At 39.0% G+C, this 72,089-nt stretch overlaps 1 protein-coding gene across 2 annotated transcripts; it reads left to right on the top strand.

Annotated features, from left to right (window-relative positions):
• The first annotated feature begins 18,536 nt into the window (after positions 1 to 18,536).
• Positions 18,537 to 56,224, top strand: SLC27A6 (solute carrier family 27 member 6). Of its 2 annotated transcripts, none has more exons than XM_064140015.1 (10): positions 18,537 to 19,206; positions 27,066 to 27,272; positions 29,405 to 29,563; positions 30,580 to 30,704; positions 37,037 to 37,231; positions 49,644 to 49,734; positions 51,471 to 51,669; positions 52,218 to 52,315; positions 53,400 to 53,530; positions 54,835 to 56,224. In XM_064140015.1, exons 1-10 carry the CDS (start codon positions 18,693 to 18,695, stop codon positions 55,009 to 55,011), a joined length of 1,896 nt encoding a protein of 631 aa, XP_063996085.1. In that variant the 5' UTR covers positions 18,537 to 18,692; the 3' UTR covers positions 55,012 to 56,224. The 2 variants fall into 2 exon arrangements, with proteins under 2 accessions (XP_063996085.1, XP_063996086.1); XM_064140016.1 differs by lacking the exon at positions 54,835 to 56,224 and adding an exon at positions 52,912 to 52,943 and having other exon boundaries at positions 53,400 to 53,518.
• The last annotated feature ends 15,865 nt before the right edge of the window (positions 56,225 to 72,089 follow it).

The raw sequence follows: 72,089 nt of genomic DNA, 5'->3' as shown, positions 1-72,089 counted from the left end.
GAAAGATCTCTTCCAACCAAAACGATACCGTGCTTCCACGGTTCTATAATTAACGAATATCTACATATGCAAATCCTCATTAAAGGAGATAATACTGATTTTATAAAAATAATAAAAACTATTGAAATTCTGCTTTACTTTAAGAAACAACACGAGGAGGATAAAAGGGTGAATGCTTACCTCAGTTTTCTGTGTGCACAGAAAATTAAGTCCCTCCTTAAAAAAAAAAAACAAAAAAAAAAAAAAAAAAAAAAAAAAACACCACACAAAACCAAAGAGAGAGAGAGAGTTCATCCTAATCAAGTGACACAGGAATATGCTTTTTTTATGCAAACCAAAGCGGTAATTAAGATAAAATCCATCTTGATTTTTTTTTATCTGTCTGTATGGAGGCTCTTTCTAACATAACTTCCAACCATGATTGACTGGTTTGGTGGAACTCACACAGAATTGGTCTTTTCTACTCTCTGCCTAGAATCTAGAAGAGCCCTGGGACAATGATGCAAGTAATCCAAGGCTCTTGAGGCAATGATGCAGGTAATCTGAGGCTCTGAGATAGTACTTTTTTTTCATTTGACTTTTGCTTAACTTAAATTTTCTGTTTGTGAACAATAGGAAGAGGTTTGTAAGAGCATCAAAGGAGTCATTTCAGTTTTGCATTATTTGTGCTTTGTACTATTTTTGGGGGTTTTGTTCTGTTTGAGTTGGGTTTGTCATTGGTTTGGTGGTTTTGGTGGGAGGTTTGTTTGTTTTGTTGTTCATTTGTTTGTTTTCCTAATTTGTATTTTCCATGCAGAAAAACCTGACTTTATTAAAATAACGTCAAAATAACATTTAAACAGAGAAGCTCAGAAAACTGTATCCAAAAGACAAATTTAAAATACTTAATACCTGCCTTTATCAAACTTGTAACCTTCTCATTGCAAATTTTTAAATAATTACCCAGACAAATTCGTGTTGGTTTTTCAATTTGAAGCAATTCTCCTTGCTAATACTCGAATACATGTGGCAGCTATTCACTGTCTGTGTGAAATGAGTTGGTAGTTTAAGTATGATTCCAATCACAACTGCCGTCTAAAACTAGAATGAACTGTCAAACTTACCAACACTCTCAGATCAGATATGACTAAAGGATATGAAAGTTGTGGAAATAGAGCAGCAGTGTGAAGAGGAAATCTTTACTACAGATCAAGAGAAAAAAGTGAGAACTAAAAGGAGAAAGATCTCTTCTTCAGGACAAGAACTAAAGACGTTGGCTACACATAAAACCACTGTACATGTAATAACAATGCTGGGGAACAGTGTATTTTAAACTTTTTCCTTAATGTGAACCACACTTTAGGGTGTGACCACATCTGGTCTCTAACACTGAATGTTGTGTGCAGACTAACTTTATAATTAACTAGCATTTGAATAACTGCTGTACTGTTTAAAAAAACAAAACCAAAACCAAAACAAAACAAAACACCCCCAAAAATACTACCAAAACTAGGAAGACAATTAACATTTTTTGTTTGTTTCATTTTAAAATCTTAAATGAAGTTTAGCCATTGGAGTTCAGAGGAAAGACAGGACCATAAAATCACCCACCTCTCTACAGAGCATTACCAAGTGCCACCTGCACACAGAATGACAGAATCACAGAACTTTAGACTGAGGTTAAAATGTTTATTTTGAAATGGGAACCTGAAAGTTTGCATATGGCTTTGACAGAGAAATGAGTAAGGAATACAGAATTAGAATCATAGAGTGGCTTAGGTAGGAATGAGAAACCTCAGAGATCATCCACTCCAATCCCTCTGCCATGGGCAGGGGGGCCTCTCAACTAGACTTGCTTTCCCAAGGCCTCATCTAATCTGGCCTTAAAGACTTTCAGGGAGGGGGCATCCACAACCACTCTGGGCAACTTCTTCTAGAGTCTCATAACCCACATACTGAAGAATTTATTCCTAAGATCTAGTCCAAACCTACTGTTCCTCATCTTAAAACCACTCACCCTGGTGCTTTTGCTATACACTGTTATAGAAAGTCCCTCCCCAGCTTTCCTGTATGTTCCATTCAGGTATTGGAATACAATAATTCAAGTATAAACTATGTTTAGATTTAGATTTCATTGTATCTACGAGTTAGATCATTCTACCTATAGTAAAATGCTGTGCTTCACTTAATTCAGCAATTATACCATATTTTCAGTTATAAAGGCTGAAATGAGTATTGCACCTTACTTGAATTCTTTCTTTTTCATGATGTTATTCAAATATTGCAACTTCCAGGTACCAGAAAGTGCATCTGGTAAAAGAAGTATTTAATCCAGAAATTACATCTCAACCACAGTATTTCCTGCATGAACCTGCACATTTTTTGGTTCCCTTGACAAGAAAAATACACAAGAGGGTGGTGAGTGGTGAAATATGTTTATAAAGCATACAAATAAAATTACCATATATAAATTTCAAATATCTTCCTGCAGTTGCTTCAATAAAATCCAGTAACCAATATGCGTTCTAAAAGCATAAGACCATAAAATCTGTGACAAAATTTGTCTCTTCATGGAGCCACAACAGTTATTTGCACTGTGGGATCTGCACTGTACCTATCTGCTCATATTGCTTGCAGGACTCACACTGGAGATTTTTTTTTTTAACATTTCTCACTGATGCAAATTATTTTTCTTCTACACCAGTAGTATCTTAGTAAATATTTTATGCCTTTACAGGATTTTCTTCCTCTGTACTCAGCACTGGTTAGGCCACACCTTGAGTACCATGCCCATTTCTGGGCCCCTCCATTCAAGAGAGATGTTGAAGTACTGGAACATGTCCAGAGAAGGGCAACGAAGCTGGTGAAGGGCCTGGAACACAAACCCTGGTACACTTTTTAGCTACCAATACTTTTTTAGCTGCTACTACAAGTAGACTGCAAAGTAGTCTTGATAAACTGAGGAAAGAATAAGATGAAAAACATGTGAAGAACTAAATGCAAAAAGGAATGAATTGCACCTGCATGAAAAAGAAATATAACTAATCAGTAACTTTTGAAGGGGAGAGTGTGTATAGAATCATAGAATCATAGAATCAACCGGGTTGGAAGAGACCTCCAAGATTATCCAGTCCAACCTATTCCCCAGCGCTATCCAGTCAACTAGACCATGGCACTAAGTGCCTCATCCAGGCTTTTCTTGAAGACCTCCCGGCACAATTTGAGACTGTATCCCCTTGTTCTATTGCTGGTTGTCTGGGAGAAGCCTGGCTACAACCTCCCTTCAGGTAGTTGTAGACAGCAATGAGGTCACCCCTGAGCCTCCTCTTCTCCAGGCTAAACAACCCCAGCTCACTCAGCCTCTCCTCATAGGGTTTGTGTTCCAGGCCCCTCACCAGCTTCGTTGCCTTTCTCTGGACATGTTCCAGCACCTCAACATCTCTCTTGAATTGAGGGGCCCAGAACTGGACACAGGATTCAAGGTGTGGCCTGACCAGTGTTGAGTATAGGGGAAGAATAACCTCCCTTGTGCTACTGGCCACACTGTTCCTGATGCAGGCCAGGATGCCATTGGCTCTCTTGGCCACCTGGGCACACTGCTGGCTCATCTTCAGCCTATTGTCTATCAGTACCCCCAGGTCCCATTCCTCCTGGCTGCTCTCTAGACAAGCAGACTACGTCTGTTCACCCTCCAGTAGGACACATAAAGCAAGCTCAAAACCATTGAGGATAGCTGCACAAAATCTTGTGCTTTCTGCAAGTCTAACATGGTTACATCGCTTCCAGAATGGCTCAGAGCCCACAGGGAGAGCTGTTTGCATTCATCCATACAGACACAACCAAAAGTACTGAAAGGTAATTTGAATGACCTCAAGAAGTAATAGCACATATCACCCACCTACTTAAGCATGAAATCTGCATCCCGAAGTCCCTGTATCTTCCCACTAAAGATGAAGCTTTCAAACCTCAGTGCCTTGACGCAGTGAAGTTGCATGTCCAAAGAATGGTGACATCGTCTTTTAAAAGGACTTCATTCGCAGCAGCATAGAAGGTACGGGTGAAGACCTCTCAATGCCTGAACACTGAACCAAACACTACTTTCCAGCTAAGAGAAAGGGAATAAGGTAGCTGACTATCATGAAATACTTTCACACACTAATAGAAACTGCTAGCCTGCTGAAGAGGCTGTGAAATCTATGCTGTTGTAAACTTGTAAAAAAAACTTAGCTCAGAAGTGCCCTAAGCTTCTGGCCAGAGTATTCTCAATCCCTTGTTATGGATTTATGTTCCAGAGCACTCCAAATTCCAGAGTACTCCAAATTCCTTCCTTCTCCCCCCCTCCCCCCTCTTCCCTTCCCTTCCCCCTCCCCCCGGTTTTGAATGGGAAGAAGAATATGTGAAAACTGCTTTATCACCCCACCCTGCAGGATTGAAGGGGAAACAGTAAAAGGTATCTTTTGGCACGTGTGTTGACCCATGTAGAATCCCATGCTGAAATTGCACTGGTGGTTGGCTGGGTTTTCACACCAAATATAAAATTGTAAATGGACACTGTCTAGAAAAGGATAAAGCAAGGCAGCAGCTTGAGCAATGGAGCACCTTGAAAAGATTCCCACCTTGAAAGAGCTCCCACCTTGACAGAGTGCCTGACAGGACAGGTTTCTGCTGTGACAGAATTCCTGTTTTGGACCACCTCCATTTTTAGACAGCTCCTACCTTTTGCACGGCTCTTGATTTTACACTGTCCCTCCTTTTGGATGGCTCTCCCCACTTTTTTTGCACCATTCTGTGCAAACTTGCAGGCTTGGCAAGTCCTGGGGTCCATTTCAGAGAGCTGCCAGTGGCACCTGGACCAGACTACTCTCAGACCATATTAGCAGACAACTTCCTGAATGCTATTCTGAGCTGGGAAGGTGCTAATAGTTTGCCTCTCCTCTGCCTCTGCTGAGGCAGCATTGTTCTATGATCATCCCACTTCAGGAAGAAGTGCTTGAGACACTTCTGAGTTTGGAGGCTTTGTCACTTACCATGGGCTTCTGCTGCGTGGTCATACACTATTGGATATTACTTGCAGTGTCAGAAGGCTGCTTCTACAGAGCAATCCAGCAGGGATTACTGCCAAATACCTATCTCAGCTCCATAAAACCTGCTGTTCTCTTAATTCTCTGCTCATCCTGACTGATAGTGTGTTTATAGCTTAGCCTTTTCTATTTCCTAACTTCCTAAATCTCTAAATTTGTCCATAACATCCTTTTGAAGAAACTGCTGATCAAATTCAAATCTGTAAATAAATCTAATCTACTTTTGTATATAGTTTGGGGGCAGAGTTTCAGGAAAATAAAATAATTCTATTTTTATAATTCCTGACTCAGCCACATTAATTCCCTGCCTCCACGACAACTTACTTGAGAACATCATACTGTGACTCAAAAAGCAACCATCCTGCCATGATGGCATTCAGAGGAGATCACATATCTTCATTTGGGCACAAGGACTGGGCATATATGTTGTTCTCATAAGCTGAGAAAAATACCAGGAATATTTTACTTATGGTTCAATTTCCTTGAAAGTGAAGATGTACTAGATGACTTTTTCCTGGTTCTGTGCTTTGTAATTTTAATTCAAATACAGGAGCTTTATCTCAGGACTAAAAGCAATCTACTCTGTATGCATTAATAAGGTGTAGATGACCTGCCAAAATTCAAGATCAGCAAGGCTATTGTTCTAAGAACAGAAAGAGACGGCACTAACAGGTGTAGGTGCAATGCATTCTTCCATATGCTTTCATCTGTTTCACAGTTCAAAGCTTTTAGGCGTTGTTTCATGTGTCAGCCTCATTTTCATGTTTTTTAGTTCTCTTTAGATAGTTTCCATGATAATATCATGATCAAGAAGATTCAGCTTCTTGTCTGTTTTGTTGTATTGTTTCTTTGTCTTAGCAACATCCAGTTCAAAACAGTATTGGTAACATCTCTCTATATATTACTCCAAATTCCTGCATGGATGACCTCACTTTTGCTTTGGAGAAGGACATACATTCCATTTGGAAAATGACACTACCTAAGAAACTTATAAAATAATTCCAAGACGAAATGTACAGTAATTTGGGGAAAACAACAGGGTTTAAATCAGAGCCAAGCCACCATCATAAAAATTAGTGTAGAATATTGTAGTAAATTTCTTTAGTACAGAAAAGCTTTTAAATATAAAATTTCTTAGCATATGTTGTAGACAGGTGCATGTAAAAAGTACAAAAAGAGACATCAATGATTTATGTGTCAAGAAATTTGTGAGATTTAGAGCTTGTTATTGTCACTGATCATTTTTTTCAACATAACACTTGAGTACTGGTCAGATTTTGTAGCTTGTTCCATGCAGCAGCTGAATATCTTTGTGAATTGTGCTGACAGGCTGCACCAAAACTCCATTGTTCTGCAGTTCTTGTTCATGACTTAACTTATGCAAAAACCATTTCTACCTATGAAGAAATCACATTTTTTCAGTTGAAAAGTAAGTCAAATATTAAAAACATTGCCTACCAGATCAGTTCAGGGAGAGAATGCATAAGATAGGGAATATCTAGAAAGAAAAAAAAACCTACTCTTTCTTTTGGAAGAAAAAATAAAAGAACTTTCTTAACATCCACTCACAAATCTCTGGACTTTTGACACCTCAGGACTTTTGAAGCACAGGAAACTTCATCCTGAAATCTGGGATGTTTCTATCCTGTGCAGCTATTAAGCAGTGAGGCATCTCCAAGTCTCAGGGAGGCAGGTAAGCAAACTGTCAGAAACGAGCCTAATGTTATCAAAAGTTTGGGGGCAAGTGAAGCATTTTTACATGCTGATTTTAAAATACCACAATGTTTTTATGTGGTTCTGCTAATTTTATCTGGCATTGATAGTACCGTGTAGGAACAGATCTCTAAATTAACTATTTTCTGCCAGCTCTGTCAAGTGTCTGTTCTACATAGACAGTAGTATTTAACAATTTCCACTGACAATACTTTAAAAACTTTGCTATGTTCTGTGCTGATAGTTTAATGTAACAGAAGCCTTAATTGTGAAACTATAAAGAACTCTATTAAATTGTGGTTCTCTTACCCAGATTACACTTAGCAATGCCTCTTTTAAGTTTCCTGATTTATTTTTGAAATGTCAAGGAAATTATTCTTGAACTTTTACTAAAAATTAGCCAGCATGGCTCAAAATACTTCACTAACCAGTAATTTCTACATATGGCATTTGAAAAGCACGGGAAGATATTTTCTTACTAAATAAATACAAATAAATACACACTGACCAAATCGTAAATAGACTAAACACTCATTCAGGAAAATATTTTTAGCAACTTTCAGATGGAATCTTTATTACTTTCTGAGGTAAAAGCTGCAAATGAGTAATAAGGCTTTAAAATACTTCAGAAAAACTGACATCAGAAAAGACTGCATTTATGAAATTTATAGGCATAGATAATGCTAATGAACTTTATTTAGCTCTAGAAAAAAAAAAATCAGTACTAAAAGACAGAATAACTGTCAGGTGCATGACACATAACTGTGGCATGCTGCCTCTTTTTCCCTTTCCACCTCTGCACTTCTTTGACCTCTAACATGCAAAGAAGATATACCAAATCTTTGAAAGACAGTGTAGTATTGAGGGACATGGGACAGGAAGGGAATAAGGAGTGAAGCATGTTATTGGCCTGTCAATCCTTCCTACTGTCCTTTCCCCCAGGATGAGGAGCAATGGCTTCAAACTAGAGAGGAGCAGATTTAGATTGGATGTTAGGAACAAGTTCTTTATTAAGAGGATCACAAACGTTTTTGCTTCCAGCTAGGCTTTGCTTATTCCATGAGCTAACCATGCACAAAATGTCCTGCCTTGGCATTCTGGAGCATTTCTCAAGATGATATTTATTATCTGTCATGATTTGCAGGCAGATGGGAAATGTAGGAAAACATACTAACCACAAATTACTCCAGCTGGTCATCCATGTTGGCTGGTCATCTTCATGTATCTTTGCATATCCACCTTACCTTCAGAAAGCATCCAGAACTCCTACTTTCAGTTTTAAGTGGCACTAACTACCTCATGTTCAAGCAGTTTTCAGAGCTATCAATTCAGAGACACTTGAACAGACAGTGTGCTAGCCAAGAAAACACAAAACGGGGTTACCTCAGCACGTATTAGCCCTCTACCAACCACTCTAACATCCTGTAAGGAGACTGTTAACACTGCTGAGACAGCACTAGGAAGCTGCAATTAGCCAACAGGACACTTATTAAATGGTTCAATACTGGTTACTAATGATCATTACAGTATGTTTAAAAAAAATAAAATTGGCTACTGTATGCATAAATATCCTTGAAAATTAATTTTTCAACACCCTGGCATGAAAGTAGTATTTTGCAACAAGATCGCCCATATAGATACACAAAAGTTATTAAACCACATGCAGACAAAGTTTCTGGCAAGAAAAACATGTTCAGAAACAAAAGCATAGTCATTTCCTCACATAATGCTGATTTTTTCTGTCTCTACTTGCCTTGTTGTTACCACTTTTCCCTCTTCTATTAGCATTTGAAGATACCTACATATTTACTTCCTTATTATTAAGATAACCACTTAATAACACAGACAGACATCGGATAGCTGGAAACCAAGAAAATGGCAAATCTGTTTGAAATGGTCATTACTTGCAGTTAAGAAATATAGCAATACAACACACACACACACACTATTCTATGCATGTAGTACTGAAAGTAACAAATAAACACAAACTTAGTGACAATGAAATATGTGAATGAGATGTCTTATTTGCTCCTCATTAACTTCATGAGGTTTATCAATCCAAGTGGTTGATATGACAGAGGTCATCTATATTTCTAATGTTCAGTTACCCAAATGAACATAAAGGATTCATTTTTTTTTTAGAAACACATTTCAGAAAACTTCTGAAGACATGAAGCTCCAGACAAAGTTTTTGGAAACTGAGAACCAAGCTTCAGCCAGTGCCAATATGGGCAGGTGCCACTAACTGGCCTTAATGGCCCTGACCTGGGATCTTCTTACACTCACACAAAGGCTCCAAGAGGTCTATTTAAGCTCAGGCCTGAACACCTGCTCCTATGGGAACTATGTCATCCCATTCTGTGGATGAACCTTGCTGTATCCTTATCCTTACCTCTGGCATCATCTCCTGGCTGGACTCTGGCTGGACCCTGTACCTGATTCACCCCCAGGCCTTGTCTGGAACTGCTGAGAGCCTGTATGTTGAAGTAAGCCAGGCACTGGTGTGTTCAGGAGCAGTGGCACATCTTTCTAGCCAGGGAGTGTATTTCTGCCTGCGTTGTGGGCACACTCACCACTTGTTTTGTCCCTCAGTTTGTGGAGTAGCACTGCTATTGCTGCTTGGTGACAGTGACTAAGTGAAATGGAGCCACAGTAATATGCAGTGGGAGGCCTTTCTTCAGACATCTGAGTAAAATGCCTTGTGAAGGAGAAAGAAAAATGCCTGGGAAAAAAAAAAGGGAGCACAAAGAAAATGTCAAACGTTAGCTAAAATTAATGTGTGTCAGAAATCATTGCTAGATGCAAAAAACCCAAACCAAATCAATACAGCAGACAACACAAAACCAATTTTCTTCATAAACTCATGTTCCAGGATGTTGGTAGAAGATGCTTAAGGAATGACTCTTGCACTACAGAATTACTGTGGTTTCAGGATTCAGAAGAAGTAGCCCAAATGTGTGTGAAGAAATACAAGTACATCTAACTCTTACACACCTAAAACTCTCTTCTCCTGCATCAGCTATAAGTTGGCTCTTAGGCTTTCAAGAAAGTTGTTCTCCCTCTTCATTTCCATACAACAGAAATGAGCTTGGAAAAAAAAAAGAAAATCAGCAGATGTTTTGCTTCTGAATTTAAAGAAAACCGTAGTTTAGCATGTAGTTCAATTACATCAGATGACAAAGTATTTCTGAATGTGGTGTTTCACATAGAAGATACATCTTTTTAATACAGTGACAGATTCAGAAACAAGTACAAGTCCAGTGAAGTACTGCTAGCCAACAGAGGCCACAGTATCAAACTGTTGTATCAGCTAACATTGGTAATAATATATTCAGAGTCCTCTGGCAAAATTTCTAATGCAAGCATAGTACAAAATAACAAAAGTACAAATACAGGATGTTCTCTGGCATACTGTTTAACTCCGTGATGAAAACATGAAAACCCAGAAAACAGACGCAAGCTGAAAATTATCTTGAGCTTGCCTGAAGGCATGGAAGGCAAACACCCTGTTCTAAGCCTTTGAAGAATGATTCCAGAAGCCCTTTCACCTAGAAATTCAACAGCATAACATAAAGATTGAATAATTCCAACTGGTAGATGTTCGAAACACTGTGACTAGAAATGATGGTGAACAGAGTGAAATCCAGTTAGCCAGTCACAAGGGACATTACTCAGGGCTCAGGATGAGGGCCAGTTCTCTTTAATATCTTTATCAATGATCTGGACAAAGGAATTGAGTGCACCCTTGGTAAGTTTGCAGATAACACTAAACTGAGTTGAAGTGTTGATCTGGTCGGAAAAGAGATCCAGACAGGCTGGATCAATGAGCCAAGACCAGTTGTATGAGATTCAACAAGGCCAATTGCTGAGTCCTCCATTTGGGTCACAACAACCCCACGCAATGCCACAGGCTTGGAAAAGCCTGGAAAACTACCTGGCAGAGAAACACCTGGGGATATGACTGACAGACAGCTGAATGTGAGCTGCAGTAAGCTCAAGAGACCAAGAAAGCCAAGAGCATCCTGGCCTATATCTGGAACACTGTGACCAGCAGGAGTAGGGAAGTGATCTTGCTTCTGCATTCAGTTTTGTCCCCTCTCTACAAGAGGGACATTGAGTTGTTGCAGCATGTGTAGAGAAGGGAAGCAAAGCTGGTGAAGGGTCTAGAGAACAGGTCTAACAAGGAGGCTGAGGGAACTGGGATTGTTTAGTCTGGAGAAGGCTCAGAGGAGACATTCTTGCTCTCTACAACTATCTGAAAGAAGGTTGCAGTGAAGTGGGGGTTGGTCTCTTCTGTCTAGTATCATGATTTGATGAGAGGAAATGTCCCAAAATTGTGCCAGGGGACATTAAGATTTTTGTTATTATGAAAAATTTCTTTACATAAGAGTGGTCAGGCATCAGAAGAGGCTGCCCAGGAAGGCAGTGGTGTCACCACCTCTGGAGGCGCTCAGGTGTGGACATGGCAGTTCAAGACATGGCTTAGTGACTACGGTTGTGTTAGACTGACAGTTGGACTTGATGATCTTGGAAGTCTTTTCCAATGGGAACAATTCTATGATTCTATGAATTATAGATTTTGTAATTTTCTTTTAAATTGATTTTGGTCTCTCAAGCACTCATTCACAAAGCAGAAGCAAACAGAAAGGAAATGTTAGGCATCTACCTCAAGGATAATTTTCTTAGTTTGCCATATTTACTCATGGTCTTCCTGCCTCAGATAGGCTCCACACTGTTTTGGCATGGGCCAACATGTCAGAAAATTTCTTCAGTGACAGCTGGAAAACCTTCTGCCAGACTAGTATGTTATCATACTCCAAAACAAGATGTGATGGTTTGGGAGTTACCCACACACACCCCCACCCCCCACCCCCCCCACATACACACTTATGAAATCACCCAGACTAGACTCAGCCAGCTGGAGGTTAAGGAATGAAGCTTTATATTCACAGATTAGCACAATATACAAGTAGATATTTACAATATATATAGCTATATACAGAAATATACAAGTTAAAAGTAATACAGAAACACAACACCCCTCCCAGATATCAGTCCCCAGGAGGGGCTCCCGACCACCCTTCCACCTTCTTTCCATCCCTCTACCTTATCCCAGAGTTTCCCTTACATGCACGGTGATTTTGGAGGATTGGCAAGGGGTGTTAGAAGCAGAAGGGTTATACAGAAGAAGCCCAGGGAGAAACAGAGACTTTGAGAGCCAGAGACACACACTCTCTCTTATCTGTGTTTGTGTTCTTGCTTTTAGGCACCTCAGCAAGCCTGTGAGTGGAGTAGACACCACCATCGTTTCCTTTTCACAGCATATAACCTAATTTTTCTCACTAAAATATTCCAATTAGCATCAAACTAGCACATAAGACAAGATGATATAGATATATCTTAAAGAACAAAACCAGATATTACATTACATTGCATTAGTAGTCTAAAACACAATTACAAGAATAGTAAAAAATTAAGGCATGGAATGCCTATATTTCCAAATCACCTGTAACTTCATGCAGTTAAACTAGTAGTCAATAAAATACTTATTTAAAGGATGTGAAAGCAATGTTACTTCACACTAAGAAATCTGTTTACTTCCCCATTTGTGTTCTCTCTGTGTTTTTCCCACGCTTTAAAGTCTTCTTGCATGCCTCACACTTGAAACTGCACCAGAATATCCTTTCTAAAGTAATAATATTTAGATTCAAATCTTTATCTGACTTTTACTTTAAAAGTGCTTTAGATCTTCTATATAAATGATTATGTATCTACAAAAGTCAAAGTAAAGTAGGCATCCCGGGGCCATGTCTTATTACTTCATTAGCATGGCAGAAGCTGTATAAAGTGTAAAATAAAAAATGTTGGCTTGAGTCTACCAGGGTAAAACATGAAACTCTTCCATATAATTACTATATTTAATCTCATCTGTATAAACAAGCAGCTAATTTTTTTTTTTTAATAAAACGGAAGTTTCTATTTGCAGATTGCTATCAGTTTTTAATTCAGATAATTTCTGAATGACAGTGAGATTGAAACCCAACTTTATTGTGGGGAACATGGGCATACAAAAACTCAACATTGAGTGCTTATTTCATCATCAGTCAGCAGAGCTTTTCAAGGACAGAGAAAATCAGAATATTTCAATTTGCTTCTCTAGGAGGTAATGGCTAAATTTAATTGGAGTAGTAATACATTGCTGTAGTAGATAGGCGATATATTAGTACTCCAGTATGGACACACTCCATTAATTCAGGCAAAACTACAGATGTACTCAAAGAGCTTATCCAAAGCAAATTAACAGACAATAATACAGTGTGAGGTTTTTTAATGGTCTACTACAATAACAGTAAAGCTTTCTGTTAATAAAATTACATCTACCACAGATGACATTTCTCTACATCCTTGCAAGGCCGACACCAGCCCATAGTTTTGACATGCCGTAATGAATGACCTAAGACATTTCATGTAATGCATTTTAACAGTATGTCTTCATAAAAGTACAGGAAAAAAATTATTAAAAATATTCTTTTTTCATTTACTATAGTTTTGAGTCCTAAATGGTATACAATGATCAAAAGTTTCCATAATGTCCTGTCTCTGACACCACAACAACCTCAGTCTTTACCTCCTTAAGTCCCTGCAGTAAATCTAGTAACTCTACAACACTCATTTCCTAAATCTCCATGTGGCAGCATTAGTTAAGAATTAGTTTTGTGTGGCTGCTTCAGTGCTGACTTGCTAACTGGCCAGACATCTATCCATTCCTGGCTTACTTATTACCTTTCTAGTTTAAGATTTAGTATTTCAGACACTGCTAGTTGTAAACTATGAAAATTAGTAAACATTAAACTATGTAAATGCAATTACTTTAATGAGGATGGAGTTAACAGTGAGATGTGAAAAGGTGGGGATTTTAATTTTCAAGGCATGTTTATTTTTACATAAATAGTCTAGATTACATATTTCTATTTTAAAAAATACAGAAAAGGATTCAACAGATAATAAGGAAGAATTCAATAGTGAGGGGTAACATGCAAGACAATCTTCAGAGTGTAAAGCTATTTTCTATATTGCAGCATTCTCTGACAATCTAAAAATCTAGCTGTCTATTTTTAAGTCATGGGCATTCTTTTATTCTAGGAATTTCTAATTCACCTTTGTCTGCTGTAAAATTCAAAAAGTCTATTACAAAAGAAAAGTCACTAGGTCAAAATTATTTTAATTAAAAATTGGAATAACCACATGACATTTCAAAACGTATGCTATTATTTTACTTGGGTAAAAAAATGATGTTACATATAAAATAAGTGACTTTTTTTCCTAAACTTGAAATATTTCACTTTGTTGACACTTACAGTATTAAAATAGCACACGCCAATTGCCTGAGGCATATTAGCCAGATTCACAGTTAATGCAAACACCCGTGCATCACTATATTATATTATATGGATATTAGAGGTCATATTGTGTCAAACTTATAATACTGAAACTCCATGATTTTTTTTACAATAGTGATCCAGTAATTTGGGTATATTTTCTTGCTATAGTGAAATGTTTCCATTTTATCTGATCGTACTTTTCAAGTGAGTTCCACCAGAAGAAAATTAAACTCCTTTATATTTCATTACTGGGTCATAGCATACTCTCAGCCATCAAAATGTTTTCTCTTGAAGGGAAATTGAGCAGAATAATTGCAGCATACTAAATAATTCAAGGGTCAGCGTGTTGTCTGTGGTGTGAGTTCATGAGTTCTACACAACATTAAGAATAAAACAGATTCCAGCTTACGACATGTAACAAGAAGCTGATTTACAGGTGAATTTCTTGAGGGTTTTATTTACCTAAAAATAAGTATCACTACATTTGAAGTTTAAGAGATTTTGTGTTGGTTTTGGTCTTTTTCTAGAGTTAAACTTTGGAATAGCCTTAATTAAGATTTCTTCACAATATGAATTTAGCACTTGCAAGTGTTACAGTATCACAGTATCACAGTATCACCAAGGTTGGAAGAGACCTCACAGATCATCAAGTCCAACCCTTTACCACAGTGCCCAAGGCTAGACCATGGCATCAAGTGCCACGTCCAACCTTGCCTTGAACTGCCCCAGGGACGACGACTCCACCACCTCCCCAGGCAGCCCATTCCAGTGCCCAATGACTCTCTCAGGGAAGAACTTTCTCCTCACCTCCAGCCTAAATCTCCCCTGGCACAGCCTGAGGCTGTGTCCTCTTGTTCTGGCGCTGGCCACCTGAGAGAAGAGAGCAACCTCCTCCTGGCCACAACCACCCCTCAGGTAGTTGTAGACAGCAATAAGGTCACCCCTGAGCCTCCTCTTCTCCAGGCTAAACAACCCCAGCTCCCTCAGCCTCTCCTCGTAGGGCTGTGCTCAAGGCCTCTCACCAGCCTCGTCGCCCTTCTCTGGACACGCTCAAGCATCTCAATGTCCTTCCTAAACTGGGGGGCCCAGAACTGAACACAGTACTCGAGGTGTGGTCTGACCAGTGCAGAGTACAGGGGCAGAATGACCTCCCTGCTCCTGCTGACCACACCATTCCTGATGCAGGCCAGGAAGCCACTGGCTCTCTTAAATCTCATAATAACACACATTTTTTTCTCCAGAAAACTACTGCTTTATTCAATGCACACAGCAGATCATATTTACTTAACAACAGTTTGGTAGTTTGTATTGCACTCATTGTCCCACACATGCAGAAAATTTTATCTTCACTGCTGATATTTACTAGTTAACATGAAATGCAATTATCATCTTCTATGTGAGCTTTTTCAAATCCCATACTATGTACTTTTAAAATATGTGTGTACATCTCTACTGGATAAAAACCTGAAAATACAGAGAGCAAAATTACTGAGTGAATTCAGCTTCCCTGTCTCACAGATACAGATAGCTATAGGCTAAATTCATACTTGGTATGTCTGATAAGTTTTAAGGGTTGTGCTTTTCACCATTCCACCTTGTATATCATACAAAGCATGAGTCCTTATGTCTTAATCTATAGCTGGTGGAGTAACACCGAATGACAAATCTAAGAGGAGATTGTCTTAAATACTAAGGCATATAGTTTAGGAATGATGTATAAAGTATCACGCGTGAATTCTAGCAAAGACAGCAGATAAATCCAATTCCAAGACCTGCTTTATCTGAATTCTGTGACTCTTTCATTGTCTACTGAAATACCTTCCCTCATCTTATCTATTTTTATAACAAATGAGAAAAATACTGAAAAAGAACTCATATATTATAGAAATTTCCTTTCTCCCTTGAGAAAGACTACAAGTAGTAAATTAATGTTAAGTTTACAAAGAAATTTGAATAATTAATACAAAGGACTGATACAATTTCTGTGCATAGTTGAGAGGAACGGGGCCAGTTACAGATCATGAACCCACAATTTTCCTCTTTTAGAGTATCAGAGATTTCATGGTTAAATTTTTGCTCATAATTTCTGGGTTTTTGGGATTAGCCTCACTGATAACACCTAAAGCACACAACTCTTCCATTCTGTTGTCATGACTAAAGTTCTCAGTAATATGCTAGTTGTTAGTCACCTTAGTAAATGCGATCTCCTGCTCACAACACAGAACATTTTTAATATCTCTCTAATCCACAGGCCAGCCTATATTTACCTTCCTCTTGAACTACATCAATTACCTGTTACCAATGGTTTTTATTTTCAATCTCATCAGTATGCCCAGTGCTTTTCAGATATATTATCTGAATATATATCTTTGAATATTTAATTCTCATTTCTTGTTACTTGTTCTAAGAGGTCTTTGTAAACCAAAACAGGTCTATAATTCTATGATTCTAAGCTGTAGACTCGTAGCAACCAAGAATGGCTGGCGGCTTAGCAGAACTGGAGACAGGGCCAACAGTTTAGTGGAAGGCTGGATGAAAAGGGTGTCATAAAAGCTTTTTAAGAGAAGCAAAGGTCTGTCAAGGCTTTTAAACTCTGAGTGTGGAAGTACAAGCAGTTGTAAGACCTGTAGAGTACAAAACATTAAGTTGTGGCCTCAGTGTTGTAAGTGAGAATTCTAGAAAGAACTGGATGACAACTTGCTTTTACACTTCAATCTTTACTACCCCATTCAGGTTTTCTACTAGCGCTTGTGCCAGACAGCCTCAGGAAGAAATCTGTCACATTTTTTCTGATATGGGATTCACTCCATGCTATTAATTAAATTCAAGATGAGTTTGGCATAGGTATCCTCTCCTATACACATTTGCTCTCTGTCCTGAGAAGGAAGACATCCCTCATTGACTCTGAAGAGCACAAAGTACGCAGCTGGCTAAATAAGTATGTGAAGACAGTGGAGAAAAGGGCCACACCGTCAGTTTTCAGCTCTCACATATCTCAAAATTATGACAGACCTTACTGGGGAGGAAAAGGATCCTAATATCAATACAAAGAGATGGATGATAAGTATATTCCTGCAGATGTTGCATTAACACTTTGGAGCACTAGCTCAGTATATAAGGCAAACAAAAGGATGGCATGTGGAACATGACAGGATGATGGATTGTTGTGGTATATTGGCAACAGTCAGACAGAAGACTGCATACTGTAAATTACCAGTATTTGTGGTCTTAAAGCTTCAGAAAATCCAGAATTATTCAAAAGCACATTCATATCCTGTAAAAAAATGCTTTTACTATGGGCTACAGTTGTCAGTAAGTACCTACTGATTATGTCACAGTGGACCATGAGTCACATATTTAATTTGTGGCTAGCACTCATAAAACAACTTCAGCTCTTCACAATCCACACAACTCTGTATTTGTCTGCAGTAAAACACAAGAATACCATGTTAGGCATCTCACCATGGACAACAGCATTGAATGCCTTTGGACGTAAGGAAGCTATCAGTATTTTGAAGTACTTGAGGTAATCAATCTCAGCAGCCATGGCATCAGCACGATGCCCAGCTGTGGCTTCTCTACGCTGGCAACATCCCTTCAGCATGACATTTCCATGGTATACCAAGCCACGGCCTTGGCTCAGCCTCTTGTTTCCAGCCGGACTGAAGGCGTGCAGGTATCCCCCAGACATAGGCTAATTGAAGCACTTGTCTCCAGAGTCTAAAACTGCACCTGTGGCCCAGGTGGTGTGCAAGAGCGGGCAGTGGCCTGATCTGGTCCCCTGTGGTGACAAGGCAGGCCTGAATGCCAATTACTTCTCGATGCTTTAGCACTGAGCCGAGCCACAGGGGTCTGTGCCCAAAACTGCCACACCAGAGATGGACCACTACAGGTAACAAGAGAAAGCCCAGCGTGGGGCACCTGCCCGCCTCGACGTGTCCACCTGCATAGCAGGGATCCGGGCCTCGGCGCTCACCCTGTGGCTGTTAGCCCCAGCGCAGGCCATGCTGGGGCGAGGCTTCCGGCACACAGCCACCGCCTTACGCCGGAGCCAGCCTCCTGGGCTACTGACGCCGCGGGCGGAAGGAGGCAGCTGATCGCGCCTTATGCAACCGGCTCAAGAAGTAGCCGCCTCCGCCCGGCCAGCAATCGGTGCTGTCCTTGAGCCCCGCGGTGCGTAAGGGCAGTAGGTTGGGAGGCATCCGTGGTGAGTGCAGGAGCTTCCACGCTGCCTGCTACCGCCTCCCGCAGGGGCGTGCCAGCCTGCAGGTGCAGAGCCCGAGGCAGCAGGGGGAGGCTAAGGTGGGTGGGCGGCTCCGGGCGGCAGGCCGAGATATGCAGCTGGCGGTCGCTGTGGGCTGATTGGCTCGCACAACCCTGCTGCCGGTTCGCTGGGAATTGGGGCAGGCTTCCCAGGGTGGCGGCGCACCAGTCTGAAGGAGAGTGCGGGAAAAGCCTTAGTCTTTACCAACTTTTTCCTCAAACTCCGTGCCCTGCCTGGGTGCCCTCTGCATCCCGTGTGTCAAGCCGGCGGTAAATGAGTGGCTGGGAGGACCTTTATCTACTCCCCATGCCGCCCACTTGGGTACCGGGCGCTGCCGCCGGGGTTGTTTTCTTGCACCTCATCCAGAGCCTGTTCTTCCCTTACTTCTGGCTTGACCTGAGATACCTGCTGAAAGTACTGATGTACGGGCTGAGAGTGGAGATGTACCGGCTGCAAGGGAGGATTGTCACCGTGCTGGACAAGTTTGTGAAGCTCGCTGAAAAGCAGCCCCACAAGCCCTTCCTCATCTACGAAGGGAAGGTGCACACCTACCGAGATGTGGACAGGAGGAGTAACAGAATAGCGCAGGTCTTCCTACAGCACGGGACTCTGAAGAAGGGCGACACCGTGGCCGTGCTGATGAGCAACGAGCCCGACTTCATCCATGTGTGGTTTGGACTTGCCAAACTGGGCTGCGTGGTGGCTTTCCTCAACTTTAATGTCCGCTCCAGATCTCTCCTGCACTGTGTGAGCAGCTGTGAGCCCAAGATGCTGGTTGTGGGAGCAGGTACAGTATATGTATGATACATGTATCCAAAGCTTTTAATGTCACATCTGCCCTCTGTATGCCTTTCCAGATCCTTCAATGAAGGTCTGACTTTAGGATGTTCACAGAATAAAAGGAACCTAGGACTGGAGAGGCTTTGAGAGGTCATAAAGTTTAAACCTTTCAGGCAGAATCAAAGGTATTCAAGCTTTGGGGACACCCATTTAACCTTTCCTTCAAAAATGTGCCTTTCAGGAAAGTTTATCATCCAAGTACAGCTCATCCCAAGCATTTAATCTCTTAAGCAATTGTTTAATGTATCTCAGAAAATATTTCAATGACATGTTAAGAATAATTTGCCATTCCTTTTATAACATTAAATTTCATTCTTAAGTCATCTGCTTTATTCTTCAGTATTCTGTAGTGACCAAACCACTGCACGCTAGAAAGCCTAAGGTCAGACTATGACCTCTGCTTTACTACTCAACAGAGGCAAAGCAGTTACCCAGGGACTAAAATTGAGAAGTTTGGGGTTTATTTGTTTTTGTTTTGGTTGTGGTGGTTGTTGTGTTTTGTTTTTTTTTTTTCTTTTCAGAGGTAGCACATAGGAGGTTGATTTGTAATAGACAATTTACTGCTGTCACTGAATTGTGGAAGAGATTGCTGTGTTTGTGTAGGAGAGAATTGTGTAAGCTTTTAGAGGATTATATTTTTATTATGTGCTTGAAAATAATTTAAAAATCTTTATGTAGACATACTGTGCATTATATATTCAAATGGGACTTCAGTTATTAGAGATGTACAGACTGAAGACCTCTAAAACCTAACCTTGCCTTGGCATTTATGATCAAGTAAGTAAAACTGCAATGCTGATGCACCATGCAGAAACTTTTCATTTAGTTGGAGAAGGATATTTAAAAATATTAAAAAATACAGTTGTCCTGCCTCTCTAGTAATATTATGAAAGTCCACTCTGCTTTATTTCTCTTTCACAAGTTTGTGCCTCATTCCTATTACACAGATTGTGAGGGTTTGCATCTATGATAGCTGAATGATGTAATTTCCTCTGATACTGCAAATTCAAGCTTTCAGATATGCACTTAAGTTTTTTTTCTGGCATATTTTTTTATCATAACTGTTGTCATTCTGCTTGAATGTGGTATGCTAGTTTAATAGCACTTGGTAATTAAAACAAGTGAATGAAACAAAAACCAATTTAAATATAATCTCCAAACAAATTATAATAATGGTCCTGAAGTGACAGTTTTTATTTTTGCCTCAATTGAAAAAAAAAAGTCTTATTTCACACCCTTACATGCTTTGGTGACTACAAATTGAGGAATGCAAATAATGTTTAAGAAATTATTGCTTATTTGCTGTGGTGAATGAGAACTTAGGGTCTAACCTTATATTTAAGAGCAGTCTTTATTAAATTGAAATGATGACTAATGCATTAAAAAGTAGGAAGAGAGTCTGTGTTTCTCCACTCTTAAAATGTGTTACCAGCAGCTGATAGTGACTATATTGAGCTACCTTGTTCTAGGAACCACTCTCTACTCAACAGAAGAGCTATGTGCTGATGAATAATACAATAAAGCAGCCAATTAATTAGTCTCTGAGCTTTTGTGTAATGTGTTGGTCTTATTTATGGATTTTAGTCTCAGCACTGTTGTCAGCCCTTGAGCCTGAAAGGCTTGATAGGATTTTCCTACTTGAGTCAGAAGCTCTTTATTATGTGTATCTGTGAAGAAGTTGAAGTACTGTTATGTCTTGTTGATTTGCTATATCATATAGAAAACTATCTTTTTCAAAGCTATTGAGGCTTCACAGCTAAATGTTCATATACAGTTCAGTGTCTGCAATGATTAACATGTGCAACTCTTGGAACAAAAATACAAACATAGTTATTGTACATAAAAAAATACCTCAGTGTATGCATAAATTGCAAGGCAGTACTTGACATTGAGGTTACATGGTGAAGTAATTCTTGGAAGTCTGTCAAACATTTTTGTCTTCTAGTATTAGTGTAATTTTCAAGGTATTCTTCCTTAGCAATAAGCATGAATTGAACTTTCTTGTATGTTTTGCTCTTGCGGCATCGTTTTCCACAGGACTGTGCACAGCTTGAGCATAGTTGTTATTTTTTTCCAAAAAAAATATTTACAGTAAAACCAATCAGCCTGTGGTCCAATATCTATGATATTCATAGTTAGGCATCATGCTTGGCATGATTGTGAGTTTGGGGTTTTTTGTCTGTCTGTTTGTTTTAGAGAATGATATGTAATTATTTTTTATTTAAAAATACATGGGTTTTCACCATCCACAAACAAATACAGACTGGACTTAGCAATTGCACTTCTTCTACCAGCTGCAAAACTATCTTCAACATTTTGTATGATCTCCAGTCTTGTTCTTGTCTGCAGAACAGCAGAAATCATTCCCTTAACATTTCCACTATTAACTTCTTTACTCAGTGAGAACATATTTGCTCTTGAAATTTCTGTCTGTATTGGCACATTAAATAAGGAACCTTCATTCAAATCCACTCAATATTAATGTTTTGTTTCTGGTGATGGGTGCCATCCATCTTCTGCTGGTATCTCGAACAGTTCCCATGTTTAATTGTTTATTGCTAAGTCTTCCCTGATCGGAATGGTGGCATAGCTTTCCTGGGCATGGGATGATTGAATCTTGCAGCTGCTCTTGGAACTTCTAGTCATTTCTCAAAAATGCTTTTAGTTTTTTGCAAGTGTGATACCTCTATCAAAACAGAGTGGGTACTGTTTGTGTTTTTTTGACATTCTTTCATGCTCCATCTTGCAAGATCTGTCATTTGCATAATTTATACTCTATAGTTTTGTACCCTGCATAGTTTTATGAGGTTGTGGTTTGGTAACCCAGTCCAATTAGTATCCTCTTTTCTTAGGTACTGGCAATCAAACGTCTGTCTGACACATCTCTGTTATTTTGATTGCTTTTTCTAACTTTAGATGGGAATCGTCCAATAGTAGTTAAGTTTTGAAGATTTGGGTTTGGATTCTAAATTCTGAATTCTCTGTAATTATTTTAGTTAAGCATCAGATATGTTAATGTAAAAATGCCTCACTCTGGTTGGTTTCTTTGTGTGAAATGGGTATCTTTTTTTTTCCTACATCATCTATATTCTTTCAATTAATTCAGCACAATCTAGCAAATAGTTTTGTTTTTTTTTTTATCTCTTAAGAAAATGCAGCTATAGATAGATTCTCTGATTCTTCAGCATCTAGGCTTTGTAGACTAGCTACTCTGCAGTATTTCCACTTGCCTTGGTGGCCGGGAGAGAATTTTCACTTTAGGTTGTTTCATTCATCTGCTCTGTTGCTAGAGCATTTAGCTTTTGCTTTGATTTGTTACATAACGTCCTCACACTTCCCATTCTGTGAATCGCTGTCTACTACCACTCCCATTCTGAAGAGTGTTTCTTGAAAGGGATTCAAAAGTTAGAATTTAAAACTGTGCTTTTAATAAAACACTTAATTAACATGTAAGTAAACAAAATACTTGAAAAGGACAATCAAAGAAGCATTACGCTCTTTCCACTATTAAACTGCCAGCATTAGCTTACTCTAAAAGCAATCTGACATGATTAAAAGGTATTTGCACTTACTACATTGGTAACATATTTTGCCACCCTTGTTCATTTAAAAACTATGTACCAGAAAGGTACAAATTAAATTTGTGAGTGCTTTGTAGTGTGTTGCTACTTGGAAGAGTTCAGCTCTTGTCAGGATGTACAAGATTGCCATCATGACTTCTGATGCAAGGATTCATTCAGTGAAAGGATTGCGTTATTAAACCTCCTCTAAGTTTGGTTTACATCAATCCTGATGCCAAAGCCTATTCAGGGAGTATGCATGCTGCATGGACTGCATGCTCTACATGGGCCTGCTTGAGCCAAGGTGTTAGACCAAGATGACCTCCAGAGATCCCTGCCAACCACAGCCATTTTCTGATTCTGCAGTTCTGTACAGAATTATAGCTCCAAGCAGTGCAAATATAGCATTTTCTTGACCAAGATTCTTTACATTACTGCTGCTGCTGCCGCTCAGTGTCTTCTGCTGCTTACCATCTGAGCTCAGAAGCAGAGTTTATGCTGTCAGGGGTGAAGTTCAGACAGAAGTGTGTCAACATCCTGGAGAAAGAGTGCATATAAAGTCATTTTGGTATTTCTGAATTAAGTCCATATGGTTATTATATACAGGTTGCAGTATCATCTCTCATATGTTAGTCACCTGAGTAAAAAAGTATATGTTTTTCATCACAGTTATATTTCTTAACTATTTGGAATAAAAAGCTCTTTAGACCTAAACATAGAGGACAAGGAAACCATAGAAGATAGCAGAAAACACGCTTACCTGCTCTGTTAGACATCATATCTCCTTGATCACTTCTGTTTACTTACTCTGTGTCTCTGGCCCAGATGGCCTTTGAGTGGAAGGCAGAGCCCAACTGTGATTCCCAAGCTAGTTTCTGTTCTACCTTTGCTGCATTTAGTGGCATTTCCAGTTACCAACAATGATGCTGAGCCACAACTGGCTTTTCATTCTTGGTTTAGTTACAGAGAAGTGCTGAGTGTAAGGAATTGCTTGGGGAATCAGGTACAAGTAACAATTATTTTCTGAGGCCAGACAGTGTGGGGAAGAGTTTGAACTTGTCATAGCTTACAGAGCACATGAAAGTTATGTAAGAACCATTTCATACAGTTTGCCTTCCAAGTAACTTTCTGTCCAGTACAAGTTGATCTCAATCTAATGTATCCCTTTCAGCAGTGTAGGACTGTGTTCTTGCCAACAGCCTGCATTGTTTCTTTGCTGGAAAATAGCATAAAAAACTTTTTGTGCAACTTGAAACCCAGGACAGTAGTTCAAAAGGGAAAACATATTTTTCATGGTTTCTCTAAAGATACTGAGTTATGTATAAGAGTTCAATGAAATAGTTTCACAAACCTTTTGTTGAAAATTGAAGTGCTTTAAAAGCAAGAGGAGAGGGGAAAAGCAATAAAAGGGGAGAGCCATATTCATCTTAACAATTCAACACCTTTTAAAATTATTTTAATTCTTGGCAGAAGCAAAATAGTAAATATTCATATACAAGCTATGTAAACAATGTGCACAGTGCTGCTGACTGCATTGCCAGAATTTAGATAAGCAGTCATTTCTTCCAAAACAAATAAACTAAAACATGAATACACTTGCATAATGTAAAAAGCAGAGAAATACTTAAGAGAAACCACAGACTTAAAACACTGGAACGTTTTACTCTTAACTGCATTCCTATATGGTAAAGTACAAATACCAGGTACTTCTAGAAACAATCAAACTGCAGTTTCTCCAAGAGGGCTCTTTTTAGCTCACACATAGGCAAGACAGTATGTGAAGACCAGTCAGCCCTACACAATGTCTGGCACAGAGGTTCTTTGTTGATGGAACAGAACATTAGTTGACTATCCCCAGAATTATTCTGTGGAAATATGTTAGTACAACTGAGAGTTATCTTCAAAGACCCTTTGCTTCTGTGTGTTCCAAAAGTAATTTTCAGTTTCAAGCACTTTGTTTTAAATTACCCTTTCTTATCGAGGACATCATTGACTGTTTCTGCTGTTCTTTGCTATCTAACTAGAAACTTCTTTTAAGATAATGTGTAACTACAAGCTGTTCACGTATTGTTCCAAGTACAAGATTCTTAAGCACAGAAGAAAAAAAATCTATTTTATTCTCACTTCATACTTCAGTAGTTTTCCAAAAGCCAAGGAAGCTTCTGTGCAACAACAAAACCCACAGGTTTTGACTATTGGAGAAACTATAAACAGTGTAACAATTTAATTTGAAGATTGCTCTTAATTAAAGTAAATATTTTTGTCTACTAAAAGGGATTCTTTAATCTTAAATGTTTGTTGAAATATAATAGTTTACATCTTTCATACTTTGGAGGATAGAAAACAGGGAAAAAGGAAGGAAGAGGTCAGTCTTCTTTTGACAGACTTCCACTTCATGTTACTCACAGAAAATTTGGTGCATATCTTACCTAAGATTTCTGAATACAAAAAAAGTAACACTGTTGTATTTTAATATTTATTACTTGAAAAATGTTCCCTAGTTTTATAACATGACAGCAAACCAGATTTAACATGACAACCTTGGCTTTTATTGCATCATGTTTCCTGCACTTAGCACTATTTTTAACATTGCTTTTTAGTCACATTTTTTCATTCTTTTACTATGTGTAGTGGAAGGGGACTGCACTCCAGTGGCTCAAGCAGGAGGATATCTATCTTCTAGATTTTTGTAATTATTTAAGTGATTCCTTCCTGAAATCCACTCTACAGTGCAAGGAGATTAGAAAACTTTTTTTTTTTTTTTTTTTTTTTTTTTTTTAATGTTACATTCCACCGGATCTATTTACTAAACGTTTATAAAATGTATAGAATTTACACTCTGTAGGTTTTAGTTTTATAAAACTTACCTTTACTTGGTGACAGTAAGCTATACCTGTTACAGTGGTGGAGTCATTAATTGAAATATATACAGCAATCTGTCATTACAAAAGTAGATTAGAAATATTCAGTTGTTTTCAGGTAAAATTCAAGTGAGGAGGTTCTATTAATGATAATACTATTTAGTATTTGTGAAATGAGTTTGGAGTTGACATCAGGATTTCACATGGTGGCCCTGACAATACCTCCTTATGAGATTCAGAGTGTGAGTCATGTAAACTTTGTTTGTTTATTCATCTAGAAAAACAGAGATAATAACATAAATTTATACACCCGGGGATATTCACAAAATTAACTGCATAGTCTGAGATCCAGCAAAGCACTTAAGGGTAAATGACTTTTTAAATAGTTCTGTTGAAATTAATATTATTCCCATTCTTGAGAATTTTCTTTTGTTAGAACTTTAATGCCTGTGCAATGTTCTGAGAAAGTGACAGGTTGGAAATCTGCTTAGATACATAAACATAAGTATTGAATATATTACTAAAGCTTTGGCCTCCTTTTTTTTTTTTTTTTTTCCTTTCTTTGTTTTTGTTTAATCTGTCTCATGGTTTCTTTCCTGATAAGCCAGAAAAAAAAAAAAAAGTAGTTATGCTGTTGGTTTTATTCTATAAAAGCAGGTATGTATTGATATGCAGGTAAAGGGAATGGTTTTCAGTGAATGAACTTGTGATTGTAAGAAAATAAATGTAAGAAAATAAAATTGTCTAATGTACCTGAAATCAGATTAATTGAAGTATCTAAACCACTCAAAGCACTACATGAGTAGTCACATGGTTCTTTGGCAGTGTCTGGGCATGGCATGAGCTTTTGTTCTATGGAATTCAGGTAGCTGCAAACACAACACAGTTTTTCATTTGTGTGTTTGTTTTTAAATCAGGCCCTTACGTGCTTTTGAAAAAAAACCTACTTGATGAGTGTTTGCTGTTGACAGCATCCAGGGAGACCTGCTCTTTGCTTATCAGCTATTTGTATATTTGCCTTGCCTCTTCAACAGATTTCTTCATTATTTATTTGAGATTTCAAATTTCATTCTGGTCTTAGCAATGACCAAGGTTTATACAATATGACATCATAAGCAGCAGCTACTAATCAAGGCTCATAATTTTGCCTTGTGGGATTCTTGACAGTTGACCTTGTGGGGGTCAGTAGTATTTTTAGCACATTATATCCCATTTTCAGAGAATTTTCATGCTACTTCCTAATTATTTTATTGAATTTATTTGTGCCCATGGAGATGGCTTTCTGTTCACTTTCTGTATTAAAAGTAAAACCTCTAAAGGAAAAATACTGTATTTGTTTTGTGAAGACATGAAATATGTAACATTATTTTATGTTAATTTTAAAGATCTACTTGGGTCTCTGGAAGAAATTCTTCCTAACCTCCAGAAAGACATTGATGTTTGGACAATGACCAAAGAATCCACTTTTCCAAGTGTCCATACCCTTTTAGACAAAATAGAGGATGCATCTGAAGACCCTGTTCCAGTTAATCAATGCTCTGCCAGCAACCTCAAGTCATCAGTTTTATATATATTTACTTCAGGAACAACAGGTACAGATCTGCTATAGAGTCTATGTTATCCTATCAGCTTTCATCTGAAAACTTGATTTTCCAAAATTCTATTCTTCTTATAGTAAAATTTCAGATTTCTTAATTAGAAGGATTATGGTAGAAATATTTATTTTCAGTGGCTTCTTTTTATTCCTGCTATCATGTGCAAATGCTGTGAGAAGCTTTGCACCTTAGTGGTTCACAGATAAGGTGTTTATGAAATGTTTTGCCTTTTTTTTTTGAATGCTAATAAATATTATTTTGTTGCCACATACAATTGTTTGGTTGATACAGATAACATCTCAAAAGAGCAATCTTCAAAAAAGCAAACAGATATTTGTTTTCTCTCATTAAATCACGTTCTATGCACGTCACTGTAGATAGTAACTTAATCCTATTTTCTAGCCTTTTAGTTTAGAAACAGATGGCTGCATTTATTACCAGTGCTTCAGCAGCTAAGGAGCTAAGACTTTTGAAAAACTGATCACTGGCATGAAAAGCAGCATAATATTGTTAAGATAAGCAGATTGGCATTTTCATTCAGCTGAATGCAACAGTTTTAGTCACAAGAAGATTTAAAATTAAGATGTGTTTTATGGCTTTGCTCACTCATATAAATAATTATTTAATATATTTGCCTTTGATTCTGGGGAAAAAATAGGAAATAAAAATATCAGTCTAGAATAAAAAAAAAACTAGGAAGGTACAAATACTATCAAGAGATTAGGTATGTTTGTAATGTTACTAGTATAAATGTGATTGAGCTTGTTTGTTAAAAGTATAGAGGTTTTGCAAGAAGAATTACAGAATTCTCCATGTAGGAGGATTTCTCTCTCAGAATATCTGTGTGAAGTCTCAGATTTCAGTTATATAGAACTTAAAATGTTTTTGCATGTACTACATTAATTTACATTGAATTTATTTTATGTACCATATGACTGAAAGTATGTTTGCTTAGTGTGAATGGTACAGAATAACTATTTCTAATCTAAAGTAATTGAAGATTTTCACACTTTTTGGCAAAGCAAGAGCATGGTGTTGGTCCTAAAATCAGTGATTGGTGACTCCTAAAATCAGTGACTGGTAAACTTAGTTTAAAAAAAAAGAAGAATCTTGCATGGTTTGTAGTCAGCTGTCTGTAAGAGAAGATGGGAACAAATCAAGACTCTGTAGAGCACTTCTGGCTCTAATTGTTTTATTGGCAACATAGACTTACTGTCTTTTGTCTTTAGTGTGATGTTTTTTTAAATAGCTTTGAAGTGTAGGTACAAAGTCCATGTATGTCACTTGACTAAACAAGTAATGAATGTTAGCTTTCCTAGAAAAACAGAAACTTTCTGAACTCTTAGAGTTTTTTTAAAAAAATTAACAGTTCTCTGTGTCCATCATCAGGACTCAGCCTGAAATATGTGGGTGTAAGAGAGAACACAAACAAAGCAGCGCCACATCACTTACTCAAAGTAATTGGCTCAAGAAGATCTTGAATGTGACTGCATATTGTTGAACAGAAATTCCGTGAAATATTTGAAGAAACTCGTTAAGAAAAACCTAACTGGAGTGAACTTTTTTATTTGATTTTTGTTTATTTTGGTTTGTTTGTTCGAATTTCTATATCGTCTTTCTACTGTTCTAAACCAAGCTGTTAGACTTAGATGTGCACATTGTAGATAAGCACTCACTACCTGGTCTACTTCATATAGATGCCGTGGCCTTCTTAATTGCATTGCAGTCACTATGACTCTCACATGAAAGAGATGTAGTGTGAGACTTCTTTATGTTAAAAGAAATTCATGTGTACAGTAAATGGTTTCAGCCTTTTGTTGGTTCTGTGCAATTTGATAGCATGCTGACTGCAGAGTTCATTCATATTTCCACCTATTTGAATGAACTTGACATCAGATTTAAGAACTAGCAGGTGAGGTTGCAAGCCAGTTTGTGTCTTTACATGTGCAGAGCAAATGTGCAACACTGTATTAAATAGGTGTTTTTCTATAAATGGCCATCTAAGCAGTTTGGTTACAGAAGAAAGGATTGTTTACTTTACAATGTTAGAAAACTTACACAAGAACAAATATTAAAAATTGAGTTTTATTTAAGAGGGGCTTTATGCATGTTTTGTGTTTTCATCGCAGGTCTTCCAAAGGCTGCAGTCATCAGTCACATGCAGGTTCTTAAAGGAGCTGCTGGACTGTGGGCTTTTGGTGCTACTGCCGCAGACATCATTTATATTACTCTACCTCTTTATCACAGTGCAGCATCTCTTCTTGGCATTGGCGGATGCATTGAATTGGGTATGGCTTGTTTCACTTGACTATGGTGTTAATAGATTATTGTTAAATATATAAAATGTTCTTAGGTTCAGTAATTGTTATACAAGTGTATGAACCACAGTTAGGTTCACTGCCATTAGAGAAACTATCTACTGAAATCAAGTTAACAGCCTTTTCAGACTGGCTTTGTATTTCTGTATTTTAGAGAAAGGGGGTGTAGTAGGAAAAGATCTCTTACAAGCTGTATTTGTGAAAAGAATTATTTATAGTCACAAATGTTTTTGCTTTCTTTAATACTTAGGTGAAACAAGAATTTAAAGATATAGGTAATTGTTTTGGCAGTGTATATAGTGTGTTAATATCTGTTCAGACTAAGCGTTGTATTGTAGCGTAGAACTAAACTGTGTTTTGGTGACCTTAAAAAGACTGACAAATACATTTGTTGTTAATAATTCAGTTTTGTCATGTGTCATTAGAACAACTTTTTGCCCATTTAATTTCTGTGCTCTTTTGGCATAGAAAATAAAATGTGTTTGACTGAGACAATATAGGTATCCTCAATGACTCTCTTATAAAAGATTTATTTGGAAGTTGATGTAAAATATTCCCTGTTTCCTGAAGCATCAAGGACAAGTTAGAGCAAGGGAAAGATCATTGGCTTACAGATTAGTACTGTCTGATTCTATTAACACCTTCTTTGTTGAAAAATGAGGTTTCATTGTTACCCAAATGATTTGCTAATTTTGGCTGACTTTTCTGGGTATTTTCAGTTAAACTCTTTTCAATAATGTTACAGTACCAGCAAAGAGAAGCTTTTAACCTTTTTTTTTTCACTGTCTCATGGTGAAGGTGACTGGTTTCATCTCCATTCTTTGTCTGCTAGCTTTCTAATGAAAAAGCTTAAACACCATATAGTTATCTAAACAAGGCTGCTCTTGGTTCTTTTTATGTTCTAGTTTGTAGAAATACTGAACATACCTGGGTAAGCTGCCATATAGAGGAAATGTTTTGTGTCCTTTTCTACTGTTTCCATAAAGGTGCAACCTGTGTATTAAAAAAGAAGTTCTCAGCTAGTCAGTTTTGGAGTGACTGCAAAAAGTACAATGTGACTGTCATCCAGTACATTGGAGAACTTTGCCGTTACCTTTGCAACCAGCCAGTGGTAAGTAGACCCAAAATGGTGGCTATTTCTGTGTAAGTGATATGTACATTTTATTGTTGTCTTTGTGGCAATTGTGTTAAGAAGGAAAAAAAAATATTCTGAACCTGTCCCTCTGCCCTTTTTATGTGAGGTTTTTCATATATTTGGTGATCTGCAGACTTTTAAAAAACCACAAATGGCTTGAATCAGGAAGCAACCTTATTAAAAGAAAAGATTTTGAGATTATAAACTGATACAGTATCATTTGGTGGAATTGGTGAAAAAATACTATTTTACAGAGTTTCACAATGTGAGTTCAGAAAAACAGGATTACTGTTTAGTGTGTTTTTGGAATTTCTAGACCTTTGTTTCATGTTATGAGACCATCTAAAACATGCTTTACAATTTCTTAGGAGTTTTGTCTATCTAGGTTAGCAGCTCAGAAGAATAATACCTTTTGTTCCAATTGCAAATGTATTCCAGACAACAAAGCTAGTTTTGCTGAAGTGACATTCGTCTCTCAAACTCTTTTATTTGTAACTTGAAAATACTTCTTCTCCTTTGGGAATCAGCGGTGGGATGATCTATCTCCATGGTATCAAGTACACAGTATGCTGTACCTGTTGCAATTACTAAGTAAAATTGAATCAGGTTAACTGAATTAACTCATGATCTGGGTATAGATGCATCTAAATTCATTGTTCTATGACACTGCAGGATATTTTACACATTGGATTTTTTTGCTGGCTGACTAAAGACTTAATGTATTTTATCAAGAAATAATAAAATAATAAAGTGAGTCAGTTTGACAGCTAGCTGCTTGAAGAAAAATAGTTAAGTAATTGTCATGTTCAAACTGGAGAGAAATGTGTTCACACAAATAAATGGAAGGATTTAAAGTAAGTTACACAATCCTTTATTATTTTTTCAAGTGGTTATCTCTCTTTAAATTTTCTTAGCTTAGAAGTCCTATATATACTGGCAGCATGAAAAAGATATAGCTAGTAAAATTTTCAAAGCTCTATGAGAATTTTTATCTGGGCTGTATTCTCAAGCTTAGAGTACTATAAGGTCCTAACCAACACAGGTTAAAACCATAGCAATTATCTTCAGTGTTTCATTTATTTTTTTTAACACTGAATTTGACATAAATGGTTTATTTCTAATGGTCAGAGATAATAGTTTTTAACAGATTTTGAACAGGCCTTCTGGCAAGTCTCTCTGGTACCATATAGACTCTTGGCTTTGCTTTCCGTATTAGTTTTTCCATGTTCAATTTTGCTACTTCCTACTCAGATCTGCAACAGCCCTTGAACAGTCTTTAGCAATAGATTTTTCTGAAACCTGTTCTGCATCCAGTTTGGTTATTTGCTGTCTGAGAGCAACAGTTGTTGGAAAAAGTTGTCTTTTTTCTTTAAGGGTGAGTACAAATACTTTTGCATTACGTTATGTTCATAGATTTTGCTAGGCTTCTAAATAAGTGAGTAATCCTTGTGCTTGCCCTGTTCCATGCTTTTTTTCTGCAGTCTTTTGATCATAGTGGAAGTACAACTGCCAGCACTGATGTCTAGCAGTTCTCAGTAGCTAGAAAATGGATCCTGATCTAAGACATTAGTGTGGCTGCTCCAGTGAAAGAGAATAATCAGCAAATGAACAACTTGGCTTTAATGTCTGATGTTGCTCACAATGTGAGCAAATGTCAGAATTATGCTATGTCATAGTTCCCTACATCATCCCAGGGCAATGGCTATGGAGATACTTCTCTACTAATATTCTATGCATGTATTTTCCTTAGAGGGTTGCAACACATTTAAAATTTGACAAAACCTTCCCAATAAACCTGTAAATTTGAAGTAATGAGCTACTGAAATAATACATTCCATCCTGAAGCTTTTGGGAAGGTATGAGTAGTAATACAGCACCTCTTTCCTGCATTTCTGTAATGGACACCTGAATCCTGAAGTAGTTCACAACAGAGCCTAGAAGTAATTTTCTTGATCATTGTGTCCTGTCTCCTACTCTATTAAATTGTCATATAATGCAACACTAATTGTACGATTTACAGTAACCTCACATGAACTTGGTAAGGTCTCTGCTGAAACCACAGGTCATTTCTATTTGTATCAAAGTCTATTTCACAATTGGTTATATCTTACAAGTTTTCTTTCTATAGCTGTCTTGTTTTATGTAAATTTGGTATTGAGCCAGTTTATCCTTTGACATCAGTAACACTTTGTGTTTCATTGGGGTTACTTAAAATGTCTAAGACCATGTATATCAGCTTTCAGACTTTATTTTGTTAAGCTGCAGCAAGCCAATCTCTCCACTAGATCCAGTTTGGCCAGGGTTTCTTTGGATGAGATTATGCTCTCTGAAGTGACTTTAGAAAAGATGCTTAAGGATTTATTTTATTAAAACTCCTCTGTGTTAGAACAATAGTAATTTAGAAGAACAGAACAAGGAAGTCAATCCTTCTGGGATAATCAGTCAGAATGAATACTATGTTCCTGCTGCTGACTCAGTTGTCAGAAGGGGCATAAGAACAAGCTCGATACACATTGATTAGCACTGTCTCTCACCCAGAAAGAGGTTACTTTGAAGGAAGGCAATTTGATAATCAAGTAAGTAAGGAAAAATGAGTCAGCAGGTGCTTCTCTGCAGTAAAGGTTTTACTTGACATCACATTTCCTTCCCCATGAAAGTTTAGCTCAGTTATGATCAATACTGGAATTTTTTTATTATCATTAAAAAGTAGAGTGAAAATTTGTCAAACTGCTTGCAGATTTTCAGTATAAACATTTTATTAAATACTCCAAACCAGTAATGTGTCACTGTTACAGACATCTGTACCTTCCTTTTGAAGTCTTTGAATAGTCTCTATATGTCATTACAACTTTATCTACTAGGGGGAGTTTTGAAATCTATTTGTTATTATAATAACCTATGGGTTTGGTGTTTTGTTTTGATGTTTGTTTTTTTGATTTTTTTTTTTTTTAATTTGCATCCATTTGTGTAGGTCATAAGCAGACTTCATTCTTAATCTGAGTTTTTACTGGTTTACTACAGTGTTAACAGTGCCCAGAAGGAGTATTGACGTTGTTTCTACATGCAGTTAGAGAAAATGCAATTTTTAGACTTAGAAAGTATTCAGCTCATCTAAAATAAAGCTTTAGAAATGCACCTGGGATTTGGAAGCTTGTTTTTTTTCCTTCCATGCTGTATCAGCTAATCTGATTAAAAATATACTGTAAGTATTCTGTATAATACAACAAACTTTGTGCTTTAGACTCTCATGACTGCAGCAGTATTATTTCTTAAAAGTACCTTTAAAAGGATACTGTAAACCTACCAGTTGTCTTCTGATATTTAGATTTACTGGCATACTTCTCTTGGAGTCTGCCCACACTGAGCTTGTGTCTGTTTTCTCATTCTTCCTACTAATAATGGTAAGGGTTTTCAAGTTTTCTTCCTGAAAATGTTCTCTGTAGTGTTCATAAAGTTGTTGGTTTATTTTAATACCCAAAACATCAGGACTTAGTTCTGACTCTCCTAGAGATCATATGTCTTAACTGATGTCTTTTCATTGCAATTTCTTTTCCTGGATACCCATCTTTTGGGCTCTGCTAGTGAAGTCATGCAAAAAATGTTCTGCTAATGAACATGAGAAATCACAGTCACACTTTTACAAGGGGAAGCTTCGTATTACAGAATATTGTGTGCAAAAAGGACCACAAGAAATAATCTCTGCATGCTCAATTCTCTGAATTCACCTGTGGAAAGTTTTGTGTAATTTGTTTTGATTATGGGCTCATGAGGTGATCACCAAAAATACAACAATCTGCTTCATGTTACTGGGTGGAGCACAGACAAGAGTGACTTTCATTTCTTGGTAGGGATTTTCTGAGGAAATGGAAGCACGGTTAAAAATTTCTATTGGTAGAGATAAAGGAAGAAGACTTCTGTTAGAATCGAATCCCATTATATTATCAGGAGGTTGATTAATGAATGTGAGGTGAGAGTGAACTATGCTAAATAGCAAAGACTGGAAGGGTGTGTCTTGATCCTAGAATTCCTATTCCTTTTGCAGGTTGCATCTCTTCACTACTTGTTCTATTTTCTTTTACTTGTATTTTCACATTTGCATACATATTATGCTTTAAAATGTAGTTGCCACTTATAATGAGGCATTGCTGAAAAGGAAGTTAAGCATACGTCTTGAAGAATACTATGTCTGTCATCACAATGGCTTTAGAATATCTACCATCTCACATTCTTTTTAGCAACACTATAATGCCCCTTTTCTCAGGCTAATGTGTCAATGGAGAGCTGTTGAAAGTGTTGTTACATGAATGTAAGTCCTGTAGTCTGTCCATCATAACTTCATTTAAGAGATGTTTACATTTCTTAGGCCTTGAGATTACTTTTAGTTCCAAATCATGGCCATAATGCAGGGAACATTTAATGCTTCCTTTGCTCTTCATTTGGCTTTTACTGCTGCAGAAATGTCAAAGGTAGGACAATAAGGCTGTTTCCTTGTATTCTGTCAAAGGAAGTACACTTTTGTATAACTGCCATCATGAATCCTTTCCACACCAATTAATACACTGTTGATGGCACTTTAAACAGCACTTCTTTTTTGTCAGCAACTTAATCATGTGGATAGCCCACATAGTTTACAAAGAACACTTAAGGTGGAAACACTGGCAGATGAAAAATCCTAGGTATGCGGTATTTAATATTATAAGGCAGATCTTGACTTGTATAGTAATTGACAAATGAAGCCAACACTCAAAATGAAGAAATAGTATGTCAGAAACCACTTTATGATTTATGCAGATATTTGGTATACAGTTCAAAGACTGCAGCAAAAAAAACCTGAAGAAAAGTCCATGTATAAGTTAGGAACAGCTTGCTTGTTAATGCTTGAAAAATGCATTGAAACACATGTTCTACTTTTTCTGTTAAAAATAAGTGGCTATAGATCAAATCCTTGTTTTGTTTTTCTCTCTGTAAGAAAAAAAAATCACAGTGCAGGAAAATAAATAGACTTTTGTTAAAACCTTGGAAAGATGCTCTAACATTCTGTTGTTCTAAAATCTGTATTCCTAATTATCTGTACAGAACTATTAATCACACTCGGAAACACAAAGCATGAGCAAATTATCATGGGATACATTATTTGAGCTTGCTGGTGATAGTTGACCATTGCAAGGCAGCGATTCCTTTGTAAAAGAGATGTTGAGAGGAAATACAGCTTTTAGTGAAGGGAGCTTGCAATAGGCCAAAAATATGTATGCAGACAATTACTGCATGCCAACTGTAACACAATAACTGTCTGACAGGTCATGGCACATTTGAGTGTCAAGGCTGGCTTGGGAGTAGCAGGATTTATCTCCCAGGAGAGATGTGTACTAGGTGACTCCTTGGAATTCCTTTTCTATAATTTTATCTGTTCTACAAAAGGGAAGCAAGTTGATGAAATGCCATCTGAATATGGCAGGAATTCAAAGCAGGAGCATTTCGTGCCATACTCAGAAGCATAAGTGCCTGTATATTTATTTCAATTTTTGCATATTAAGACACCCTAATTGTGCATTGCTCAACCATGATTCTATAATTTGTTGGAATTATCATCCCTTTTTCTTCCCTTCTCTTACTTTTATAGATTTACATCCGTAAGTTTTCAGTTTTGTTTACTGTGGTTAACTTTCCCATTGAAGTCAGTTACAAGTAAAGCTAACAATCATCCTTGTAGCTCTCCATTGGACTCTCTCTAGCAGGTCCCTGTCTCTCCTAAACTGGGAAGCCCAAAACTGTGCACAGTAGTCCAGGTGTGGTCTCACCAAGGCAGAGAGGGAGAAAGACCTCCCTAGACCCACTGGACACACTTTTCTTGATGCAACAAAGGCCACAAAGGTGCATTACAGTCCCATGGATAACTTGCTGTCCACCAGGACTCCAGAGTTTTACTCCATGGAGCTGCTTTCCAGCAGGATGACCCCTAATCTGTACTGGTGTCTGGTGTTATTCCTCCTCAGATACAGGACTCTGCACTTGTAATTATTGAACTTGAAAACACACTAAGACAATGCAACTTTTAATATAAAGTAATGTAGACACTATTCAGGAAATACTTTGCTTTCTTAAAAAGATATTTTGGATTGCAGTGTACTACATTGTAGCTGTAGGTGAGCTATGCCAGCTTTCTTCTTACCTTTTTTTGTTTGTTCTGTTTATACTCGAAGTATTAATGAAAGGTGCATTTTCCCCCACAATATATGCAACAATCAAATGCAGTCATCAGTATACCATACTGATTTTTCCTTCTTCTTTTTTTTTTTTTCTTTAAACAGAAAGAAGGAGAAAAGAATCACAAAGTCCGACTAGCAGTTGGAAATGGAGTAAGAAATGATGTATGGAGAGAATTTTTAGACAGGTTTGGTGCTGTTAAGATCTGTGAATTTTATGGCGCTACTGAAGGAAATATTTGTTTCATGAACCACACAGGAAAAATCGGATCTGTTGGGCGCACCAATTTCTTTTATAAGGTGACTATCTGTTTACATTGTAATTTCTAAAGGGAAATTCTGAAGGTACGTTATTTCTCAGTTGACCATAGAATGTGAGGCTGCAGTCATGAGTTCAAAGTAAATTTTGTAACTTAGTTGTAGTGAGTTTGATCCTCTGTAATGCATTTGCTGCCAAAGTGTTGCAGATAGTGCTTAGCACCCAACCCAGTACCAGTTCACAAGAGGCAAAAGGGTCTTGCCTCTCTTCTGAAGGTTTTGAGTAGGTTCCAAGTAGCGTATATTAAAGAACAAAAGAGGAAACTGGATTTCATAGCCAATATCTCATAATCTATGAAATAAAGCTGTCCTGTTCATAGTGTTTTACAGATTATATTTAGATCTGTTTTCAAATAATGTATTTATATTGCATATTACTATGTAAATATTTGAAAAAAATGGGAGTGAATAGGATTAAAAGGAAGTAATATATAAGCACATATAACTTCAAGAGGTAATTTATATCTAGGTGTGTTTAAACATAAACAGCTCAATTAAAACTCTAGTCTGTATCATTCAGAAATTTCAAAGACAACGTGAGTGTTGAGTATTGTGACAGACAATACCTGCCAAGGGGGCTAATTTAGTAGTTTTGTGCCCCTTTTTCTACTGAGTTTGCTATATTTATTTGATTGTTCTAGCTTACTAAAACTAGAAAATCCATACCTTTTTGTATGTCTTACTCAATAGTCTCTGTTCTGTATTTCATGAGCTTTGACAATGGCAGTTACATGTCTTGGGGAGGAGAAACACATATTATTTATATCACACATGGTGGCTTTTCTTTCATCCTTAAGAGTAAAATGAGGAATTTATTACAGCTTGCATTTTGTGGATTTTTTTCCTTTTGAGTCTCATTAATACTATGCCTTAAGTGGTTTGAGAAGTCAATATGCAACATGTGTGCACTGAAATATTATTTAGCAAGGCTTTCTAGCAAAGATACTAGGTATTAAATATTATGTTGTTATTTACAGCAATTTTTACTTTTCTTGAAATAAACAGGACTATACACACTGCTCAAAACCAGCAAATTAACTGAGACACTTGAGTATACTGAGATACCTCTGTATGTGTATGAGTACTGCTGACTCAAGTAGTATTTGTGCTCCTAAAAAGAACTGGTAGTAACATGTCCACAAAAAAAGTTTTTTTCCAGGTAATAATATAAAAATATTGTCTGCAAATGCATCAGAGGTACCTCCTGATGACAGACTAATAGGTTTATAAGCAGGATACATTCAAGGGTCTACAACTGCAATATAGGATCACCACAGACTATAACTTCAGGCCAGAGGAATTCTTCACTTCTGGAACAGGAATTCAGACTGCAGGGAGGAACCTGGAAGCACTTAGAAAAACATCATAAGAGTTAGTGTGTTCTTCAGAAACTGTTGAGAGCTAAGGAATTTAAGCAAACTTACTATACTGATTCTCTGCTCTACATGACTGGTGCACTGTAGTATGGACTGCAGACATTTGGTGCTGATGGCTGTCTCTAGAAGGGTACAGATCCAGTAAGGAAATCAGGAATCTGGAATGTAGGCCTTAGTAGGTGAACCAGAAACCTTAGAGTTAAAATTAATTTGAATTTCAGACTTTTCTGTCATATGATGCTTCCTTTTATCTAATTTTTTATATATATATATATCTGTCTGTCTGTCTATGTACTTACTTAACCAAATTTTACAGTTGTTCCAAACCTGAATAAATTTATTTTCAGTGTTTTTGAACTTTTGACAGAGTTCTGTCATTAGTATTAGTCTTTTGTAATTACTGTGTAAAGTTACAGCAGATACAGGATTAGACTTGAAATTACCTATTTATTGATTATCTACATTTTTAATCCAGTAGTGTGTGTGTAGGGGTTGTTTGTATTTAAACTGGCACTCAATATGTCATAACATGCTCTTTGTGTTTCCAAAAGTATGGCTAATATTCTGGAGTTTTTTCCATATGAAAAATTATGCTTTTTCCTTTTTAATAATTAGACTTAAAGTCTGACCCTAACAACTGCAGAGTAGGAGTAAAAATAACTTGTGCAAGCTGCAGTTAAAAAACAAATGCAGTTGTAACCGAATACTTGATACCGTTAGACATCTTTTCTGTAGTTTTTGTACAACTGTAACTGCTATGGTCTACAGAAACGTCAGTATAGTCTGCTAAAACAATCCTGGTTTGTCCCCTTGCTTATTAACTATGAATATGGAAAGACCATAAGATATTTTATGAACTGGAAAAAGGCATTCACTCCATTTGGCTTGAAATCAATTTTATTGTGTCTTTTTTAATACTCTCTTTTTCCTAGAAACAAATCTATAGTAAATCTTCAGTCATTTCCACAGGTTCTGTCCTAAGAAAAGTAGTTAAGTATATTATATGTGTGCTAGCTCAGTAACTGGCTATGCCTATTCCCCAAGGTGCCTCAGATGTGTTTCCTCCCAGCCCGTCCCCCATTGCATGTACACTGACATTCTATGACTGTAGAATTGCAAAGAAGAAGGAAAGTTGTAGCTGAAAACCAGATTCAGTGCAGAGGAAAACCACCTTGTCTTGGCTACGTGGGAATGGTATGTCTAGCCAGGTCAGTGGGTGGATTGTTTGATTAATTTTGTGTGGAAATAGAATGGTCCCAAATGTCTTACAAATCAAGGAGGTTTCAGAAACTGCCCCAAAGCTCCACCAGGAGCTTTTTCATTACAATATATTTTGATCCAACCAGTAACCTGTGAATACCAAGTCACCACTAAACCATGTGCCTGTCCCCCATCATCACATCTATACATCTTTTAAATACCTCCAGGAATGATGACTTTGTCACTTCTCCAGGCAGCCTATTCCAGTACTTCATAACCCTTGCAGTGAAGAATTTTTTCCTGATATTGAACCTATACTTCCCTTGGCACAACTTGAGAGTATTTTCTCTTTCTGCTTGTTACCTGGGAGACCAGTCCACACTAGCTACAGTCTCCTTTCACCTATTTCTAGAGAGCCATGAAAACCTTCCTCTGCCTCCCTTTTGTAAGCTAAACAATCCCAGCTCCTTCAACTGCTTCTCATAAGACTGCTCACCAGCTTCACTTCGCTTCCTTGCTCTTCTTCAGTAGCTTCGATGTCCTGTACTGAGTCCAAAACTGAACACAGTATTCACTGGCCTCACCACTGTCCAGTAGAGAAGTACTATTACTTCCCTTCTTGCGAGCCACACTGTTTCTGATATAAGCCAGGATGCTGTTGGCCTTCTTGGACAATGTAGCACACTGCTGGCTCGTATTCAACTAGCTTTCAACCAGCATCCCCAGGTTTTCTTCCTCTGGGCAGACTGAGCAGTCTTCCCCAGACCTGTAGACTTGCATGGGATTGTTGTGACCCAAGTACAGGGCCCAGCACTTGGCCTTGTTGAGTGTCATACAATAAGCCTCTGTCCACTGACCCAGCCCATTCAGATCCTTTTGTAGAGCCTCCCTGCCCTCAGGCAGAACAACACTTCCACCCCGTTGAGTGTATTTCTGCAAACTTACTGACAGTGCTCTCTATTCCCTCACCCAGATAATTGACAAAGATGTTAAGAAAACTGGCCCAAATACTAGCTGTGGGAAACTGCACTCATGACTGTCTGCCAACTAGATTTAACTCTATTCACCATCACCCTTTGGACCTGGCCACCCAGCCAGATTTTTACCCAGCAGAGCATCTACCCATCCAAGCCATGAGCAGCCAGTTTCTCCAGGAGAATGATATGGAAGACAGTGTCAAAAACTTTACTTAAGTCTAGGTAGACAAAATCCACAGCCTTCCTCTCATCCACTAAGCAGATCCCCTTGCCATAGTAGGAGATCAAGTTCATCTCCTTTTATGATCAGGTTACCCACCTGGTGAATGTGGGACAGGCTGTGGATGTAGTCTACTTGGACTTCAGCAAAGCCTTTGACACTGTCTGCCACAAGAAGCTCCTGGCCAAGCTGGCAGCTCATGGTTTGGACAGATTCATTCTGTGCTGGATCAAGAACTGGCTGGATGGCAGAGCTCAGAGAGTGGTGGTGAATGGTGCCACATCCAGTTGGCAGCCAGTCACTAGTGGTGTTCCCCAAGGATCAGTGCTGGGCCCAGTCCTGTTCAATATCTTTATTGATGATCTGGATGAGGGCATTGAGTCCAGCATCAGTAAGTTTGCAGATGACACCAAGCTAGGAGCAGGTGTTGATCTGTTGGAAGGTAGGAGAGCCCTGCAGAGGGACCTGGACAGGCTGGATGGGTGGGCAGAGGCCAATGGGATGAGATTTAACAAGGCCAAGTGCAGGGTTCTGCACTTTGACCACAACAACCCCAAGCAGCGCTACAGGCTGGGGACTGAGTGGCTGGAGAGCAGCCAGGAGGAAAGGGACCTGGAAGTACTGATAGATAGTAGGCTGAAGATGAGGCAGCAGCGTGCCCAGGTGGCCAAGAGAGCCAATGGCATCCTGGCCTGCATCAGGAACAGTGGTGGCCAGTAGGACAAGCACTGGTCAGGCCACACCTTGAGTCCTGTGTCCAGTTCTGGGCCCCTCAATTCAAGAGAGATGTTGAGGTGCTGGAACATGTCCAGAGAAGGGCAACAAAGCTGGTGAGGGGCCTGGAGCACAAATCCTATGAGGAGAGGATGAGGGAGCTGGGCCTGTTTAGCCTGGAGAAGAGGAGGCTCAGGAGTGATCTTATTACTGTCTACAACTACCTGAAGGGGCATTGTAGCCAGGTGGGGGGTGGCCTCTTCTCCCAGGCAACCAGCAATAGAACAAGGGGACACAGTATCAAGTTGTGTCAGGGTAGGTATAGGCTGGATATTAGGAAGAAGTTCTTCCCAGAGAGAGTGATTTCCCATTGGAATGGGCTGCCCAGGGAGGTGGTGGAGGCACTGTCCCTCGGGGTCTTCAAGAAAAGACTGGATGAGGCACTTAGTGCCATGGTCTAGTTGATTGGATAGGGCTGGGTGCTAGGTTGGACTGGATGATCTTGGAGGTCTCTTCAACCTGATTGATTCTATGATTCTATCAAGCCAGACCTGCCTCATAACCTCTCCCATCTCCGAGGTCATGCTGACAGACCTATAGTTCCCTGGATCCTCTTCCCAGCCTTTCTTGTTGATGGGCATCACATTTGCTAACCTTCAGTTAAGTGGGATCTGCAATTGCAGAAAATTCACAGAAAGTGGCCTGATGAGCACTTCCTCCAGCTCCGTCAGAATCATCGGTCTGTGGTGTCCATTGGCAGCCAGCCAATGTGCATCTACATGGTGTAGGTACCTAGGACTTGAGTTCCAGACAAAGATCTTTGTTCAGCCAGGCTGATCTTCCCTGCTAGCTTGTCTTACAGTACATGGGAGTGGCTTGCTCCTACACTCTGAAGAGTTCTTTCTTGAAAAGTGTGCAGCCTTCTTGGACTGCTTTGCCCCCCTGGACTGTCTTCTAAGGGACTTTGTCAATCAGACTTCTAAACAGGTCAAAGTCTGCACTCTGGAAGTCCAAAGTAGCAGTCCAAATTGGTGCTGAATCTTCTCTTTACATCCCCAAGATTTGAAAAATCTATCATTTTATGATCACTATGCCCATGATAGGCCCCAGCCTTCACATCGTCAGAAGTCCTTCTCTGTTCACAAACAAGTCCAGTGAGGTGACTTCACTAGTTGGCTTTCTTCCCACCTGTGTCAGGAGGTTGTTTTCTACACACTCCAGGAATCTCCCAGACTATTTCCACCGTATTGTATTTTCACATTCTCTCTCTCTGAAAGAATTTGTGTCAGTGGAATAACATGGCATGATAGTAGTAATACAATTGATACATGTCTTAAATAAACAGTTCTGCAGTCTGTTAAATACTGTGGAGAGGGACCTGGGAGTGCTGGTGCATAACAAGTTATCCATGGGACAGCAGTGTGCCCTTGTGGCCAAGAAGGCCAATGTTTGATTATGGAGTGTATTAAGAAGAGTATATCCAGCAGATCAAGGAAGGTTCTCCTCCAACTCTACTCTGCCCTGGTGAGACCTCATCTTGAGTACTGTACTCAGTTTTGGGCTCCCCAGTTTAAGAGGAACAGGGATCTGCTGGAGAGGGTCTGGCAGAAGACTACAAGGATGATTAAGGGACTGGAGGACATGCCTTATGAGGAGATGCTGAGGGATCTAGGGCTATTTTAGTCTGGAAAAGAGAAGACTGAGAGGGGATTTAATAAATGTCTGTAAATAACTGCGGGCTGGGTGTCAGAACGACGGGGACAGGCTTTTAAAAATACATTTTATGGGTATCTTCTGGAGCATAGCTGCTGTGTTTTATTTCAGTCTGAATGACATCTGCTGGACATCTAGCAGTATGTAGAAGGCTGCTTTATATTTGATTTTCTTACTCATGGGTGTTGTGGAAAGGGCAATCACCTGCTGGAAAGCTGAGAATAGCACAACAGCCATCCAATTGCTTTTTTTGTTTGTTTGTTTCTTCAAAGAATTGCTACCACAAATTTTCAAGTGTTATTTGTGACATATGGGACAATATGAGGAGACACCCTTGGGCTACTCTCAAGGGATTTTCTAGGCACCAATTTCTTTGTTTAATTGGGAATAGAAGGAAAGAAAACTGAGAAAGGGAAAAAGAGACTTGTGTGTTCATATATGTGATACAGTAAAGGAAAAGGAGAAGCTTCCTCTCCTCCTGCTGGCCTAATTGCACAGTTGGGATGAAGTAAAGGATAGCGTGAAACCCCATACCTACAGATATAGAAATTATAGCAGGAATAATAGAAGGTACAATATTTTTAGCAGGGAAAAGGAAAAGAAATAGACAGGCGTTTCTGTTACAGGTAATTGTCATGGAGGGGGTTTCTCTATTCCTCCTCTGTTAGGGGGAGGTGAGAAAATTAATTTGAGGTGGTTTTGATTTTTTATAAAATTATTTATTAAAATTAATATTTACAAATTTATACCACCCCCAACCACTATGAATTCAAGGCTCATATTGGAAGTTTATGAAAATAGCTTTGGGATATATATACAGGGGTTGATTATTAAATGGGAATATCAAATTATTAACTATTATTGACAGAGAGAAAGATTCTTAGGCTTAATGCCTCTTAACCACTCTAGTGTTTGCCCAGTAGACGCTGAAACTGTGTGTGCTCTTCAGATAGAGGTAACTTACATTACAAAGGTTTAAAGCTTACTTAGGTGTGATGCTCTTGGGTATTAATCATTAATCACCCTCTCGGGAATCTGTCTCAGCATGTGCCCAGTACTTGGGGTCTTGGTGAGCTGGAGTCTGTCCTGGCTTGCAAGGGGTGATAAAGGTTTTCCCAGTCTCTAGGGTAACAATATTTCTCTAACCTTCTCTCCTGGGGTGAAGTAGTCTCTGCCTCGGTGCTGCGGCTTCTGGATGCTGTATGTGTCCAGGGATGATCAGCTGGCAGGAATTTCCCGATGCAGGAGAAGGATTTGGTCCGTGTAGCTTCTGACACAGTCTCACAGCTAGCAGGCTGCGTTTGCAGGTTTGCAGACAGTCTGAGGGTCTGCTGGGCTCTGGGTCTTTCCAGACTTCCAGAGCAGCTGGCAAGCAGGGTCTATGCTGTGCTGCAGGGAGACTTAACTCCGTAGATAAATCAAGATAGCTCTAGGCTTACGTAGGGGGTTCTCGGCTCCCCATATATGTATGGTGCAGGCATGAATGTGCTCTGCTTCTCAGAGGATTCGCAGGTAGCTTGAATGCACCTTGAGATGAATACATGAGGTCTGAGCCTCTGTAATGCTTGCAAGTGAGTAAGGCCTGATCCTGTGTCTAGGCCATGCAAGCAGGTCAGGGCAGCAGGGTGCTGCTGCGGATCAGAGCTGAGTCTGAATGCTCTAAGCTTCTGAACAGTTTGAACCTCTGGACGGTCTGACCATGTGGTGCTGCTGTGCACCCCTCTTTATAGGCTCTGATCTGAGATTCGTGGCTTGTTGGACATCTAGAATGACCAATCAGGTTGTCAGTAAGCCAAACCTTGCCCCAATAAGCAATAGAAACATGCCTGGACCTCCCAATAGGGGATTACCTGGGCGGACCCCAGGGGCACACGGGCTGGGCGTGTGTGTGTTACACAATTTGTTTGCTGCCTCGTGGGTCCTGGCAGAAGAACATGTCTGGGCATGTAGAGGCATAGAAAAGCCTCAGTTTTGGGGCTGCTGCCCCTCCACCACAGTAATGGCAGTGGCACAGTTTCTACAGGTGAAATGCAGTTATAAGTTACACTTTTAAAAGCTCTCAGAATAAGCAAGCAACTTTTTGCGAATAACTGTCCAGGGTTAGGAACAAATGTTTGTAATAAATATTAAGGTTCTGCATAATACATTTATTTTAATAAACAATTTGAAAGACAGAAGTTAATAAGATGAAACAGGTGACTGTTATAGCAGTTGTCATATATCCAAGAAATCATTGTGTGTGAGGCTGTTCTCTTCCTCGCACCTGTTTATTTTTAAACTGTGCTCTTTATCTAGGAAAGATTGGCTCATGTACTTGAAAGCATCACTGTGGTACATGAGCAAAATCTTCAATAAGTAAGTTCATATAGAGTCAATGAACAGAAATGTGGAAGCTTCTGAATAGCTGGTAAAACTGGAAATGTTTTAAAAATAAGATAGAGTATAGATAAACTTAGTAACATAATAAATTACTGTTTAATGTTTGGCAAGCATATGCATGTAGATAATATTAATAATGAAAATGTGTTATCTAATGTTTTTATTTCCTGTTGCTCTACTTCTCAGCAAGACTGTGAGCAAAGTAGACATTGCCATTGTTTTCTTTCCACAGCCTGTAATCTCATTCTTCTCACCAAACATTCTAGCCTGCTTCAAACTGGCACACTTATATATGACACACATTAGCTGTGTATGTATATAAATGTGATATGGGAAGAATCTGTAAGACTGCCAGTCATGTCTATCATATGTATATTCTACACTTAAATATATTCTGAGTGACAGCAGAGAACATGCTGTGGCAGAATGAAACTATTGAGATTCATGGAAGCTTGTAAGAAGGGCTGAAATTAATCTTTGGCAAGTATACCTCAAAAACCAGCATTGAAAAAAAATAACTCCAAACTTTCTCTATGGATGTCTTTTTTTTCGAGTATAAGTATGCCAACTACTATAGGAATCTAAATGACTTATTCAAAACTCTGTATATCACAATCAAATTCGAGCTGAGAAACATTTAAATCTTACAACAAATCCTAAATCAATCCAACTTATAAAATATTTTGTCTTTCACGCACCAACACAGAATTAATATTATGCACTTTTTTTCTTATAATAGTAGAACTTCAATGGCAGAAGAGAGTTTTTAGGTTAAAAGTAAATGAAACTAAGCAAATCTTAAGACTCTAGAAAACAGTATTAACAGGAAGAACATTGGCATATGTTAATCCAAGCAATGAAATCTCCAAAATTCACTGACCAATGAAAATTAGTGTTGTTTCTGCTCTTCTGACTAGTTTTGTGTTAAAATAATCTAAGGTTCTTCAAGTATATTGCAAAGAAATTTACTGTAGTACATGGTAATTCAGTTAATACTGAGTATAGCACTAAACATTTTTTCCTTGTTTTTGTTACTTTGGATTAAAAAATTATGCAGAAGACCTACACATCTACTCTTTAAAAGTAGATAGGTAGCCACAGAGAGAGTGATTTGGCATTGGAATGGGCTGCCCAGGGAGGTGGTGGAGTCACCGTCCCTGGAGGTGGTCAAGAGTAGACTGGATGAGGCACTTAGTGGTCTAGTTGACTGGATAGGGCTGGGTGCTAGGTTGGACTGGATGATCTTGGAGGTCTCTTCCAACCTGGTTGGTTCTATGATTCTGTGATTACAAGTATATTTTAAAAGCATTTATATGATATATGATGATACTATACTGAGAATTATTTTCCCTTACATTTCACTTTTTTAAGGATGCTTAGTGCTAAACCTACTAAATGTAATGCCTTGGTTTATAAACTCTAGGAGGATATCTCTAAAGCAAAGAACTGTAATTTAGGAATTTCAAAGCAGTGTTTAAACTGAAATATTTCCAGCTAATTAAAAAAAGGTAACATCCATGAATTATAGTAATAGGCAATAATGTTGCAGTTTAAGTCGTTTAAAATTTCAGCTAGATAAATCATGAGGTTTTTATATTTGGCATGTTTATGTGGTTATTTAGGGAGTAAAATGTACATTAATGTTATAAATGCTGCATTCATGTGACAGCAATGTGGTAATGTTTCACCAACTCAGGCCCTCTTCTCCAATAAAATTTTAAATAATGACATTAAGCAATACCTAGACAGAATACTTTATTTTGTAGCTTTCATTTTCTAGTATTTTATATGAAAAGAAAGGTGTTTGCATTGAGACAGCTGTTTGCACAGAGTGTATATTGACATGATTTCATTACGCACGTCTAATACAGTAAGTGACATTTTCTCCTTTAAATTATAGATTTGTATGTCTTATTTTAAAAAGCTCTCTGAAAATAGGCATTGCTTGTACTCTGAAGTTGTTGTCACTGTAAGACAGAAGCAGCAACATGAAGAGTAGATATTTCAACAGTTGTTGATAATCTCAGATACCAGATTGAAGTTTCTAGCAACCTCATATGTCATATAGATAATATGTTGACAAGATACAGCTGTTGAGCTCTAAGGGAGTGAACAGGGTTCAATGCTATTCAAAGACAGAAATACCAGATTAACATTTCATGCTATTTCATTCTTACTGTTTATAGTATCCATTGCTTTGGATCTGTCATATGAAACCTATTAAAGTAGTAAGTATCAATGCAAAAAATAAAGTGGAAAATAACAATTAAATGTAGACAGTCAAAAGAGAAGACTTATGTCTGTTAGGAATAATTCCCATTCATCAAGAATAATACAGTTATTTTCTAATTAAAATAAACTTTTTTTTTGTTCCTCAAATTCTTGACTATCAATAAATGTTATTGTCTGTAGTTATTTAAAACATGTTCTTCACTTTATTCAAAAGTATCCAGATCTTGGATCATAACTTGATTTTTCTATACTATGACCCTGCTGATTTTAGCAACTGTTTAAAATACTTTTTTGTCTCAGACCTAGGGTAGAAGGAAAGCACAGTAAAACAAATCTGACCATATAAGGCTGAAATTGTGCATTTGGTGTTGGATTCAAGTTGCTATTTATTCAGACTTAATCGGAAACAAAATGATGCAATACAGTTACAGCAACATTTCAGACTAAGCTAAAATAATTATGCAAGTCTTCACCCAAATCAGTTGCAGGAAAGCAAAGCAATTTATGTTTTAGTATCCTACTTTTAACTTCAGTCAGTTTTATAACACCATCTTTAAATTACACTGCACTTCTTTTTTGTGAAGAGTGCAGGTGAATGTTAATGTAGTTTTAAGATTGTTTTCTCAGCTGCCAAGATTTCTCCAGGAGAAGATAATTATATATCCTTGGTTTGACTAGTTGTTAAATATATCACTAATATCTTGTTTATGAAAAGGGAAATCATTATCCCAAGCTGAGCAAACTGAAGCCTTAGGATAAAAACTGCAAGCATACTGGTCCATATATTACCAGGCACGTGTTTGCCAATGTCTCTCAAAAGTCTGGTTTGGATTCTTACAACAGTAGAAAAATTAAGTTAAAAAGAAGTCAGACCCTGCATATTGGAGAAAAAGAGTATTGGTATTTCTGCTGTTGTTAAGAATATCTTGCTCTCTCCTTCAGTTAACTCAGAGCCACATTTTCTAGAATAATCCTTACACAAGAGGATTATAAGTAGCAGGTCTGCAGTGTAAGGACTCAAGGTATGTAACCACATCACATGCGATGAAAGTACGTACATATGGTTTTGCTAATGCTCTCAATGAGACTTTCTGCCATACAGCAGGCTGAGACAGCTGGAGTGAAGAACTGAAGCTAGTTATGCAAGGGAAAAGCCCAACAAGAGACAAGTTGCCCTTTGTAAGGAGATTTAGGCCTTGCCTTTGCCAGTTGTTTTGGGTGCCAGAAGACCTCAATAACATTTTTCATACTGCCAGTACCGTTAAATGTCATTTAAATTCCAAATATGCTTCTCTAACTCTCAGTCAGGTAAGCTCTTCCATGGTTATGTGGCTCTAGTAACTTACTTGTAAGAAAACTGATAAAACTGCAATGCTGTATATTCATCAAATATTTTTGAAAGTTAGAAGGTTATAAATTGCTTGCTGTCAGATAAGAGTGTAATCCCTAGGCAGCGTATTTCCAGTTTTAAATGGAACTGTATTTTACTTGAGCAAGACTGGAGAAAAGGTTTCCTTGCTTTATTTTTGCAGCCACCAGATGTCACTCTCTAGATGAGTAATGACCCTTTTCTTGCTTTCCAGCTTTTTTTCCCCTTTGATTTAATCAAGTATGATTTCCTAAAAGATGAGCCAATTAGAAATAAGCATGGTTGGTGTGAGAAAGTTAAGAAAGGTAAGAGTGCATTTTAATGCAAATACTCCTTAGAAATGTTTAAGGAGCCTTGCTGTTGTGCTACTAGACTATGCCAACATCAATTATTAGTCTTTACTCTGACAAAAGCAATATGGTTTTTGATCAAAGACTAAACATGACTAAACATACCAGAGGAACTTGGGAGATTCTAGGATATATATACAAAGGAGCAATGTTCAAAAATGCTGATGTGCTGTTATGTCTGACTATGTAGAAGAGACAGCAGCATTTTTTTTAAGAGGTTAACACAGTGAAATGGCTGCCTAAGAAATCTACAAGAAAGACTGGTGGATTAAAGCAAATGCTTTTTTGTGAGACATTAGGAGTTCCTGACAAAATTAGTTGATTAGAATTATCAGTGTTTTGTTGGTTGTTATTTTAAAGGAAGTTGCTTGATTATAGCTGCCTTCAAATTACTCAGTAAATGCCTGGTATCTCTTGATTATAGCTATTTGCAAAGTGTGTAAAAAAGTGAAGCATGTCTGGTTTACTATAGGAAGATAGCTTGCCTAAGTAATGCCTAGAAGCTGAAGTGCCAGAAACTCTTTTCTAAAGGTCAGGCAAACAGCTTCAACAGGCAGCTGAAGCAGAGTTTCCAAAGGAGTTTTCTAACAGGTCTTAATCAAAGATGGGCACTTTAAGGAAAATATGTGTCTCTTCCAACCTGGTTGATTCTACGATTCTATGGTCCCCAAAATGTGAAATTGTATAGGAAGTCACATGTAGGTATGTTCAGACCCACCTATGAAGTAAACACATGGTCTAAATGGAAACTATTTTTTCCAGTTATACTAGTCAGTCTAGTACAGAGTATTTTCTGTGTCTATATCCTCTTAACTCGTGCTCTGTATCCTCAGAGCATCATGGCTGCAGTCACACTGCTAGGCACCTATATGCTTTCACCTTAAAAAGTATCATTTTATTGCAAAAAGACAGCTGGTTTTATGAGGAGAGAGTCATAAATTAAGAATTGTGCTTACCCTTGGACACATTTTTATTTTTATATATTTTCATATATTTTCATATTTATAATTCCTGTCTCTGATAATAAATAACGTGACTCTTAAGCTTTATTGTTCAGAATGTGCTGGTACTCTAGATGTGTAACAGAGGAATCCTTTATCTACCTCTCCCTGTTTGGAGTGGGGTGGGAGGAATATATTAAAACTTTTGTATTTTACTCCAAAAAGAAAATAATAAGGCTATAACACATTAGTAACATCTAAGAATTCTTCTTAGAATGTCTGAAAGGAATTGAAGCAGAGATTTAATGCCTGGACCGAACACCTGCTTTTTATTAACATCAGATTTTTGGTAGGAACCTGGCAAAATCAAGACTCATCACTTGAAATTCAGTAAGCTGTAGGGAGCTGGACATAATACTCTCTTGAATTGTGCACTTTGAGAGGATACTAAACATAATAGTGAAATTACAATTGGCTGATTAAATTTCTTGTGACAAGACTGGTGAGTCATCAGGAAGAAACACAAAAGGCTGGAAATTGAAGTGAACAATACTGTAGTGTGTCTTTCTGGTCACTATGCATGTAGAGGTGACCAAAGGAATTGTAAAGCAGTAGAAGCAGATAAGTTTTTATTATTCGGCCTTACGTAATGATCTTGTAAAATTCTATGCACCAAATTGATGTCCATGTAAAGTACCAAAGAAGTGCAGTGAAACTTTAGGTTTACATTCTTTCAACTTCTCTCTATAGGTGAGGCTGGTCTTCTCATTTCCAAAGTCAATTCAAAGAACCCCTTCTTTGGTTATGCTGGCAATAAGAGACACACAGAAAAGAAACTACTCCATGAAGTATTTAAGAAGGGAGATGTTTATTATAATACTGGAGATCTAATGGTTCAAGACCATGAGAATTTTCTTTATTTTTGGGACAGAATTGGAGATACCTTCAGGTATAATAATTATTTATTTTCATATCTTGTTCATTAAAAACCATGGATATACAGGACATTGTAATACTGTTCTATTTGTTTTTACCCAGAAGTGTTTGCTTTATTATTATTGTGATGTAGTTAATAATGATTTTAAAGTGGATGACAGGAGATTAATTTTGAAAAAGTGTTCCTCTGGAGCTGGATATCTCATTTCCAGAGCATTTTGTAGGAATTACCACTTTTTCTACAGCCCTTCCCATGAGCATGGGAGCTAAGTGATGATTTTGCTAGGAGCAAGGAAATTGTATACTGGTGTGGAGAAAAATGTACCAAATGATAAGGATTGCTCACAGGTGATAGATTTAGATAAATACTTTACACTTTATGGTGACATCTAATGTGCAGTACCATTCGAAATGCAAGCATTGGCTTCTGGGATCAGATCAATGCACCAGTGTGACAAGTGAGAACAAATTTCAGGTGGTGTTAGTCTGAAGTGAATGGAGGTCCTACTGAAGGTAATGATTTTTAAAGAGATGTCCATGTATTTTTTTCACATGTTTTAGATGGAAAGGGGAGAATGTTGCAACTACAGAGGTTTCGGATGTCATTGTAATGTTAGACTTCATACAAGAAGCAAATGTGTATGGTGTACCTGTGCCAGGTAAAAGAAGCTTTAGCTCTATGTTTTTCTCAGTTGTTAATTCTAGTAACTCTTAGATTTAACATTTTAAATCTGTGAATCACTTCTGATTGAATCATCTCTTCAATACCTAAATAAGATGGAGATCTGTATAAAGAAAATACCACCCAATTGTGAATGAGCCAGTAATTTTTTTTCTATGTGTAAAATCCACAGATCTGTGTGTCAAAAAAAAAGTCAACTAGAACTACAGTAACTAAAGAAAAGTGTATGAAGATATTATTCTGTGTGTTTTCACTTCTCACTTAGCCACATAAACCACCTGTAAACAGATATATTACAAAACTAAAGACACGATTGTGATGGTTTAGGTGTTACTCGCCCTCCTCCCATGTTGGAAAATCACCCACACTAGACTCAGTCGATCTGGAAATTGAATGAAGCTTTATATTTACAGCTTAACACAGTATACAAGCAGATATTTACAGAAATATACAAGTTTAAAAAGTAATACAGAAACACAACACTCCTCCCAGAAACCAGTGTCCCCAGGAGGGGTCTTTTTGATGGATGAAGTTAATTGCTTTTATGTTTACATCTTTTGTTCTTTTCCATAGATCCACAATACTCTCTATTTCCAGTCAAACCAGTAAGAACCCTTTAATCTCGCCCTCTGTTAACATTCAGACCTGCAGGTCTGAGAGTAGACACTGGCAAAAGAGAAAAGGTAGAGCTAAAGAGAAGTCATAATTGGCTGACACAGGAATGAGGCTCAGCACTCTTGTCTTTCAGAAAGTGTTTTTCACTCTTGTTTTTTGATGACTATCATAATGACTTAGGTATTGACTAATCTTGAGCATGGGACTCCATTTACTCTTATGTGCCAAACTCTTTTACAGCACTATTGCTTAATTGATCACTTGAGTAATCTCCAAATACATGTAATGCCATATAAAATATGAATGCAACATTCCAGCTTTACTGAAAATCAGAAGATGACTGTCAGTTTATTAATACATAACAGTTCTTTTCTTGTAAGTTTCATCACTAAATTGTCAACTTTATTCATGCTTCAAAAATCTCAATCTCACTTTCTTTCCTCCAGATCATGAAGGAAAAGCAGGAATGGTCTCAGTTATTTTAAAGCAGAATATGTCATTAGACTTGGAACAAACGTACAAACAAGTAGTGACCTATCTACCAAGCTATGCTTGTCCACTGTTTTTAAGGGTCCAGGTAAGCATTACTGCACAGCACAAAGAAACATCTACATCATTTGAACAGAGGACTAGATGAATAACGTAAAGTGCTTATTCCTTTATTACATCACTAGTTTTAAAACTGGTGCACATTGCTGTCTTAGTTATAGGAGTCCTGGGAAAGGAATAAATCTATGCAATTTGTAGATTATGTTAAAACAGAGGAGTTGTACAAATGAGTAAGAATAGAGATCATACAAAGGGATTTAGGGAGATTAGAAACATCAGAAAACAAATATTCAGATTAACAAAATGTGAACAACTGCACCTAGAGTATATAATCTAAAATCCCTTTTATTCACTGGAGACAACTGAAGAGAGAATTAAAGTTAATGCAGGAGAGTGATTGTGCACAGTAATCAAAATGTTATTTTTGTGCAATGTAGTGGCAAAAGTTAAAGCATTTGAAAGGGTACTTAGGTAGACTGAAAAGGTGAATAAAAAATGTATGTTATTACTGTCACCACCATAATCATCAAAGCCATCTCTACTTTTGTACTAGTACTTTACTGTAGCTACTGTCCAATTTGGGGAAAAAAAAAAAAAAGACTAAAAACCCTATTCCCTTTCCCAGAGAGTTAAAAATGTGAATGTAATACTACGGACTACATACAATTAGGGAAAAAAAATGAGAGTATGGATAATACTTTATTTTTCATTTTCATAGATAATTTGCATATATACAAAAAAATGTAAAGACAAAAGATAGGGAGAAAGTTTATAAAGCAGGGCTGAGAATAGGTAAAGAGGAAAGGGAAAAGTGGCTCACTGGAGATGCCGCTCACTGGAGATGCCTCCTGCTACTTTTTCCAGGTAACTTAATGACACTGATAAGAAGCTTGGAAACTTTATAAAACATATGCTAAAGATACACCTTCATTTGGACATGGCTGAGTATGAGTATCGCAGATTTAATATGTGAACCCTTTAATTAGGGTAACAGTGATTATCATAGAGAATTTCAAGAACTTTAATCAGTAAGAAGTGACATTTTTTTCCCTCAGATTCTTTACAATGTGTAGTTTTCTAATGCACATAACTGAAGAAGCTGAATTGAGACCACAAGATCAGACACTGTAATGCAACCCTCTGCACAAATGCAGAAAGCAGTGGGCTGTAATGTTTTTCCACTGTGTCTCTGGACAATTATCTATAGCAGCACAATTGTTCTAGATTTCCATTGTAATGAGAATAAGCGATATTGACCTTATATCAAGCAAAGAGATGTGAATGTAAGCAAAAGATAAGTATCTTGTGTTTTGACTAATATGTCTTATTTAGGAGAACATGGAAATGACTGGAACATTCAAACAACAAAAATTTCGACTGGTGGATGAAGGTTTTAATCCATCTACCATTACTGATCCTCTTTATTTTTTAGATAAGTCTAAGAAAGCGTACATCTCGTTAACCAAAGAAGTATATGAGATGATCTTGTCTGGGAAAATGAAACTTTAATTAATCTAATAATAGGCTATTATGGGACAGTCTATACAAGCTACTGTGTGAGAAAACAGTAGCATTAATTCTCAGTATTTATACATAGTTATCCAGATTAACATTTTGTACACTCGATATTTACATTCATGTATGTCATGTATCTTTCCTAACTTGATCATTACTGTTGACTAATCATTTTTTACCTCTTGAGACCAAATACTAAGAGACATGTGAAAAAGCAAATGGAATCTATTTTATCTTAATTTTGGAATAAAAATACTGAATCTGGTAGTTTTTTTTAGTACTAAGTTAACATATAACATATGAGACATAGAAGAAAATATCCGACATAAAAAGACTGTGGCACAAGTTGTTGGGTTTTGACAGTGAAAATATGCCAGTACCATCTTTTTTTAAATGTAGTTTGCAGTTCATTTGTGCTTCTTATATGCATTTTAAGAAATACTTGACAATGGTTGAAAGATAAAACAGCTCTTCTGCAGAGGACTTGTCTTCTGGAGCATTCAATGAAAGAATGAAGCTGAAGAACGCCCTCCAAACAAACCTGAAACTAGGAGGTTTATACTAACATCGTAACTGAGATTGTTTTGTTGTAATAATCTGTGTTTCTTCATTTGTTAGGCTGCCTGTTTGGGAAATCAAACTGTGAAGCCAGAGCAAACTTTGTTAAATGTTTAGCAGCACATGACAATAGGCAGAAAAAATGTACACACTCAATGGGGATAATTGCCTATATAGCATAAAAGGAATTGTTACAGCAGTTTATGTCATGCATATTGGCTAACATGCAGCTTGCTTACTGTTATAAAATAATAACCTCTTGTAGTCATTAATGAATGTAAAATATAGCAGAAATTAGGGAAAAAAATAATGTTTTCTATTTAATTGCTTTTTAAACTTTTTAAATCAAGTATTAGGATTATTTCAACTAAATTCTATATTGTCTCTGACTTAAGTCTGATTGCATAAAGTCTGTTTTGTAGCCTGTTTTGATACACTATTTCTACAGTGGCCTCCTTTAATAGACATGATGCCACCTTTGATCAGCAGAAGCAGTATTACAGAATACCGAAAATTCCTCATGTGACAGAAGTGTGGTATGAAACAAGGCTCTCAAGAGAGTATGATGTCACATAGCTTCAAAATTAACTGTCTCTTCATGTTGCTTTCTAGTTTTTTCTTCCAACAAATCATTAGAACTTGTGTTGAATTTTTGTTGTCTGATTATTGATTTCATTGATTGTCTTTAAAAAACAGACAAGGGATGCAGTAAAAATACATATAAAGATTCATAGAATCACAGAATCATCACAAGAATCATCACAGAATTGTAGAATGTTTGGTTGGAAGAGATCTTTAGGGGTCATATAGTCCAACCCCCTTAGAATAAGCAGGGACATCTTCAACTAGATCAGGTTGCTCAAAGCCTGACCTTGAATGTTTCCAGAGATGGAATCACATCTCTCTGGGCAACCTGTTTCAGTTTTTCACTAGCGTTATCATAAAGAATGTATTCCTTATATCTAGTCTAAGCCTAACTACTTTTATTTTAAAATCACCATCTTTTGTCCTGCCACAACAGACTTTGCCAATAACACCATTCCAAGACTCTTGTAAGGCCTCCTTTAAGTACTGAAAGCCCCCAACGAGGTTGCACTGGAACCTTCTTTTGTCCAGGCAGAACAATACCAACTCTTTCAGCCTGTCCTCACAGCAGGGATGTTCCATCCTTCTGATCAGTTTTGTGGCCCTCCTTTGGATATGCTCTAATAGGTTTATACCTTATGCTGAGGTCTCACAAGGGTAGAGTACATGGGGATAATCACCTCCTTTCACCTCTGGCCACACTTCATCTGATGCACCTCATGAGATTTACATAGGCCCACTGCTCAAAGTTGTCCATCCCTCTGGATGACCTTTCCCTCAGACATATCAAATACACCACTCAGCTTGCTATCATCTGCAAACTTTCCAAGGGTGCACTCAATCCCTCTGTCACTGAAAGATACTAAACAGCACTGGTGCCAGTATGAACCCCTGAGGAGTGCCTCTTGTCAGTGGTTTCCATTTGGACATTAAATCATTGACCACTGCTCTCTGAATGCAACCATCTACCAACCATTCCTTGTCCACCAAACAGTCCACCCATCAAATCCATTATCTGTTGCATTTTAGAGAGAGGGATATTGTGGGGGGTATCACATCAAAGGTTTTACAAATATCCAGATAGAAGACATCCATACCTCTTCCAGGCTTCTTCATAGCTTGCTTGTGTTTCTGAATACCATATTCTCTGTGAGATTGCCAGATTTGCAGTTTTGCAATTTACAAAGCAGCAACAACCACCAAACAGTACTTATACCAACACTGTGCTTTGTGGTTCAGATTAAAGTAATTTTACAGTATGTTACAGAGAAAGGAGAGGACTGCTGGGGTCACTATGATCGAGTACTTGCTGAATAGTCCCACTTTTTATACCTGTTCACCTACTTGCCAGAATGGTTGATATGACAGAAAGCTGGGGTAGTTGCCACTTAGACGCATTGAAGTACCATTGCTCTGCACTGCAGATAGTTGTATTTTCCTAGTCAAGAGCTGCAAGTCTAAGAATCAGTTGTTTATCAAAAATTTAGACCAAACTTTGCAAATTAGGCTGTAATTTTGAGCAATGGATTGGTTGTTGAAATGAAAACTGTTTTATCTCTTAAACTTTTTGTTACGGTTTTGAGAGTGGATGTCTTAGGAAGAACCAGATACATGCAGAGAGGTGGACACTGGAAAGTGTAATATTTTGTTATTCCATCCCATCATTCCTGCATCTTCCCTATATAAATGGACATTTCTACTTATTCTGCCCTCTTCTCCCCTTCTCTGCTTCACATCATTGACCATTATCTCCTGGTTTGTGGGAGAGAGCAGCCTTCTCCTGGCCTTAAGCAGCTGGGCTAATTTTTACTGCATCATTTAGGCCTGGGTATGTGGCAGGGTGGGGGCAGCATAGAGGCCTGGGAATGAGGCCTGGTTGGTGGGGTAAGGCTTTGGAAGATTGTGGCCTAATGATATTCTGAGGATGAACATGAATTTGTGCATTTTGTATGTTTCTGTGCTGTTTTTTATAGTTGTGAATGCTACTTCCATTTAAATTTCAAATTATTTCCAGTCCTGTGTGGAGTGCTTTCTTCTACTCCTTTGCGGGGTGGGGGGGATGAAAGAATCACAGAATTAACCAGGTTAGAAGAGACCTGCAAGATCATCGAGTACAAATTAATGCCAAATTAACTAAACCATGCCCACCTCCCTGGGCAGCCCATTCCAATGCCAATCACTCTTTCTGTGAAGAATTTCTTCCTAACATCCAGCCTAAACCTGCTTTGGCGCAGCTGAGGCTGTGTCCTTGTGTTCTGTCACTGGGTGCCTGGGAGAAGAGACTAACCCCTGCCTGGCTACGACCTCCCTTCAGGTAGTTGTAGTAGGCAATGAGGTCTTCCCTGAGCCTCCTCTCTCCAGGCTGAACATCCCCAGCTCCTCTAGCCTCTCCTCATAGGGCTTGTGCTACAGCCCACTCACCAGCCTTGTTGCCCTTCTCTGGACATATTCTAGCATCTCAACATCTCTCTTAAATTGAGGAGGCCAGAACTGGACACAGTACTCAAGGTGTGGCCTGACCAGTGCTGAGTACAGAGGCAGAACGACCTCCCTGATCCTGCTGGCCACACTATTCCTGATACAGGCCAGGATGCCATTGGCCTTCTTGAACTCCTGGCATACTGCTGGCTCATGTTCTGTTGACTATCAGGTCCCTTTCTGCCTGGCTGCTCTCCAGTCACTCTGTCCCCAGCCTGTAACTCTGTATGGGGTTGTTGTGGCCAAAGTGTAGAACCCAGCACTTGGCCTTGTTACAACTCATGCACTGGACTGCACCCATCAATGCAGCCTGTCCAGGACCCTCTGCAGAGCCCTCTGACTCTCCAGTGCACCAATACGTGCTCCCAATTTGGTGTAATCTGCAAATTTACTGATGCTGGACTCAATCCCCCTCATCCAGATCATCAGTGAAGATGCTAAGCAGGACTGGGTCCAGCACCAGTCCCAGGGGCACACCACTAGTGACTGTCTGCCAACTGGATGTGGCACCACCATTCACCACCACTCTCTGGGCCCAGCTATTCAGCCAGTTTTTGGCCCAGCACAGAGTGCCCCTGTCCAAGCCAAGGGCTGACAGCTTGGCCAGGAGTTTGCTATGTCAGACAGTGTCAAAGGCCTTGCTAAGTCCAGGTAGACTGCATTCACAGCTTTCCTTACATCCACCAGGCAGGCCACCTGGTCATTAAAAGAGATCAGGTTGGTCAAGCAGGATCTGCCCCTTCTAAATCCATGATGGATGAGTCTGCTGATCCCTTTACCATCCTGTAGGTGCTGTGTGATTGCACTCAGGATTATCTGTTCCATAATCTTGCCTGGCACTGAGGTCAGGCTGACAGGTCTGTAATTTCCTGGGTCCTCCTTCCGACCCTTCTTGTGGATGGGCACCACACTGGCCAGCTTCCACTCTTCAGGGACCTCTCCAGTGAGGCTGCACTGCTGATAAATGATAGAGTGGCTTGGCCAACTCATCCACCAACTCTCTTACCACCCTAGGATGGATCCCATCTGGTCCCATAGACATGAGGATCCAAGAGGCTCAACAGGTCCCTAACTGCTTCCTCTTGGATTACAGCAGGGCTGCTCTGCTCCCTGACCCCATCTGCAAGCTCAGGAATCCAATTGTCCTGAAGACAACCTGTCTTACTATTGAATATGGAGGCAAAGAATGTATAGTAAGATTATCAATCTGCTCTGTAAAACCATCATACCTATCTTACTGTAAGTGCTGAGTAAATTTTAGGATCTCTTCTTTGTTCACAGAATCACAAAATACATCTGATTGGAAGAGAACTTCAAGATCATCCAGTCCAATATTCAACCCAGCACTGAAGGGTTGACACTAAACCATGTCCCTAAGCACCAGGTCCACACTCTGCTTAAACACCCCAAGAGGTGAAATTTCACTACTGCCCTGGGCAGACCAAGGCTTCATAACCCTTTCAGTGAAGAAATATTTCTTAATATCCAGCTTACATCCATTTCCTCTAGTCCTGTCTCTTGTAATCAAGAAGAGGCTGGCTCCCGCCTCACTCCAACCTTCTCTCAGGGAACTGTAGAGAGTGATGAGGTCTCCCCTCAGCTGAACAACCAGGCTGAACAACTCCATCTCCCACAAGACGCTCTTCACAGGTCATGCCCTCCAGGCCATTCACGAGCCTCATGGACCTTCTCTGGACACACTCCAGCACCTCAATGTCTTTCCTACAGTGAGTGGCCCAGAACTGAGTGCAGTAGTCAAGATATGGTCTCACCAGTGCTGAGTACAGGGGGATGATCACAAATGTGTTCCAGCACAAGCCATGATGCCACTGGCTTTCATAGGGTCATAGAATCAACCAGGTTGGAAGAGACCTCCAAGATCTTCCAGTCCAACCTAGCACCCAGCCCTGTCCAGTCAACTAGACCATGGCACTAAGTGCCTCATCCAGTCTTTTTTTGAACACCTCCAGGGACGGTGACTCCACCACCTCCCTGGGCAGCCCATTCCAATGGTAAATCATTCTCTCTGGGAAGAACTTCCTCCTAACATCCAGCCTATACCTACCCTGGCACAACTTGAGACTGTGTCCCCTTGTTCTATTGCTGGTTGCCTGGGAGCAGAGACCAACTCCCACCTGGCTACAATGTCCCTTCAGGTAGTTGTAGACAGCAATGAGGTCACCCCTGAGCCTTCTCTTCTCCAGGCTAAACAACCCCAGCTCCCTAAGCCTCTCCTCATAGGGTTTGTGTTCCAGGCCTCTCACCAGCTTCATTGCCCTTCTCTGGACACATTCCAGCACCTCAACATCTCTCTTGAATTGACCATCTGAGCACACTGTTGGCTCATTCGCAGTTGACTATCAACCAATACTCCCAGGTCACTTTCCCAGGTTGCAGCTTTCCAACCACAGTTCCCCATGTCTATATCATACCATGGGGTTGTTGTGACTGAAGTGCAGGACCTGACACTTGGCCTTGTTGAACTTCATACAATTAGCCATGGCCCACTGGTCTAACCTGTCCAGGCCCCATGTAAAAGTCTCCTATCCTCTAGCAGACTGGGCAAGCCACCAAGCCTGGTGTCATCTGCAGATTTATTCAGGGTTGTTACTACAACCATAAAGCTTATGTAGTTCCTATGGTAAATAATAGGCTTTAAAAATACACTAGACCCACTGTTGCATGTCTTCCAACAGAATATATATATTAAATATAATTAAATCAAATGCTTAGTTTTGGTATCAGATTTATCACTGTCTTGGTTTATTTTGGGTTTTCAATGCTATTTATGACTAGTGAATAGGTTCTATCACTTAGATGCCACAAAAATGAGAGGGAAAAAAATCTGAAAAAAGTAAATAAGTAGATACCTCTCCACAAAAACCCCAAACAAAACAACAAGCAAACAACCCTCACTGCCAGCAAAACAAACAAATTTTAAACAAAATTAAAACAAACAAACAAACACACAAAAAACACACACACAAAAAATCCCGGACATCATAACACACAAAGGCTAAAAAATCCAACACAGCAAAAACCCTCCTATTGAATGTCACCATTTGGTGGCTTATTTTGCAAAGTATCTGAGATGAAGATTGTTTTTGTGTGGAGGGATTAAGGTGAAGAGGGGAAGGAAAATGCATAAGTGCTATCGTTCATGCTCTGTCCATTACTGCCAGTTACTGCTCCTGACCTCAATAGTGTATTTCAGCAGCAGCAGAACTCTTCTAATCTAGCTGTTTTGAGCAGCCTACGGATGTTTTTTTCTTTTAGCTATGACCAGTAGACAAATGCCATATTCTAGGTACTTTCCTGGGGTTGACCTGCTGGAAATCAGCTCCAGGAAGAAGGACTTTGGAGTCCTGGTAGACAGTAAGTTGTCCATGGGATAGCAACGTGCCCTTGTGGCCAAGAAGGTCAGTGGAATCTTGGGGTACATTTGGCTTTCCCTGCCATCTACTCTACCCTAGTGAGACCATATCTGAAGTATTGTGTCTAGTTCTGAACTCCTGAGTTCAAGAGAGACAGAGGTATATCAGAGATTGTCCAACAGGGGGATATAAAGGTGATTTAAGAGACTGCAACATCTCTCTTATGAGGAAAGACCTGGGGCTGTTCAGTCTGGAAAAGATGATTGAGAGGAGATCTTACTAATGTTTACAAATATCTGAAGGGTGGGCATCAAGAAGGGCCCAGTCTCTTTTTCAGTGATGCCCTGTAATAGGACAAGGTGCAACAGATACAAACTGGAACACAGGAAGTTCCATCTCAACATGAGGAAAAACTTCTTTCCCATAAGGGTGATGGAGCACTGTAACAGGCTGCACAGAGAAGCTGTGGAGTCTCCTTTTCAGAAGATCTTCAGAGGCCTGTCTGGAGGTATTCCTGTGTGACATGTTGTAGGTGATCCTACTTTGGCAGCAGGGTTGGACTCCATAATCTCCAAAGGCCCCTTCCAACCCATACTGTTCTATGATTCCTGTATTCTACTGTAACCAAGACAGCTTGGACAATCTGCCTGTTTTCAAAGGCTAATGAAAGAGTCCTGACCCATGCACTATCTAAAGAGATAGGATGCTTATAACATAATATAGGGAAAATCTGCAGAGTTGTAATCTCTATACTTCCTAAAGGGAAAACAGGATGTTGTTTTCAGGGCAGTACTTTCTTTCAGCCAGTTGGTTAGGTGCCAGCAAACTGTTGAACTGCAACAAATTTAGGCTGAAGAATAATGGAGTTCTTGTTAAACTCCAGGGAGGGCTTGCCTTTTAGAAAAATATTTGGATCGACCTGTTTGTTTCCTACTGCTGTATTCAGATCAAAATGCAGAATGCCACAGGCTTTAGTGTCGCTTCAAAATTATGCCCTAGTATTTGTCTGGGAAATTTAATTTCATATAGCATGGATAAAGAAGCAGCTGGGAGTGGGTGGGGTGTGGATAGAGGGCTGAACTCACATACTGGTTGAAATGAAGAGAGGTCACGTCCCAGCAGGAGTAGGGAAGTGATCGTGCTCCCATACTCAGCACTGGTGAGGCCACACCTTAAATACTGTGTTCAGTTCACACCCCAAATACAGTTTTAGGCCACTCACTACAAGAAGGACATTGAGATGCTGGAGTGTGTTCAGAGAAGGGCAACAAAGTTGGTGAAGGGTCTAGAGAACAAGTCTTAACAGGAGTAGCTGAGGGACCTGGGTTTGTTTAGTTTGGAGAAGAGGAAGCTTAGGGGAGATTTCATGCTCTCTACAACTATCTGAATGGAGGTTGTCGTGAGGTGAGTGTTGGTCTCTTCTCTCTAGTATCTGATGATAGAATGCAGTGGCCTGAAATTGTGCCAGGGGAGGTTTAGATTGTGTATTAGGAAGATTTTTATCCTACTGAAAGGATAGCCAGATATTAGAATAGGCTGCCCAGGGAGGTTCAGGAAACATATGGACACGGCACTTTGGGAGATGTTTTAATGATCATAGTGGTCTTAGGTTGGTGGTTGAACTCCATGATCTTAGAGGTCTTTTCCAATCAAAATTATGCTATGATTCTATGATTCTAAAATAAAGGTAATAATTTTGAGATGTAGTGTGTGTATATCTTGAAGTTTTTCTCTGCAGATAGTTACAGTTAATGATGAAAGAAATGTTTACTTTCAAAGAATGAAATTGGGATTATCATTTAAGGAAGGTAAATTTCTGTGAGGGTAAACATGTATCTGCTTTCTTGTCCTACTGAATCTGGTGTAATTAATATAGTTATCGAGTCTGGATTAGTTTTCATAAGTCTTTCTCAGGATCCCCTGCAAACAGTAAAAATATATAAAGTTCCTAAGCGGATCATGGCCTGAGTTTTATCCACCTCACTCAAGGTAGGTAGATAGAGCTTTTTAAGAAATGAAGCACTGAAGTGCGGCCGCAGGAAGACATTGGAGGTGGGATCAGGGTACTCAAGAGACGACTCAGTATGAGCTAGCTGCAAGTAGTAGGCTTTACTGAGGCAACAGAGCAGCTTATATGCTACTTGGAAGAGGCATGCATAACTAACTTAGTTTGAGATTGGTACGTGTGGAAAGTACAGATTGGCTCAAGGTTATGTGTGTGGTACAGATTGGTTAACTTTACAATAACAACCTGTAGAGTCATCCCCCTGCAGCTGGCTGACTCTGCCCACAAGCAGCTGCATGTGGGTGGTGTCACCCACCACCTGGTTTCCTGCCTCTGAGATGGATTCAAGAACACTCTGAAGCACGGGGTTGCTCATTGCTTATCAGCTCACGTCCTGTTAGCAAGAAATCCTTCCACACTGAAGCATCTATATTTTTACTCATCCTCCTGTCAACATTCTCATACATGTAGTAGCCATCATGAAGATTGTGTTTCGACTGACCTACAAACTTGCTGCAGGTGATGTAGAGAAAACATCTTCTACTGTTGATTTTTTGTGTTTTATGTGGAGAAAAAAAAAGGTAAAGGGAGGAGCAGTCTTTAAAATTAAATAATACTGTCCAGCTATGAGAGGAAAGACATAAAGACACCCTATCTAAAAAAGAATAAATTTTAGAAATGTTATGTTTAATTTTCAGTAGCCTTGCCTGAGCTAACAGTGCGTCCTGTAATCTGACATGCATTCTCACACACAGAAGAAATTCTAGACATCATAATATAAATACATGCGGGTACTTACGAAAATTATTAAGTCAAGACTAATTTCAAGCAAATAGTGTCCTTCTGTTTAGAGTATGCCTAAAATGAGGTGTAAAGCTACAGCAGAGAGCCAGAGAAAGTTTCACATGAACAGTAGTAATGTCAGGAATAAATGAATTAAATTATGTGATGTAGATGACTACGATAATTTTAAATAAACTAGGTTGTTATCAGAGTGAAATGAAGTCTCTGTTGCCCTAACAAATCCACCATTTCTTCATAGGCTGGGAATCTTTTAGCAAATCTTCATTCGTATTTGAAAAAAAAACAAACAAAAAAAAACAAACAAAAAAACCCCACCCTGCACTAGACACAGTTCAAATCAAATGGTCAGGAATTTCTTTTGCAGTAGGAACAAATCAGTCTTTATTGCTACTCTGCAGCAGGAGATGCATTGACCTATTTCCATCTGGAGTCATTCCTGTCTTAGGAGGGATGGCTGAGGGAACTAGAATTGTTTAGTCTAGAAACAAGAAGGCTGAGGGGAGACCTCATTCCTCTCTACAACTACCTGAAAGGCCATTGTAGTGAGGTAGGGGTCGGTCTCTTCTTTCTAGTATCAGGTGATAGAATGCGAGGATACGACCTGAAATTGTGCCAGCAGAGATTTATATTGGATATTAGGGAAAATTTTGTTATGCAAAGAGTGATCAGACATTTTAACAGATTGCCCAGGGAGACAGTGGAGTCACTGTCCCAGGCAGTGTTCAAGAAACACGTGGATGTGGTACTCTGGGACGTGGTTTAATGACTGTGGTGGTGTTAGGTCAGTGGTTGGACTTGATGATCTATGATTCTATGATTCTGTGACATACACAAGCTAAGTTATATGCCTGGAAATTGGATCTACAAAAGTCAGTTCAGAGCATAAGAACTGCTTAAATAAACTAGTGAGGAACAAGGAGAGGCGGATTATGTCTTAAATCCATTTCTTGCTAGCACATGGGGCTCTAATTCCCATTTGCCGGGACCACAATGTATTTGAGCTCTCTACTGCGATTACACACACTTGTTTTCTGCAAAGACTTGCAGTTCTACAGTTTGTCCACAAAAAGTTTGCCATATGCATTCAGCTCATTTTCTCTGCAAGCATTTCACTAGAATTATAAATTAAAGATAGAAGAGGCAATTACTTACTGATGATATATGAAAGCACTGTAATCAGTTATATAGATCACTGCAATAACAAAGCCATATTCTTTTGTAAGATGAGAAAACCTCATTTGAATTGTAAGCAATATGACCCCATTTCTACTTTACTGACCACAAAAAAATCCAATTTTTGTGAAGAGAAGCTTACATCTACTCAAATACCTGTAATCTACCATTAACAAACTGGTTTTGTTGGGCAGATCATGATTAAAAACAGGAGTGAGTATGACTCTACATTGTCTTTGTGTGGTCCTGTACTGGCCTATTTCTGCTACAGTGAGTCATTGTGCCATTTGTCATATATATTCTGGAATAGCTTGAGGTAGTAAGTTTTCTCCAGACATACAAATTATTTTTCAATAACTTTTGGCTTCTTTTTGTGCCATATTGAAACTAATTTTCTTCAGAGAAATGTGGCATACAAGAAAAGTAAAAATCTTCAAATATTTTTTGAGATCAGGCAGTTTGCTCAGCTAGCTCATAACACCAAACAAAAAGAACCCTTCCCTAACTAAAATCTTGATACTATAGTCTATTTTTGACTTGAACCTCTCCCTATGATGTTCTGTAGTAATACCAGTCTTCTTAGCATGTGACATAGTTAAGATAATCTCTGCCTTGCTTTGGTAGATAAAAAACAGTATCAGAAAAAAGAGTTTCTAAAAACTATTTCTAGAGAAAAACAGTTTCTGGGACTGAATGAGGACTGACAGTTAATCCTCAGTAGTGTTTTCAGATGAGCCTTTAATGACACAGACAGATAGTGGATGACAAAATACCTTTGTGTTAGCTCTGATGTACAAGTTCTATTGGAAGTTCCCACAACTGTGGTACTAATCTGTCTATTGAGACAGAATTTAAATAGAAATTATTCTTTCTGCATCTCATAAATCCAGTATCGTGCCTTCTGTCACCCCTGTCCTGTCCATATTTAATAAATAAAGCTCTTATTTATTCTCAGTACACAACCTGGCAGGACCTTGAAACTGTAAAGTAAAATCAACTAAAGCAATAGCCTAGATGGCCTGGGGTCTGCTGCTTTTAATAACATATTAAAACACATATATGTATGACTCCTTTTCATGTCATTCTGTTGGAAAAAAAAAAAAAAAAAGTTCTACATAAATGTTTCTTAAGCTGAAAGAAAATTATCTATTTACTGACATTAAGACTAGAGTCGCCCAGAAGTAGTTAGTAAATCTAAGTTTAAATCTTAGAACAAGCTTTTTTGAAGAATTAGTATTCTTATTACAATGGCTAATTGACACACCTGACATCTGCTGGTCATTGAAAAGCTTCTATCACTGTAAATTCTTAGAGCATTGCACATAGCGACACGGACAGCTCAAAGCTGTAATCCTGCAGTCAGTATTGGAATTCTGCTTTCCCTTTCCTTTTCTAAAAACCAAATAATGCATAAGATCATTCCACTTCAAAGTAGCCCCTAATGATTATTAGGAAAAGGGACAGGACATTGAAAGGACTCATAGGAACACTGCCAATGCCATTCAGTTGAACCCACTGAAAACACACAGACAATAAATTTGATCTTTCATATTCCATTGCATCATTTTTAAAATAAATAATCGCCTGCTCAAATTACTATTTTTTTTTAATGCTGTTGTGGTGGAGGGGCAGCAGCCCCAAAATTGAGGCCTCTCTATGCCTCTACATGCCTGGACAGGTTTTTCTGCCAGAGACCTATGGCAGTAAACAGGTTGTGTAACACACACACGCCCAGTCCGTGTACCCCTGGGGTCTGCCCAGGTAATCCCCTATTGGGAGGGTCCAGGCAAACAGCTGCTGCCTATTAAGGTAAGGTTTGGGCTTACTGCCAACCTGATTGGTCACTTTAGATGGCCAAATGAGCCACGAATCTCGGCTCAGAGTCTATAAAGAGGGGTGCAAAGGAGCACCACGTGTTCAGAGCGTTCAGAGCATTCAGAGGTTCAGACTTAGCTGTTCAAGCTCAGCTCTCTGATCCACACAGCAGCCCTGACCTGCTTGCATAGCCTAGACACAGAGTCAGGCCCTTACTCACTTGCAAACATTACTGAGGCTCAGACCTCTTGCATTGATCTCAAGGTGCAGTTAAGCTGTCTGCGAACCCTTTGAGAAGCAGAGCACATGCACACCTGCACTTCATACATATATGGGGAGCTGAGAGCCCCCTGCCTAAGCCTAGGACAGCTGTACACACTGGCTTGCTATCTTGCATTTATCTATGGAGCTCAAGTTTCCCTGCAGCCCGGGAGACCCTGCTTGCCAGCTGCCCTTTAAGCCTGGAAAAATCCAGGCCCAGCAGACCTTCCAGACTGTCTGCTAACCTACAAACACAGCCTGCTAGCTGTACAGACGACCGTGTCAGAAGCTGTACGGACAAATCCTCCTCCTGCACCTGGAAATCCTACCAGCTGATCATCCCTGGACACACATGGCATCCAGAAGAACCAGCAGCACCAAGGCAGAGACCACTTCACACCAGGAAAGAAGGTCAGAGAAATCCTGTTTACCCCAGAAACTGGGAACAGTTATCATCACCTGCAAGCCGGGACAGATTCCAGCTTCACCAAGACCCGAATACTGGGCGCACTCTGTGGCACAATCCCGGAGGGTGATTAATAATTAATGCTTGAGAGCAACACATCTAAGCAAGCTTTAATTCCTTTGTAAAATAAGTTACTTCTGTCTTAAGAGCAGACACAGTTTCAGCCCTACTGGGCAGACAGTATAGTTGTTAAGAGGCACTAAGCCTAAGGGAATCTTTCTCTCTGTCTATAGTTGTTGATAATTTGATATTTCCATTTAATAATCCAATCCCTGTAAATATATCCCAACTGTTGTCATAACTTTGCACAAAAGAACTTGATTACACAGTGGTTGGAGGTGGTACAAAATTGTAAATATTAATTTTAATAAATAATTTTATAAAAATGTAATACCGCCACAAATTAATTTCTCACCTCCCCCTAACAGAGGAGGAATAAGAGAAATCCCCCCCACAACAGCTGTCCTTCAACAACTATTCATTTTATAGCTGATCGTTGAACACATAGTCACACGAAACCTAGTAGCAGAAATCCACAAAAGGGCAAAGAGCTTTAAGTTAAAAATATCTTTTGCTTCAGCTTTCTTTCATATTTTGCTTTTACTTCACAGAATCGTGGAATTATAGGATGGTCTGGGTTGGAAGGTCACCTAGTCAAACTCCTCCTGCAGTTAGCAGGACATCCTCAACTAGATAAGATTGCTCAGAGCCCTGTTGAGCCTCACTTTGGGTATCTCCAGGGATGGGACCACAACCACCTCCCTGGGCAACCTGTTCCAGTGTTCCACCACCCTCATAGTAAAGAATCTGATCCTAACATCCCATCTAAATCTGCCTTTTTCTAGTTTGAAACCATTGCCTGTGACAGTTTGGGCGTTATCTGCCCCCCACTCTTATGAGACTAGACTCAGACAGCTGGAAGTTAAGGAATAAATCTATAGTTACAACTTAGCACAATTTACAAGCATATATATACACAAATATACAAGTTACATACAAGTTTAAAGTAATACACCTCCCAGAAACAATCAGAGTCCCCAGAAGGCTCCCAACCCTAACGCTCTCCCCCTTTCTCTCCCTTCAGAAATTAGGTTGCCCCTGAGCCTCCTCTTCTCCAGGCTAAACACCTCAAGCTCCCTCAGCCTCTCCTCATAGGCTTTGTGTTCCAGGCCTTTCACCAGCTTTGTTGCCCTTCTCTGGACACATCCCAACACCTCAACATCTCTCTTGAATTGAGGGGCCCAGAACTGGACACAGGATTCAAGGTGTGGCCTGACCAGTGCTGAGTACAGGGGAAGAATAACCTCCCTTGTCCTACTGGCCACACTGTTCCTGATGCAGGCCAAGATGCCATTGGCACTCCTGGCCACCTGGGCACACTGATGGCTCATCTTCAGCCTACTATCTCACATTACCCCCAGGTCCCTTTTCTTCCTGGCTGCTCTCCAGCCACTCAGTCCCCAGCCTGTGTTGCTGCTTGGGGTTTTTGTGGCCAAAGTGCAGAATCCTGCACTTGGCCTTGTTAAATCTCATCCCATTGGCCTCTGCCCACCCATCCAGCCTGCCATGGTGGAGATTTTGTTTACCACAATCTGTGGAACATGATGGCAACCATCCTGCCACTGCACTCCTAGAAATTGAATTTCTCTGGAAGATCCTTTGACCTCGTTTCTCTTAATGGCAAAACCTGCTTGCAACAGAATGTCTATTATTTTATTATCTTTCTCAAAGACTTCCTCAGCTGTTTGGCCCCACACAATGATGTCATCGATGAATTATATGTGCTCTGGAGCTTTACCTTTCTCCGGTGCATTGTGGATGACTGAGTGACAGATGGTTGAGCTGTGTTTCCACCCCTGAGGCAAACGGTTGAACTGGTACTGGATTCCTCTCCAGGTGAATGCAAACTGAGGCCTGCACTCCTTTGCTGTGGGAATAGAGAAGAAAGCATTAGCAATGTCTATGGTAGCATACCATTTAGCCTCCTTCGATTCCAGCTCGTACTGGAGTTCCAGCATGTATTGCACATGAGTGGAGTCACCTCATTGAGGGCACAAAAGTCGCCAGTCTCTGTTGGGCTTATGTACAGGTCAGATGGGACTGTTGAAAGGTGAATGAGCTTTCTCGATGACAGCCTGACTCTCCAGTTGGCAAATCAGCTGATGAATGGGCAACAAAGAGTCACGGTTAGTTCTGTACTGTGTATAATGCTCAGTTTGAGTAGCAATTGGCAGGTCTGGATCCTCTATATCATCATGTCCCACAATTGCAGATTCATCTGAAAGTTCAGGTCTGATGGACAATTTCAATTTACCATCCTCAATCTCTACAGATGCTATTCCAAAAGCCCATTCATGCCCTTTAGGATCTTTGAAACAAATTTGTCTCAAAAAGTCAATTCCCAGAATGCAAGGCGCATCAGGACCACTTACAGTAGTATATTTCTTCCACTCTCTACCAGTTAAACTTAGCCTGCAACTTATTTAACTCTTGAGATCCACCAGTGATTGCAGAAATAGTGATAGACTCTATCTCTTTGCAATTTGATGGCAATAAAGTACACTGAGCACCTGTGTCCACTAAAGCCCTGTATTTCTGAACTTTCGAACTGCCAGGCCACTTAATGAATATATTCCAATAGATTTGGTTTTCTCCTCTATCCCTTTCCTTCTCCTGGCTGGAGGCAGGACATCCCTAATGCTGAACATGGCATGTGGGGTGTACAAAATGATTGGTGTTCTTAGGATGACAGAAATTTCAATTATTAGAATAAATGCAATTTCTCCGGGGAGCTGAAGAAGTGACAGCTACTTTTCTAGTTTGTTGCCTCTGTCTCTGCCACACTGCAGTTCCCTGACTCTATTTAATAGAACTGAAGTAGATCGACCATCCCACTTTTTCATGTTCTCACCAAATTGGTCACACAGGGTTATCCAGAGTGACACACATGATTACTGATATCTAGGTGGAATTTGTCTCCTCTTGGGCTGGAATTGCCTTGCAGGAGGTGGGCATCTGTTCCTGATGGCAGAAACATGAACCCATTCAGAAGATGAAGGAATGGTATCCTTTGCCAGGTGGATATGGAGGTTTTAATTCCCTCCTTCAGTTCTTTCATGCTCTCTTTAATGCCATATTTTATCTCTGCACCCAGAGTTTTTGTGGCAGAGACTAGGGCAAAATACAACAAGCTGTCCTCTGCCTCAGCTTGTCAGTGAATTCACCAACAGTGAGAGACCTTCCGTTATCACTCCTTGATAGAAACTTGCTAGCCAAAATGTTAGCATAGGATGATGGAGGAAGTTTAACAAGCTTCTTTGTGAAACCTGTTCCAAGAGAAATACCATGATCTCTATGAAGCACTTCCTTCAAAGCAGACTCCTTAAGAATCTTAATTCCCTGCTGAGTGGTGTTCCACTTTTTACCTGCCCATGGCAAATCATCTCAGGAAGGATATCCCATAGCCACAGCCAGCAGGAGCCATATCCACAAGCTAACCTTACTGAGAAGAGATGCCAGGTATTTGTCCATTCCACCTTCTTTTGTGAGTGGC

This window comes from Pogoniulus pusillus, chromosome Z (assembly GCF_015220805.1).
Source record: "Pogoniulus pusillus isolate bPogPus1 chromosome Z, bPogPus1.pri, whole genome shotgun sequence".
NCBI classification, from domain to species: domain Eukaryota; kingdom Metazoa; phylum Chordata; class Aves; order Piciformes; family Lybiidae; genus Pogoniulus; species Pogoniulus pusillus.
This window is presented reverse-complemented; position numbering and strand designations above follow the sequence as displayed.

Bases quoted from the DNA above. Each gene is read 5' to 3' on its own strand.
- SLC27A6 (XM_064140015.1), top strand. From the start codon at position 18,693: ATGAGTGGCTGGGAGGACCTTTATCTACTCCCCATGCCGCCCACTTGG. The intron at 27,273-29,404 runs GTACAGATCTGC...TTTTCATCGCAG, and splicing joins ATTTACTTCAGGAACAACAG to GTCTTCCAAAGGCTGCAGTC. The intron at 49,735-51,470 runs GTAAGAGTGCAT...TTCTCTCTATAG, and splicing joins GTGTGAGAAAGTTAAGAAAG to GTGAGGCTGGTCTTCTCATT.